Source organism: Malania oleifera, chromosome 9, assembly GCF_029873635.1.
Source record: "Malania oleifera isolate guangnan ecotype guangnan chromosome 9, ASM2987363v1, whole genome shotgun sequence".
Lineage (NCBI taxonomy): Eukaryota > Viridiplantae > Streptophyta > Magnoliopsida > Santalales > Ximeniaceae > Malania > Malania oleifera.
This window is the reverse complement of record NC_080425.1, coordinates 85,587,993-85,660,081: the sequence shown is the minus strand read 5'-3', so window position 1 is coordinate 85,660,081 and position 72,089 is coordinate 85,587,993. Positions and strand designations below refer to the sequence as shown.

The 72,089-nt window shown below is 35.7% G+C and overlaps 2 protein-coding genes across 9 annotated transcripts; both read right to left on the bottom strand.

Annotated features, from left to right (window-relative positions):
* Nucleotides 1-3,268: 3,268 nt before the first annotated feature.
* Nucleotides 3,269-5,272, bottom strand: LOC131164488 (protein BIG GRAIN 1-like A). The gene has a single exon (XM_058121720.1). The coding sequence runs from the start codon at nt 4,736-4,738 to the stop codon at nt 3,383-3,385; it is 1,356 nt and encodes a 451-aa protein (XP_057977703.1). The 5' UTR covers nt 4,739-5,272; the 3' UTR covers nt 3,269-3,382.
* Nucleotides 5,273-38,266: 32,994 nt separating this feature from the next.
* On the bottom strand, nt 38,267-64,393 carry LOC131164487 (uncharacterized). Of its 8 annotated transcripts, none has more exons than XM_058121715.1 (11): nt 63,970-64,384; nt 63,821-63,878; nt 51,938-51,981; nt 51,103-51,229; nt 49,666-49,804; nt 48,053-48,651; nt 42,139-42,475; nt 41,515-41,788; nt 41,208-41,300; nt 40,219-40,668; nt 38,267-38,746 (listed from the first exon to the last, which is right to left on the bottom strand). In XM_058121715.1, the coding sequence occupies exons 1-11, from the start codon at nt 64,030-64,032 to the stop codon at nt 38,405-38,407; spliced, it is 2,526 nt and encodes an 841-aa protein (XP_057977698.1). In that variant the 5' UTR covers nt 64,033-64,384; the 3' UTR covers nt 38,267-38,404. The 8 variants fall into 8 exon arrangements, with proteins under 8 accessions (XP_057977698.1, XP_057977699.1, XP_057977700.1 ...); XM_058121716.1 differs by having other exon boundaries at nt 41,515-41,785; XM_058121717.1 differs by having other exon boundaries at nt 49,666-49,798.
* Nucleotides 64,394-72,089: the final 7,696 nt, after the last annotated feature.

The window sequence follows — 72,089 nt, the reverse complement described above, 5'->3', positions numbered from 1 at the left end:
TTAACTCCTCAATACCAAGATTAATTCACAAACCTCAATCCTCAGCATGTAAGTGATTTCTCTTCTTCTTTTTAATTTTAGTCTCTTTCAATTTTTTTATTAACCACATATGCACAAATTGAAGCATAACATAAATTGTCGATCATCTAATGATATGATATATAAATACAATGAGAGTGAAGAAAATTAATTTCCTCAAAAGGTTTGATCTAATTATTGTTTTAAGTTTGTATACACTTTTCCATTGTCAACAAAAATTATGTCTATGCAGCCATTGCTTGGTTGATGCGTTCATAACACCTTTATTTATTTTAAAATTTGTGTTGCTTGGCTCTTAGTGTATCAATTGGTAAGACACTTAAATGTCTTCTTTATTAATTTATTGTCAAGTCTAAAAAGCAATATGAACGTTGAAAAAAATAAACAAGATTTGTGAAATTTCCAAAACCCCACGTGTGATATTCATGTCCTTCTGTTAAGTACTCGTGTGGACTTTTAACACTACAAAAGATAGAGTTTTTTGGCAACATCAGTCCCTATTTTTGACAATATTAAGTTGATTTCATCAAAGTACAATTTTTTTAACAATGAAAATGTAGAAATCGAAACTTAGTATCAAATTTAGTTGTTATAGCTATTTATTTCACCATTTGTAGGAATTAAAACCCACGCACTTTGAAATTTTGAACTTAACAAATTGTATATTGCGCATGTTGACATTTTACACCTGCTACTCCTATTCTTTGATCAATTTTGGGTATAACTTATCTTAACTACCAAAGTAAAATTTTTCAATGGGATGTCAACCCTTAAAGATCGAGCACAAATGAACTATAGCATATGCTTAGAAGGCATCAAAATTCAATGAAATTTAAGGAAAACGGATTGTTTTTGCTTCAACCTATTATTTAGTTTGTTTGATTTTATTATTTTAATTTCTCGTTTCAATTTATTATTTTTTATCACAATTTTTGGGATCCAAATAACCCACAGGGTAGAAAACTTCACTTATAATTTTCACCCTTCTCTAAATAATTACGAGAATAAGCATTCACCGTTAATCTTTTAAGAAAAAAATTATCTTAATATATATATATTTTTTTTATGCAAAGTTTGAATGCTATAATGTGTCCTCCCCCAACATGAACAAATTTTTTTATTGGCCTTTATATGGTTGGCTCTGACCAAGCACAGATTTTGAGTTTATAACAGCTCGATTCTTGTTGTAAAAATAAGCAGTGTATGTGACAAAACCCATAAAACACCATTCTGTTTTTATATATGTAAAAAATAAAAAGAAGAACGAATGAAAATAATAAAGGGAAGATGGTTATGATTTGCAGTTCCCTTGAGTCACAAATAAGATCTAATGGAAGATCTGCTGCCCACAGCTTTGGAGACCATCCATCCTCACCTCCCTTTCTTTTCATGTACTTCAGTTCACCTTTTACTGCCCCTGTTAAACTTTGATGCCACTCTTACCAAAATAACCTTATTCCCTCACACCCACCATAATAATGATAATAATAATGAGTATATATATATATAATAATGAATATATATACACAAATATCGAAATTATAGTATTTAAAATTTTATTGGACACTCAATTAATATATCATAATAATATGTCTTTTGGCTTGACATAAGTGGTAAATTTAGTAATCTTTTCGTTAAACAACGAAAATTTGAGTCTTATGAGCTACGATTTGTCATTTAAAATAATACATTTGTATTTAAGTAGAGAATGGAAGAAATAAACTATATATATATATATATATATTAATAGATTAGATAAGATATGTACGGCTTATACGAGGTATGTTTAGTTGGTTTTCTTTTGATATTGGTGTATGTTTGTTTCCTTCTTTTGTTTGGCTTGATGCATCAGGTGTTTTTTATTAGTTATTATGTAAGCCTCAAGTATTCTTTTGTTTTCACGGTTTTCCTCTGCCATAAGTGCCACCCTCTTTTACTAAAATATATAAATAAATATATATACACAAATATTGATATTATAGTATTCAAAATTTTGTTGGGTACTCAAATAATAGGTCATAATAATATGGCATAGGTGATAAAGTCAAGGATCTTCTCAATAAACAACTAAGATTCGAAACTTGTGGGTTACAACTTTTCATTTGAAATAATACATTGGTATTTAAGTAGAGAATGGTAGAGAGATAGACTAACTTTTCATTTTGAAATAATACCTTAGTATAAAGTGAAGAATGATAAAGAGATAGACTCATTAATTTTATGAATTAATTAAATATTCAAAAAGTCAAGGACACCGTCATTTTAATATATTACCCTTAATTTGAATTTTTTGTGTTAGTGATCATTTTTCTATTTTATAAAAAAATAAATTACCGGTAAGAACTAGTATCCTTTCCCCTAATTTGAATATATATTTTTTTTTTATAATTTGAAAACTCCAACCACCATCACACCACCTTAGACATTATGATACGGTACCAAAATGGAGATGAAAGTTATCCACCCGTCGATGCACCTCTGATAATTCACCAGGATAAACTATCAAGAGAGAGTTAAACCCTAATTTAAATATTGTATAGCGCTTATTCTTGTCCTTTGAAATTTTCTTTTAGTGAGCAGAAATAAACTCGTCACAATTTTGGCACTCACTTCTAATCAAATAAACATAATTAATTTTTAACTTGTAAACAAAAGCATTTGAATTAATCTCATTAAAATGGCAGCCTACAACTTACGTCTAAGATTAAAAACTTCAAAAAATCCTCCCTAGAATCTTTTACACCCATCCGTTCCTTTTTTTTAAGGGTCTAATGTCTAAAAAGACACCCATGCTACCATGCTAGTATAAAGTGAAGCCTTCTTTGGATTAGCATAGCCGCTTTTTTGACTGATAACCCCATAATTATTTATTTATTTATTTATTTTTATTAAAATTAAATTCTACTTGGTAATATTTTTTTAGTGGCGTTGGAGCCATGCTGAAGCCTAGCTTCGGGCCCCACCATCGTTCGCTCCTCTCTCTGCGTCTGCGGGAAGACGAGGAGAGAGAGAGCAGAGACGAAGATTTCCAAATCCTTCATCTTCTTCTCTCTACCTTTTCCCCTTCGTCGCGTGTGAACGCGATTTCAGAATCTTCAATTGCTTCGTCTTTATCTTTCTCTCGCTTTGACGATCGCCAACAGTCTCTGGATCTGTCTCTGTTCATACAGTATCCCTCAAACAAACAAATTTTAACGATTCAAAAAAGTTAAAAGAGAAGAGACTGAAATTGAAAAGAGGAATTTGATTTTAATTTAATTTATTCTCTCGTGTAATCCCCCATAACCATTAATTCAAAATGACAATAGCTTTTTCTTTTTCTCTTTTTTTTTTTTTTTGGGAATTACAGAATCAAGCCACTGGCAATGGCGCGATTCGTATCCAGACGAGTAGTTTCGTACACCGGCAATTCCTCGTGATACCTATCGATACCTACAACAGAAAGGTGATCGAGCTCGAAAAGATCAGAGCTCGAGCAACTCGCAGCGTCGTCGTCCTCGTCGTCGTCGCCGTCGTTTTCGGATTCTTGATGTTGATGGAGGTCCAGATCTCGCATCTCGAGGTCGCCTTTCTTCTGATAATTCTTCAAAAAAACCCTCGCCGCTTCCTCCGCCCGGCGATTGTTCTCCATGGTGCGATACCTGACCTCGTCGTTAATGGCGGAATTTCTAACAGTCGCAGTTAGGGCCACGAAACCAGATTCCTCATCACCGTACAAGTTCTTGTGCCCGCACGGCCGAGAATCTTCGTCGACAATCACGCTGACGGGATAAAACCTAACCGAACGCTTCTCCGCCGCCGCACCATTGCTCAATTTCCCCCTCGACGACGGCGTTTTGCTCAAGCAAGACCTCGAAAACGACGAAGCCGACGAACACGTGGAGGTTGAGCCATAAGCAGACTTCGAATTCCTCTCCCAACTCGCGTCGTCGCAGTTCCGAAGCGACGACGACGAGATCTTAGCCTTCTTCGCATTTCCAGCTGTGAAAAGAGAATTAAGAAAGCTCGCGAGCTTACCGCCGGGCGAAATCGGCTGCTTCGCCTTCTTGAGATCTCCGTAAATCTTCAGAGCCTTCGATTTCGTCTTCACGAAACCGCCCTCGCGCTTCGGCTTAGGCAAGCTGTCGAACACTTGAGACTCTGTCCGAGCCTTTTCAGACCGAGAGGACCCGCCGGTACGCACAGGCTTCAGCTTCTTTACATCGAAGAAGCCCGAAGATCTGGAACCGACTCCGTGAACCGATTCCGCCTCCGAAGACGAAAATCCTCCGCCGCAGCTAGATTCCGAAGAGCTCGACGAGGAGTGAGCCAACGGGTGTGCATGACGCTCGCGGTCACGGCGCGGTTTCGCCTCGAAGTCCGCCGCCGTCGCCGTCTGCCGGCAGACGACGACCTTGTCGCCGACCTTCTTCTCCATCCATTTCTCGATCATGATGGCTCGGCGAAGCCTCGCCATTTCTTCTTCTGCCTCCAGAGCGGTGACAGCACTCTGGCCGCCATGGCATGAGTAGTTCTTCTTCCTCATGGTGTCTGATCTGTAGAGGAGGAGTTGCTCCTGTCGGTGACCTTCGTCGGCGTCGATGGAGCGGTAAATGGTGTCGAGAAGGGTGGACGAGAAGGACGGGCTGTGGGTATGGTGATCGGTGGTTGGCTTGCGAAGGCGATCTTCTCGTAGGGATTGATGCCAGTGCCTGTCCATGTCTTTATAGGGGAAGAAGAGAGAACGAATATGAGAAGGGACTTGGAAGTAGTACACAAGGGGTTTTGAATGATGATGGGTTTTCTTTATTGTCCGCCGGGTGAGCGTCAAAAGCTGTTAAAGGGGATTAATGGAAGCAAACAGCATCATGTGAAAGAGCTCAGAGAGAATCGGGGGAACTGCAGACAGCTCTGCAACAGGCTCATTTCCTTAGCTTCCTCTTTCTCTCTCTCTCCATTGTTCTTTTTCTTCTCTGGGCGCGACTGAGAAGGAAACAAATCAAGCGGACACAGTCATTGATGCATGCTTGATGATTTAGAGAGAGAGAGCAATGAGAGCAGAATCCACGCCTGGGAGAGAGAGAGAGAGAGATGATTGGGAGGGGAGAATTGTGTGCTGCCCCCTCTCTCTTATATTCGCTACTAGACGGCCCCACGCGTGCAGCTTAGTCCCAGTTGGAGGGCTGCCAGGTTGGCAGCAGCTGATGTGGCATTTTACGTATTTTTGGGTAAATATAGACGGTATATTTAAATTTCTAATGCCACTTAATGGGATCCAAATGAGTCCAAAATTTTGAATTTAAAACCTGCTTCGATTTAAAATTGTTAAATCTAAACTTATTTTTACTTTAAGTTTCTAAAATTTTAAGTTCGAAGTTCATTAAACATGATTATGAATAAATATTACATATATAAAACTAATATAAAAGTCAAATTTGATTATTTAAGCTACTCATCAAATACCCATACCATAATTCAAATTTTAGTGGAAAAAATTATTCAGTGAACTTCTTTCTTTATGTGTCTGTGTTTCTATATTTTAGACATTAAACATGTAATAAATTGGTCTTACATTCATTAATATCATAAAAAGAAAGATCTATTTTTACATGTTCAAAATTTAAGAAATAAGTAGAAGGAATTTTCTACTGAATAATTTTTATTTGGATAAAATCACATCAAGATGAATTGTAGAATACAAAATTAAGGTCGAGTAACTTGTAACCTGATTTGCCGCACATAAATATAATAATGTCGTTGTTGGTATGTAAGGACTAAGGGTGTATTTGTGCAAAAGTATGTAACATGTGATATAATAATAGATCTATTTTTAATATAATAATGCGGATTCGACAGATCAACATAATAATCTTATAAATGTTAGTTTGTCACATGTAGTAAACAGGATTATATTAAATTACTAATATTGTGGAAATTCATTTACATTATATTTTACTTTTACTTATAATCATATAAGTAATCAATATTATGATTTTGTCTTTTTAAAAATATTGTAAAATTTTGATTCGGTAAAAATAGTCATAATGACCATTAAAACCTTGGCCTTAGTCAAAAATGGATTAGTCTCAAATACTTATACCTTTAATGTACCAAAAAAAATCATAATTATCTTATGGTGTGATTGTCATATTTTTCTTTAATTATTAAAGTGTATGCAATTTAAACTTGCATTTTTTATTTGAATTCATTTTGCTTTGGATCATCAATTAGTTTCATTTTTTAAACAAAAAAAAAAAAAACATAAGAAGTTAGCAAAATATGTTAGGCTAATTATAAATTATTTTGAAGACTTCCGAAATTGAAGAGAAGCCTAATGGCCCACTTGTTTATGTTTATGGATAAAAGTTATCCATTAGAAGTAAAGATGTCCTTAGGCTATTGCTTGTTGTTTAGGACTATTCCAAAATTCTTGTTTTCACTTTTTTGAAACTTCCAAAGTGTGATTTGTTGGGGGATAATCCTGAAACAATAATCACACACGAAGAAAAATAAACAAACACAATCACAATGGAACACCGGATTTACGTGGTTCGGTCCAAACTGACCTACGTCCACGGGAGCACACACCACTGCACTATAAACTGGGAGAAATATAACAAGGAGGAGGAACCGCACTGCTCCACTCTACTCTCTCTGTCTCACACTCTCTAACTCTCTGCACTGCACAATATAATACTCTGCACAGCATACAAAGCTCTCCACACTCTCTGCTCTCTACACACAACACATCACTCTGTTCTCTCTGCAACACACCTCACTGCATACACCAACATTCACACCTCTCACAACTCACTGCTACACACACACAGCTTACTCTCACTTGCAACACACTCTGCGCACAACTTCACCACAACATACACACACAACACAGCCACACCTTGCTGCACATATATATATACACACAGGGAGGAGTGAAAAATCAAAGACAGTGGCTTGCAATTTCAGCAAAGTCTGCAGAGCAGGTGGCCGCCATTCTTCAATGTCAACATAGGCTGCATGGGGAGGTGCTGCTGCCGACGGTTCCACACCAGAATTCCCAACATGATTATTATGGATATAGCAAGTATTAGGCCAATGCATCTCGTGCTTGGCCAAATAGTACAATATTACATTGATTGAGAGGTTTCAAAAGAGACGAATTGAAAGATATTGTAACTTATTTCTTTTTTCTTTTTATTTGAAGTTTAAATTATTTCAGGTCTTTTCTACTCTCAAGATTTAAACTTGAAATATGATAAATATTAGTCACTAGAATGTATCGTTGGAAGTTGTGAATCGGACACTTACAATAATAGCATTGATAGTATTTATAGAAGATGTCTAATGAACTGAGCTTAGGACTTTAATGGTGGAAGATTCAAGTTCAAGCCTTAGTTGAAGATGGAGAACGTATAGAGTTTGAAATTCGTTACCTCTCATTATATAACCCAAGCCCAATAAACCTCAACTGGATGGAAAAAGAATGCGTTTATAGCACATGCATCCTCGATCTAAAAAATTGTAGGAGTAGACTAGTTAAATAAAATAATTATTTTATGATTCGTATGGAGAACGACAGACCATAGTTGAATTATTTATTCATATTTGTTTTATTCTGCGTTTTAGTGCTTTTAGGCTAAAGTGCCTAGCATAAGAAAATAAACTAAATTTGGCCCATATGCAAGGGCTATATATAGACTAAGAATCAATCTAATTCTACATGCATGTAAAATGTATTAAAAATTGAACATCTGTTAATTCTATTATTGCTATAAGAGTACTTTTGACCTGAAAATCAAGATGTTATAGATATTATGCTTGGAAGACTAAATGGGGAAAATTTTGCTATGAAAGGAACCAAATTTATAGCGGCTTCAGCCTATCAAGCCGAAGTTACAGTTATTCGGAAAGCTTTGATCCGTACAAAAATGGAGGGATGGAGTAAAGCTCTAATTCTTTCTTATGCAAAAGGGATGGTTGATGGAATCAACAACAGGTCGTGCTCTCCATGGAAGGCTCGGCCAATTTTGGAGGATATCTGAAAATTTAAAAATTAGTTTCCAGTTTGTCTTTTTAGTTTCATTAGAAGAAAACGTAACTCTCTTGCCTACTATGTGGCCTGTTGTGCATTGGCAGCTCCCAGAAATTATTAAAACCCCTTCCTCTCATCTGCTGACTTGTAAGGATAATTTTAATCTTACCTTTGGGTAGGATTATGCTGCCATGATTAATGAATCCTTATTTTCAAAATATGTAAGCCAAGAGTTTTAACTTAGCCCAGTCAAAATCTAAACTAGGAGGGAAAATGTTTGCACTTTTAGTTTTAGTGTTAAAGAATTAAGGGATGGGTAAAATGAATTTAGAAATTGAAAGGAGAAATGGGAGGCACGGACACATTGACAAAAATACACCAACAACAAGTGACAGAGGAGTGGACCAATAACACATGACTGCATTGATTTAAAAAAGAAAGAAGAGAAAAAAGACAACACATGGAATGTGAAGTAGAGCGGTGGAGGGAGAAAAGCCAAATCCCATTTAATTTGTTTACCTTCTCAACTTCCTCTAATGTCACACAACACATGCATGCTTATGCCTTCCCCTTCACATGAAATATTGAAGTGACGCAAGATCCTACTTTTCCCTTCCAACCAAAGCTAATTCCATAATTGTGTATCATCATACTCCTTCCCCCTCTTTAAAAATATATTTGAAAAGAAAAATCTACTTTAGCTAATACCCAACATTCCACTCCATGCCCATTGCTCCCTCCTGATTTCCACACAAACACATGTTTATGTGTGTGTTTTTCCCTTGCTTAGGAGCATAATTGTTAGGATGTTTACTCTTTATATGTATGTTGGTAAGGGTAATTATTTGGTTGAAAAGAGATTAGGTCAGTCGGGGTGCTAATTGTGTAACTAAGAGGGCATCCTTATAATTAAGGGAGAATTATACAGGGCAGCTATTTCTTCACATATCTGTATGTTTATTTCTTAAATTCTAAATAGGTTGAATATGAATCTCTCTCTCTCTTTATATGTGTGATATTAATGAATGCGGGATGCATTTATCACATGCTTAATATAAAAAATACAAGCACGCAAATATGAGAAGGAATAGCTTGATCACTTGTATAATTTCTCTTTATGAGGGAAATAAGCATAGTTAGTGATATGCTAATTAATTGTGTGACTAGTAGTAGTATCTTTTAAAGAAGGAGCAAGTCATGATCAAGTTAATCATGCGTTGACCACGTACGTGACTTCAGCAAGTTTGGGAAGTACGTTGAGAACTTTGTGCGCCAAAGGAACTATCCTAAAATATGAGTAGAACTAGACTATCGAATTAGGGTTCACCACATGCCCTAAAGGTGTCATATATAGACAACTATTAATTCCCTAGGGCCAAAAGCATCAAGAGAATTGGACAATGCTAGAAACTCGGTTACAAAGGTCTACCACATGTCATCTCAAAAAGAAAATGGGTGTAAGGAGGAAGTAATCAGCCTAAGCAAGATTGAAATCTCTCATCTCTTAATTTGTCCCTTCGTTTTCATCTTCTTTCCATATTCTCCCAAAAACCCTCTACTGACTAGCTTGTGCATCAAAGAGATCTTCTATAAGCCACCGAAACCCTTCCTTGAGGCTTATCTTACTCTTATATTACATTACAACTTCTTGCCCAAACAAGTATAAGTAACTACTTTTAAACTAGATTGCTCTTTTATTTGTCAAATTTAAGCAGTGAACAACCACAAGTGCTAATCAAATATGTTATGATGGTCTAAGGTAAAAGGCTTGTTTCCTCACTATCCCACTAAATTGGGTTTGGGTCAATTTTCTATTCACCATAATATTTCATATTTCCTTTTATGTTTCATTTTTTTTTTTGATTTTTCAAACATGGAAATGAGCTTACAAAGTTTATAAGTTCAAATTGAAAATTTTTAAATACTTAAAAATAGCCATCACAAAACAATTAAATTTGCATGTTTAGTATTAAGTAACACAGAAATTTTGCAAATATTTATAGATTTTTAGTGTATCACTAATTTTCCTGTGCTCATCGACGAGTAGATCCCGAGAGTAAGGAAAATTCAGAGTTTCTGAGATACCGAGAGCAGAATAAGGGACTCGTCGATAAGTAGTCGTACTAGTCGACGAGTGGCCTTCTCTGTCTCATCGACAAATGCCATATTTTCATTGACAAGTGTGCCTAGGCTGCAAGAAAATATTTGAATTTTGAATTGAAACGTTGGGGTGGTTAGGAATTCGGAGGGAAACTTCCGAGAGAGTCTCATTTATGTTCTTCTGGGCGTGTATTGACAGAAGAGAGAGATCATTATGAAGTGTATTGTATACTTTGACATTTCTTAGTGAAATTATTGTGTCGATTGCCTCTGTGGATGTAGGCTTTGCCAAACCACGTTAATTCTCATATTGATTCTTGTTGTTTCTCATTTATTAGTTGTGTTTCATTTGCTTGTTGTTGTTTTACTTATTCCACTGTACATCCTTTATTAGATCATTATTACAACACGTGTGGAGGGTGAGGGCAATGGTCACTACTCAAAACATGTATAAGTGAAATTTTAAAAAATAAATAAATAATTGTATAACTACCCCGCCCTATCCATTTTTTATTGTTCAATAAGCTCTAGTATTGGTAATTAATACAATAATAACAAATCAGTTCTTAAGTCCCACTAAATGAGATTGACTAAGTATTGATAACAAATAATATTTAAAAGTAATATCATAGTCATTAAAAAAAATTGTTTCAAAAAATAAAAAATAAAAAATGACATGGCTCACAACTGATTATATGTCTCGCTTCTATGATGACGTTTTGCAAAATCGATCACTTACTAAGAAAATATATATTAAAAAAAACTCCTCATGCATAGTTCTACCACACCGTACATAAGAGCTATATATGTCAAATTAAATCATCATGCTGCCCAAAACCTTTTCTCTTATTTAATAGAAAAGGCGATCCCCTCCCCCATTAATTAATTAAAATGGGACTTGTTGTAAAAGAGTAGCTTTTTATTATTATTTTCTTTTAATTGAAATGAAATATACATAGAGATTTTGGCTGGCGAGGAGATGAAGTGTGAAATTTTTTATAATAATAATAACAAAAATGATAAAGAATGGTACAAAAGCATGCATGCAGAAGGCTCAGTCATCTCTCTCTCTCTCTCTCTCTCTCTCTCTCAATCACATCATTTGGTTACCATCTCATTTTCGTTCTTGATTGGTTCACAATTTGACACTGCAGCATTACCCTCATGATTCTCATTCCTACTTTTTTTTTTGTTAATTCACATTTCCACATATGGATCTCTCTCTCTCTCTCTCTCTCTCTCTCACACACACACACACACAGAGTAGGCAAAACCCACAACCCAAATTAATCAGTCAAAATGTTTGAAAATTAAAAACTAAATATGATGTTGATTCAACATAGGATGCCTCATTTCATGTATCCATGGCATGGATATTTTGAATTCTTATGCCTAACTCAATAAATGCATATATTGATGTGTTTTTTCTGTGGTACAAGCTCAACTCGATGCAACCCGATATCAAGCCATTTATATTGTATTTGTTGCGGCCAATAATTGATCGGGTTAACCAAATCGATCATGACCTCAACCATCTCCTAAGAATCAAGAAGAGGAGACTTACAGAACTCATGATATACGATTCACATAATCACTTCAATATCTAAATTAGGATATTTGAAAAGATTGAATTATTATAACAGTAAAAGAATAGTCTTATCTCTTCTTAGAGTATCTCTTTTATAATCATGAGACGCATACATTTATTGAATTTTATATTTATTAGTCAATTATTTTGATGGTGGAGGGTTATTTTTTGATTTAAGAATATTTATTGAAAAATAATTATGGTGTCTTAATTTCTGCCTCTTAATAGTGTACTTTATTAATCTTTTTTTTTTTATTACATTGGAACTCTAGCCACCAACAAGCCCTTCGAATCCTCTGGTGCGGCACCAAACCTACGGATCAACGTCTGCCCCCTAGGTCTTACTGATCAGGTAAAGTCCGGAATGCGGACACGGCTTTCGTGCATCAGTTGGACGTTCAGCCAACCCGACCCCCGGGACACATCTTCATTACCATCCACGGTCACCGCTGGCTCACAAAAAACTCTCACCATCCATGGTCCCTGCTAACTCACAGAGCGAACTCTCACCATCCACGATTCCCGCAGGCTCACAGAATAAATTCTCACCATCCACAAATACCACTGGTTCCGTGAGTGTATCAACCTGAAATTAAACCCCCGATACTCTTTTTTACGTGCTGATGCATTTCCACCGCGCTATGCCCGTGGGGGCGTGTACTTTATTAATCTTATTATTATAATTGTTATTTTGTCCTATATCAGTATTCGTGAGTCATATATTTATTAATTATTTTACTAAGATTTGGATGATTTATTTTTTATAAGCTTGGAGTTGGATGCATTTGATAACACTAAGTTTGATCTTAGCTATATGTACATAATCTGTGGATACGAATTTTGATATTGAAGTTAGGTATGTTTAAGGTTGCATTTGGGATTGATATAAAATTGATTTTATGCTTTCGACTTAAAATTCTCTGAATTTAAAGAATTTTTAATATAATTTGTATTCAATTTTTTAAAATCTTATCTAAATTGTAAATTAAAATAAAAACTTAAAGTACATCAATCAATTTGTAAGCACTAAATGGTGGGTTTTACTAGTGAAATTTTTGTAGGGAGACTAAAATTTGGCACAGAAATTTTACTCACAGATATATGACCGACCATATGAATTCAACATCTACAAAATATATCACATCAATTTGGTTACCATCACAAAGTGAGCTGTTAATTTCCAAAGAAGAAGGCCGTGTTTGGGGGGATGGATGGATTCAATCTAAAAATAACAGCATTAGTTTCGTGCAATAAAAGGGGGAGAGCTAGGGAAATTTATTCAAAAGCAGTGAGTGACCCAGTCCTAACCTCAGCCAACTGGACGGCCGAAAGGCACCGATGAGTGATGAGGGGATATGAATATCTTTTTCGTTTGTTCACAGCAAAACCGGAAGTTATGTAGGAGGTATGAGGATCGGAGGAGCCCATAGGTGGACTTAGTATACATGGGTTATGAGTGAGCACTAATTTGACCCAAAAGCTTAAATTTATAAGGTTTTAAACTCAACCATACATATAAACATCCATCATCCACTTAATTTTTTCAATGTGTGATAAATTTACAAGTGGAATTCTTAACAATTTTTTCCTCACTTGTGAATTCCAACTACTCCCTTTTAAACGAAAAATGTCTCCCTTATAGGAGTAAACTCAATTCTTTAATAGTTACTCAAGTGGGTCTTACCACCGCGCTTTACGTGCCTCGGATTGCATTTCACGTGCCTTTGAATCAATCCTACCTCTCATGTTTTGACCCTATTCAGATCCATCTTTCAAGCCTAAATGATCCTTACTGGTCTCGGTCACACACTTGGTCCTGCAATTATTAGCAGGTCAGGAAAATTAGTTTCATATCTTGACTTTTTTTTTTATGACATCGCTCACTTAGAGTTATGAACCGTCAGCTTTGATACCACTTGTTAGGACCGAAGGAATCCATGGGTGGCTTTATACATATGGGTGAGCACCAATTTAACCCAAAAGCTTAAGCCTATTAGGTCTTAAACTCAACCATGTATATAAACACCCAGCATCCACTCAATTTTTTTAATGTACGTGGGACAAACTCACAAGTAGAATTTTCAATAGGAACTTTCCTTCACGTGTTTGTGTACATGTATTTTAAATGTTAAACATGTAATAAATTGGTTCTACACTCGTTAATATCACAAAAAAATCTACTTTTAATAAATATATAATTTAAAAAATAAACACAGACACGTGCAAAGAGAATTCCCCTATATAATTTCTCAAAGAGAACCTAGCTCCTTATCCTCTTCTTCTTTTCTCTTTGTTTAGAAAATATTTGTCCATAGCATTAATACTAGTAGGAGGTGTCACCACCCCACCATGGGCTAGCTTTGGTTCATTCCCTGCCAAATTACTAGTTTCTGGTCATTAATTTGTTCTAAAGATTTTTGGGTGAAAAATACTTGTCAATCCTAAGCATTGGAGAAAGTACAAGATACTTTTTGAGATTTTAAAAATCACAAATATTTTTTCTAAAGTTTTACAAATCTCACAGACATCTCTTGAGATTTATCAAAAAGAGCTACCATTAAACTCATTTCATAGTTGACAAAAAAAACAGTATTTTGATAACTATAAGTAAGGGTGAGCAAATGGTCGATTCGGCCAAATTCGGTTAATTAACCGAATTAACCGAAATTTTCGATTAATGAGAACTGTTAACCAAACCAACCGAATAGAGGGGTCTCATAGAACCAAACCAGACCGAAGTACCTTTTCGGGTAATTCAGCTAACCAAATTTAACCGAATTAATTTAAAATTAATTAATAAAAACATAATATAATTGTAGATTTTTTTACCAAATACTAATTAACATATTAACAAATTAACATATATAATTTATATTTAAATTTTAATTAATTATTAAATCTGTTATTTCGGTTGACCAAATTAATATTCCTCTTAACCGAACCGATTAATTGATTAACCGAACTTTGTAAAATCATAATCGAACCGACCGATCTTGTGTTTTTAAACGAATCGAACTAACCAATTTCGATCGGTTAATTCGGGTTTTCCCGAATTATGCTCACCCCTAGCTATAAGTATTCAATTTTGAATATTTTAATTTCATTTTAATTTGACAAGTAAATCTAGCTTGTTCAATTCATCAAATTGTATGATAGTTCTTAAAAGTTATTTAATTGTCAATAACATTACTTCACAACCACTCATTTACTCGAGTAAAACAATGGTAATTTGAACCTCATTAAGTAAATGATAGACTCTTAATGGTCTTTAATTTTGTAATCGGCCACATGTTTAATAAACCTTTTTGTTAATAGCAAATTACTTTTAATTGAACTAGAGATCCTTCATATTATTGATTTGACCTGTTCAACATTTTCACTTCCATAAATACAGACTATATAATGTTTTATTTCTTACATGCCTCACCCCTCCTTATTTCTCCAACTCCATCTCACATACACCAAAACCTTATTCCAATAAATATAATATTCAAAACTCATTTCAAAGATCCAAAATATTATTTAGTATTTAACAATAAATACTTGCTATGAGTTTGAGAGCTTATATTTTAAGATTTGGACATGAATTTATATGCATTTGTACAAAATTCTATAAAAAAATCATATTAAATTTTGTTCAAAAAATTCAAAATCATACAAATTTAAATTCAAAACTTGAAATATATGCTCTCGATCACAATTGAGTTTTATCAAACACTCTTGATGCGTTGATTTGGATATAATTCCAAGATTTTAAGTTCGATTTTTTACTTATAATTTATCTAATAAATTATAAAATATATATTATATATAGTAATGAAAATGAACTCCACAAGGGACCAATGGCAGCCCCTTCTAAAGACTTCTTACAATCTCACAGAGATTACATGCATTAATTTACATGATCAGTGCATTAATTGTAGCGGCGTAATTAATAAACAGATAGAAGTTTAGAGAGAGAGAGAGAGAGATGATACACATGGAAGCAGCCCTGAGATGCACAGCACAATGATTGCACTCGTGCAGCTGCCACCATCCTTCCAACTTTTTTCTTTTAGTTAGTTTACTTTATTTCAATTTAATTTTACTGGGTGTATTTAATTAGTAATTAAAACCAAAATCAAAACATTCCTGACTCCATTGATGATTCAATAGATAACCATGGATTAAGGGAAAGGCAATGTTTGGATAGAAAGAAAATTAAAGAAAGAGGGAGAGAGATTTAATTAATAAATTGAAACAAGTGACCCAAAAAAATACTATGATCAGAGAATGTGCGAGTGCCTTGCTCTTTTTCTTCTTCTTAATTACTTCCTTTTCCTCACATGCTCTCTCTCGCTCACACACATTTAAAGATCGATCAATTGGGCATAGAAATAAAGTGGATGAAAATTGAAAATTAAGCATGCAGATAGTTGAGAGATTGCTTTCAGATAAATCATGGGGTTGATTTTTTTTTCTCTCTCTTTAGGATTGATGGAGCCCTGCACTGCAATATGAAAGATGGAGGAAGGAGATTCTATTCATATCAAATGGAATGGCGTCAATTGGAGGGACCCAAAAATAAAACCATTAATATGTACCAAACAAGAAAGAAAGAAAAAGAAAACGAAAGAAAGAATGTTCTTTATAAGAATTTTGGATCAATTAATTATATACCACATGACCATCTCTATTCTCTTCCCCATGGCCATGGACGTACCAAAAGGTATTATATTCTTGGTGGATGTACACTTCACCATCCACTATATATATACCCTTTTGCTAGATTTGACACCCTTCCTCTTCCAAGTCATTAATTAGAATCATCTCTTATTTGATTTATGAGATTTTCATACATATATACACGTTAACTTTCTCATTGTTTTTGTCATGTTGCCTTGCATTTTGTTTGGTAAGAAAGAAATTAGGTATAGGAGAAAAGAAAATTTATTTTAGTTAAAAAAAATGACTTATAATAGCTTAAAGGAAAAAAAAAAAAAGTTTTCTTCTATTGTTTAGGAGCTTATATAAAAAAATTTAGAAATTAAGGTCATGTTTGTAATTTAAAAAATATTAAGAAAAAGGGTAAAAGGCACTCACTTTCCTTAAAGTTTGGCAAAAAGATAAAAAATTTTCCTGAGATTTTAAAAATATCACAGACGTCCCTTGAGATTTCAATTTTTTCATAGATCTCCCTTCAGGTTTGCCATAAAGATACAAATCTCTTCCTTAAAAAAACTTATCTTTATACAAAATATAAGCGAAGGTTTGTTTCTTTTTAACAAATCCTGGGGAGATCTCTAGAATTCTTGAAATCTCATAAAGGTTTCTGGATTTTTTGAAATATCAAGAGAGATTATTGTCTTTTTGTCAAACCTTATGAGAGGTCAATGTCTTTCGTCTTAAAAAATAAATAAATAAACAAAAAACTACACTTTTTTTATATTTGATTGTCAAAGAAAGTAAGAAAAAAATATAAATATAAATAATAAATAAATAAAAATTGACTTTACCTATCATATGTGATTATTTTTTAAAAAATTTTAATTAGAATAAATTTTCAATCCAAATATATTTAATATAGAGAAAAAATACAACGAAGAAAATTTTCTTATTGTTTTTCTCTTTTATTTTGTTCTTAAACAAAATCCTTAATTAAAATGATCCCTAAAAAAAGAAATAAAATAAAATAAAAGTAAGTCTTTCCTAATCTCCTCGCTCCCAAAACTAATTAATACCTCTAAAAGTAGGAAAAAATATACCTTAATTATAAAAACCAATTGATGATCCATCATATTAATCCACCTAATTAGTAATTAAAAAATATTGAATAGTACCCTTCTCATGATTTTGATCAACTTCTTCTTCTTCATTTGTTATTTTGTAGCTTAGCTCATAAGTGAAATTTGTCCCCATGCATATATATATATATATACACACAGGGAAGGGATCAGAGAAATAGGTAACTGAAAGAAAAGGCACAGCACAGGGATGAATGATGATGATGATGATGATGATGATGGTCCGTGCAAATGTGATGGACCAAAGAAAAAGTGTGATGGCGTGACAACACCCGCCCAGTTTTATTTACTTGTATATATAAAGTTGCTTCTCATGAATTCTCTACGTGTGAGAATTCAATTCTCCTTTTTCTGGTTTGTGCGATTTCAAAGTAGTAAGGGAGTGCTGGCTAGCTAGCCCTAGCTAGTAGATAGCTAGATAGGTTATAGGTGGCTAAGCCATCTACCTTGGCCAACCCAAGTGGGCACGCATGCACACAGAGCTAGCAGTGATGGTGGTGGCCTCCACAATTTTCAAGTCTCTCAATTTAAACCTAACATAGGCCACTTCATGCAATGCATATATGTCACACCTCTCCCCTTCCTCCTCTCCCATCTATCTATTTTGAGTGGATGGGTCACCCAATAACCCTAGCTCCAATTCAAACCCTAATGCTGAGAGGCTCAGCTGTCCCACACTCACGTTGTGTAGCTTCAAGGATTAATCAAACTCAAGTGGGAATTTGTGTGCGTGTGTGGGGGTGGGGGTAGATGCGCAGGTGCATTTGTTTTTTAGTGGCTAAAATTTACGAGATTAGACTAAATTGAATAGGACTGTATTAGACGGTTAACTTGTTTTGTATATATATAGAAACGTTATCTATAATATCATAATATGTTTTATGAAAGGGATAAACTTAGCAAAAAACCAAAAGACGGTTGAGTCTTTCTGGTTACCAACACTAATCAACCACTAGTCGTAGGTGACAGGAATCGGACAAGGTAGTAGCCAACATTATACCATATAAATGGGCTCATTGAGTATGTTTAGTGCTAACTAGTAGAGTGATGATTTTTTATTATTAGTTACAATTTTGATCCGTTAATAATAGTCAAATTTTTTTTTGTAGTAAATCTTTTTAGTTACCAACATTACTAAACAACTAATAGCAAGTGACAGGAATTGAAGTAGGGATCGAGTGATCAACATTATACCATATAAATAGGCTAATTAAGCCCTTGCTCTTGCCAAGTCCTAGCCTATACCTCTGTTACTCTAGCTACCAAACATATATGATATATAGGAATATAGAAATGCTTAGACTACTAAAACAAGTTGTGAAAATAAGAGTCATTCTATGTGTCACAGTCTGTGTCATCGCAGACCCATGTAGCAAGGACTCACCAGATACAACAACGTGAGCCCCACACTACTGTACCGATGAAATCTTGTTATGCGAGTCTGTGATACTAAGCATTTTGCTTAAAATAAATGTATGTTTGTGTGCGATGTATCCTCATTAAGAATATAAATCACCCAGAAAAAGCGGGATTTATGTGATTAATTTTACTGTGTATGTGCACGCACACCTGACCAATTTTAAGAATTTATATGATTAATTTTACCATTCAAAAGAGTCAAGTGATTAAGTACTAAAATTACCCGATTAATTAACCCATGCACCTACATGAGGGACAAATTTTGGACAATTTTGTTCATCCCGTCGTCTGAGCTTTAATTAGTACAAGAGGGACAATATATATATATATATATATATATATATATATTGTATTTATATTTATATTTATTGGGCAGATTAACAAGCAAACATACAAATTCATGCATAGACAAAAAGAAATATTTTTCCATGATTATGTTCATTGCTTTTGAGATTTCAAGAAACAAAAACACATGCATGCGTGTGTATTTAAATGTTTATGGATTTCTATTATAAATAATACTTTTGCGAAAACTCTTTTTTTATTATTTGGATAAATTATTTAAGTATAATAATGATTGTTTGATTACTCTTATAAAAATAAAGGCTATTGCCCTCTTCCCATTTAAAATCGAAACTGCAAAAGGATTTAGATGAAATGGATACAATAACAAATACTTAGCACATGTTTTTACAGAATGTATTTTTTTTTTCTATTAATTTTATAGGTGCAGCTTTTGATGAGACAATTTTACACTAATTGGCATTGGCATATATTGGCATTCTCAATGAATGGCATGTGCATGTGAATATTTTTTAACTTTAAGAAACGGGGAGCGAGGGTGATAAACCTACTAAGGCCAATCCATTTAATTGTGAACGAGGAACTAAATGTCGAAAATCACCTTCATTCTTTTAGGATTAATTAGAAAAATCAGAAACGCTACACTTATCTATTAGGTCTTATCCTTTTATTTATCCACTATTTTGTGGGTATTATATTATGTATATGATATAATTATTTAAAGCAGTGGGTAAGAAAAAGTATGATATTTGGTAGATAAGTGTAGCACTACACATTAAAAATAGATTTTCTTATTTTTTTTTTATTTTTTTTTAAAAAGACAGTGTGTACAATTAAAGGGTAGTGACGTAGTCAATAAATTTTAGATGTTAAACATAAACATATGATAAATTAATTTTACATTCATTAATATTAGACATATAAATAAGAAAAGTTTTTCAGTGGTAAGAGGGATGGAGTGTTTCTGGCTATCTATTTTCCCTATTCCCAGTTTAATGTTGGCTCATGTGGTTAAGCTGTGTAGGGTTTTCTTATGGCCGGGGAGGTAGGAAAAGGCCTCTTGTTGCTTAGAAAGATGTGTCCTTGCCAAAGAAGGAGGGTGGGCTGGGGGTCTTGGACCTCAAAAGCTAGAACACTACTCTCCTTTCAAAAACCCTATGGAATCTTCAAAGCAAAAAGGATTCCCTATGGTCAAGATGGGTGAGCCATGTGTACTTGAGAGGAGGTAAGGCTTCAGCAAAGCATAAAGACTCTCCCTTGTTTAAGAAACTGATTCAGATTAAAGATATGCTAATAATGCAGCGCAATGGTAGAAGCTCAGCTAATGCGGTGGGATGTGGATGCAAATTTTCAGTGCTCTAAGGCTTATAATTTCTAGAGATGGAAGGGAAGGAATGCCCCATGGCTAGAGGTGATATGGAAGAATACTTGTGCACCTAAACACTCCTTTATTCTCTGGTTGGCTGCATGTAAGAACCCGAACCATGATAGGTGAGTTTAATTAATTAAATGAGGGGCAAAAAGATAAATTAAGCAGGCCTCGTCGATGAATCCAGAGTTCGTCGACGAAGTCTTAAGGATACTCGGCGACAAAATTCAAGGCTCATCGATGAGGAGAAGCCGAGGGGTTTCGGAAATCCCAAGCTCGTCGATGAGGTCATGGTCTCACCGACGAGAAGACTATAAGGTCTCATCGACGAGGACGCAATTCGTCGACGAAAATGGCTGAGTCAAGGGTATTATAAATAGATATTTTCATTACTTCTCAGTTAAGAAATCTCATTTTCTCTCTCTATCTCTCTAGAAACTCTTCCTACTCTCCATCTCTTTAGATGTCTTCGTCGTTTTTCCCGAGAATCATTAATTTGAAGTTACCACGAGGATCGTGGAAAGATCCTCTACAAGTTCTACTGATCGAATTTTCAGTTCGGGTATTTTTGGTTTTTGGCTCGAAATCGAGGTAAGGCTCGGTTTTCAATTCTAATCCGGTAGTTTTGCAGAAAATGGTGTTGAGAGTATTTTCTGTACTGTACGTTGTATGTGGAACTCGGTTCGCTGTTTAGGGGCCTTGGAGTTCGGGATTTACCGTTTGGGGAAAGGTAAGGGGAATTATGTTTATGTCGGTTATTTTTTAAATCGGACATGGTAGAATTGTGGTTCACGGTCCTGTGTTTGTTTTGGTTACTCATTTCGGGGGATCTAGCGGGTAAAACTATGGGTTTTTCATGATTACAGTTTTAGGAAAAAGGGGATATTGGGTTGCATCCCTAGTTTTGTTGGAAAACCAAATGTATATGATGACTTATACTGCGTAATAGGGATGGTCGTGCCTTGACTTTATTTAAACCGCATATGTTTGGAAAACCATGATTTTAGATTACCAAATAGGTGTGGTATGTTTGGTTATATAAGCATGCATGGTTGTGTTTTCGTGAAATGCAATCGGAACTGGGTTCTGAGTTGTTCCAAGTACTAAGAGTGTCTGACTCTATATCCGTGGGCGTATGAAATAGTTAGGCCGTGTTTGGCAAGAATGTCTGGCTCTATATCTGAGGGCCTGAGCCTTACCGGCTGATCACTGAAGGGTGTGGATCCACCAATTTGCGCTGATATGATGTCATGGGAGTCTGGGACTAGCCATGTGCCGGTGGCGCCGGGTACTATAGGTTGGCTGGGCCGACGCTAGGTATTGCGGGCCGACTACGGGTTGAAGGGTGTGACGACACCGGGTTGCTTGATCATGTGTGTGTGTGTGTGTGCTTGTATGCACTGTTGTGAAACTAGTACTTGAACTGCATTTAACTGTGTATGTGTTGTGTATCATGATAACACTCAAATGCCACACACCGATATAACTTGTATTCTTCCTTACTGAGAGGTGTCTCACCCCTGCTGTACGTACATATTTTCAAGTCCTTCGAGTAACCGAAGCTAGCTTCTTGGTTTAGAAGCGTAGTGGTCGGTGTACCGCAGATAGCGCTTGGGTAAGTGCTAGGACTTTTGTACTTGGGTTTTCGTTTTGGAGTATGGTTGATAACCGGGTTATGTGTTGTGCTATGGAGCTTGGACTCCTATTGTACAGACTCTAGTATGGTACTGTATGTATATAGAAAAACCTTTTTCCGCTGCATATATTATGTTGTGTATGGATGTGTATATGGTGCCTGGGAACCCCACAGGGTCAGACCCTCATCCATTGTCCTATATTTTGGTTATATTTGTTTGATACAGGGATAGGTTAGATTACATTTTCACCCCTAGATTCCATTTTTGGGTTCGAGGCGTGACACTGCAAAAGGGAAGTTGCTAACTAGTGACAAAATCTGGGGGGAGGATTGATAAAACCAGTGTGTTGTGGTTCTAAAATAGACACATTAGACCATCTATTTTTTAAATGCAGATTTTATTCTACAACTTGGAATTCCATTAGAAGTTGGCTGTGAAACGTCCCGAACTCGTAAACCCAATCCGGTGCTTTATACCCAATTAACCGTGCTTTGTGGCGCCCGAACCCGCCTTGTGGGACTCAGGTGCCACATCATTCATTTTCTTGTACCTGTTATTCCATTAATAATTACGCAGCAGAAAACATAACTACAGTCCTCTATCAATAATATACCAGAGTTTTCTACTTTTATCTACATTCTATAATAATCCATTCAACCATCTACATCCATATCTATACATATCTCAAAAAACATAATCAACTTCCAGTATTCACAACCCAGAAGACTTAAAACATAAAACATAAATCATAAAATATTTACATCCCAAAAATATCATCAAAATTATACCCTTTCCCTTTTCTTTAACCCAAAAATGTTGTAATAATCTCGAGCTCTCTAAGCTCGATCTAGTGGAGGTCTTGAAAAAGATAAATTTGCATTCGGGTGAGACACATCTCAGTAAGGGAAGAAACAATATATTAAATCAGCGTGTGGCCAACATGAGATTATAATCAACATAATATTCAACATTTGCAGATCTTTAACATAATTTCTGAAATCATTTTCTGAATCTAATCAATCACATACAAGATATTTTACCTACAAGTAAGGGTGATTACCCGCCCATATAAGTAGCACCCCTCTGGTCTGATGCTTTAGGCAACCTGAAGGTCACAATTGAAGCATACCAGGCCACTCACCTTACTCAGTAAGCTCTCAAGTGAAGAAGTAATCTCGTACTCACACAGTTCATCCAAAGATTTACCAGTGAAGGCTCCTGAGAATAGGAAAATCTACCCGCCCATACAAGTAGTTTCTCTCTGCCCTAGTGCGTTATATAGCCTACTACTACACCTGATACTAACCAAGGCACTTGCTTTTCTCAGCAAGCCCTCGGGGAAAGAATTTGCCCCCCCCCCCAAATGTAACATGTTTTACAAGCATAAATAATGATACTACCATAATACATTATTTGTCTATCATTATTTTGTAATTCTCATCTATTCATGTTCTTAGTTTTGACATTTCAGAACATTTCACTTTACGTGGCTCTTTCCCATTTCACATCGTTCACATCTCACATTTCGTTTTTATTTCATTCATTTCCATTTCATTCTCATTTTCATTTCATTTCATAATATACCTAGCATCTTTCAGTTATTTTTGTGTTAGTCCCAGCATCTTTCAACTGTTTTTTTGTGTTAGCCCACATAGAAATGCGCTAGTCTGCTACCCTGCATCTTTCAGCTATTTTTGTATTAGTCCCAACATCTTTCAGCTATTTTTGTGTTAGTCCACATAAAAATGCGCTAGTCTACTACCCAGCATCTTTCTATTGTTTTTGTATTAGTCCCAACATCTTTCAGCTGTTTTTGTTTTTATGGTTGCATTAGCACTCACATGCAGCATATTTCATATATCGTTTTTGTAATGACCCAAAAATTAGACCATTTATATATATAAATTACTCTGATACACCTGCTATACCTACTATAGCATCTCAGACCTCAAATGGGCACTAAGGTATCCCTGTACACAAATTGACACACCTATGCAGTGGAAAACATAAAGTCATACACCCTTATATACAATACTAAAATTCAGTGTTTCCAAACCATATATACATATTTACACATTACCCTAGTACCATCCTACAATATTACCAAACTATTCTGATAATCCGAACCTTACAATACTATACTAACTAGAATACCCCTTACCGCTTATCTCTAATTTAAGGTCTGACCCCACCATATGGAAATAGAAATTGTCGATAATTTACTATGATTTTCTTGAAATCGTCACCCTAGGAAAAACACAGAATCGACCCTAAAACTCTATCCCCAAATCGCAGAACAGAACCCAAAATTCTCAATCTAATTTCCCAACATTAATTCACTGATACCTTGTTCTATCTTTCTCCAAACTCTATTCCTATATTCTGGAATTGTTTTCTGCTGTATTCTGGAGTCTACAGAACCTAGCAACCTAGGCTCTGATAAAAACTGTAACGACCTAAAAATTACACCATTTTTTTATATATTTAAATTACTCTAATACCCCTGTTATACGTGCTACAGCATCTCAAGCCTCAGATGGGCACTAAGGTATCCCTATACACAAATTGATACACCTATGTAGCAGAAAATATAAAGTCATACACCCATATATACAATACCAGAATTCAGTGTTTCCAAACCATATATACATATTTACACATTTCCCCAGTACCATTTACTTAACAACATAATCCCCTGAATACACTTACCCTATACGCAGGGCAAAATAAAAGATCTCTCTATCTGCGAGCCTGATCTGCTCACCTAGCTGGTTCACCTGAAAAATGTTAAATTTCTGGGACGAGACAACGCTCGGTAAGTGGAAATATGCTATTACTAGTGTGTGGCGACCGAACTACATAAATAATATAATGACAATATCTGAAACTATATAAGCTAGCAAATCAATTTAAAGTATATCTTACATTTATCATATTTTAAAACATAAATGTATCATCTGAGTTTTCTATTTTTCATACTTCTAATATAATACTATATTTGCTAAAAATTCTGTAAATCTGTATACATATACATAACTAAGATTTTTCCCTAGAAAATTGTATGTCATGATTTAATCCCTCATGACAGGGTTGTGCGACCCGTAGGCAAACTTAATCCTGGTTGGCCTACCAGTTAAGTCAACTGTACTCTACCAATCCTCAACCCGGCCAAACTGCGTCCTCTCCTAAGCACAGAACTGGAAAACTACCTCGTCAAATCGAGCCCCCTCAACCCAGAGTACTGGGGAGACTGCAAACTCTCTAGGCAACGGTTGACGGAATCCACATACTATCTGAGATATGTGGTTGCACTCTAATCTGAAAATAGCAATGGTGTCGTGCTCTACTGACTGAATCTGTCTAAAATAATTCAATAGGGATCTGATACTGTATATACTATTACTATAATTACCCTACTGTTTTCATTATGTTTCCAAAATAACCATACACTATAAATCTTATATGTAAATACTGTAATATCTGAATAAAATAAATGTATGTCTGACTGTAATATCTGACTGAATAATCTGTAAAGTATGAGTGTTATGGTTTTCAAAAACATGGCATTCTGTAATTACTGTAAAATACTAGTATGTAAAATATCTGTAATACTTATCTGATAAACATTTGTTTGGTAAATATCTGTCTATATATATATATATATATATATGTATATATATTGTAAATCATGATATGCTGAAAAACTTTGTAGATTATGTATGAGGCAAATATCTACTCAAGCCACACAAATAATACTACTCATATTCTGGAAAAATTGAATAATAAACTTATCTATATATATATACATAATTTTCAAGGATACTTGCTAAAATTCCTAGCATAGCATATTTCTCTTACCTAACTGGCTGGGAGGCTCGCCTCCAACTTATTCCCCACGCTCACGGGGTACTACTTATAACAGCCCGTTTAATTAAATGGGTTTTTTTTTCTCACTAATGTTCTACATGATCTGATACCATGCTGGGGGTAAACCCAACCAAAACCTAAGCAGCAAGAAGCGGAAATCATATAACATAACCATAAATCATTACATACAATACCACAGCACTACTGTGTTTCCCAAAATATACACATATAACTATTTTTTCAAAAATTCCCTCCACTGTACTGGGATACACAAAAATGCTCCGAAAAATGATATTCACTCTCTGACAGGGCACTAAACGCCCCTCTATTTGCGAGCCTGGTATGCTCGCCTACTTGGATCACTTGAAAAATATTTCAACACTGGGATGAGCCAACGCTCAGTAAGAAGAAATATGTTATTACTAGTATGTGGCAAATGAGCTACTATATATATATCATGAAATATGTTTCATATAAACATGAATAATTGAGTACAACAGTACAGCACAAATAATAAAGTACACCACCCCTTTTTCCCTATTGCTTGACATATCAGTATTATGATTATAATTCAAAATACTTCAAGTGTATATAGTAGGATCCTCGTTTCTGTAAATCAATACGTAAGTAATAGTAACTGACACTGTTCCCTGTGGCTATCTGTGTCATGACATGCCTCTTATGACGAAGTTGTGCGGCCCGTAGGCTGGATTTACCCTGGTTGGCCAACCAAGAATAAATCACTGAAATCCTTCAATCAACCTGCCCACCTCAACCCATATCTAGATGGGGAGTCTAACCTTTTCAAGGGCCTAGGTGGTCGACTTTACCACATATATCTGAATAGGTGGTTGCACTCGTAAAGTAACATAATATCTGTAGCAACAGTACTGTGCTCTGTAGCTGCAAGTTCAACAGGGTCTAATATCATATAATATATTTCTATACATAACTAACTGATTTACCATGATTCTGAAGTACTAAAATAACCATGATGCTGCATAACGTACTGAAATCTGAATAATCATAACATGGAACTGCATCTTCGTAATACTGGAATTCGTATAATCATGGTACTGAGATTCATAAAATCATGGTACTGAAATATCGTAAAATCATATTACTGAAATCCGTAAGATCATGATACTAAAGTTCGTATAACCATAATACTGAAATTCATAAAATCAGGAAACTAAATTCGTAAAACATATCCCCGTACCATATACATAATCACAAGCCACATCATACTAAAATACATAATTTTCGTAAATAAATAAACTATATAATATTTAGAAATTTCTTAGCATAACATATTTCCCTTACCTGACTACTAGAAAGCCCCTAGGGAAAACAAGCCTAACACCCGCAGGGCCTTCTACAAAATACCGTGAAACCAATATTTTCCAAAACTAAACATCAGTATTTTTCTACCTACATCATTTCCTATAACTACCAGGAAGTCAAAAACTGGATAAAAGTCCTTACCCTAAATTTGGGACGAAACCCAACTTTGTTTTCCTAACGATCTAGTCTTGCAAAGAACTCTGCCAGGAGTGTCGTGGTAGTTTTGGATCGTCAATCCGGCAACTGGTGGGGCCAGAATCAAAGAGAGAAAGGAGAGGGAGAGGGAGACGTAGAGAGAGAGAGAGCGGCGAGAAAAATGAGAAATATCCCGGGTTTTCACTATTTATAGGGTTAGGTTTGTCGACGAGACACGTCACCTAATCGACGAGCCCTTCACAAAATTCATCGACGAGACCCTATGTTCGTCGACCAAATTCAGGGCAGCCCGAACCGTCTCTCGGTATTTTCTCGTCGATGAAGCTAGGCAATTTCCTAAATTTATGATTATTTAATATTATCTCCAAAATGCAATGTCGTCGACGAAGTCTACGGCCTCCTTTTGTTTCTGTATCTATTTTCTCTCCCTCTTATTATTAAAATGCTATTATTCTTCGGGTCACTACACTATTCCCCAAACTCCTGAAATAATACACATGCTTATTTCCAATAAATCAACTACTTTCCCCCGAGCCTACATACTCATAAATTTTCTAGATTATAATTTACCTAGGCTCCTAAAAATATTCACTAGGATCCCCAACCCATGTTTGTATGATCCCAAAACACCCTATTCCTGAAAATATAATACTCAAATTTTACTTCACAAAACTCTAGTATATTCACATATAATACTAAATCTGACCTCAAATGAACTGGGTAATACTGAATACTCAAATAATCCACTCACCCTAGTTTTGGGATGGTTCCCAAACTTCTCAAATCGACATTTCACTTCGGCTATGTTGTAGAGAATCTCCCCAGAATCACCGTGGTAGCTTCTGATCGTCGAACCGGGGAGAGACATAGCCGGAAACTTAGAGAGAAGTGAGAGAATCCCATTTTTAGAGAGAGAAAGTGAGAGAGAGAGAGAGAGAAACATTTCCTTCGCTAAAACTTGTTTCCTGCATATTTATAGGTGTCTTGACACGTGACCTCATCGGCGAGTCCAAGAAGGTGTTTCGTCGACGAACCCTTGCTCCTCATTGATGATATTCAGGTCTTGAAAATCGTCCCCTCAGTATCTTCTCATCGACGAGACACGTGTCCACGTCGACGATCCCAACAGCCTGTTCATCGACGAATGTGGAACGTTCATCGATGAGACCCTGCTGACCTTCTTAGAATTTTCCTTTACTTCCTCCTTTATTTTATTATTTAATTACCATAAATTCTCCGGGTCTTTACATTCTCCTCCCTGATAAAATTTTGTTCTCGAAATTTTCTCTCTATACTCAACAACATCCATTAAAGAAAATAGGCTACTTATTTTATTGATTACCCTCACTTGTGGCGGAGGAATACCGTGGTTACATTCGAATTCCTGGGAGATTACAAATATACTCATGAAAGAAAATTCTCCCAAAACCAAAACTTTACCTATTCTATAATCTAAAATACAACCGTATAAGTACCACTCTTGTAGTGACCCAGAGGAATTATAATATTTAAATAATAAAAGGAATGGAGAAAAGGACATTAAAAGGGGCAAAAGCAGGTCGTCGTCGACGAACGCGATGTTGCATATTGGGCTCGTCGACAAGATTGTGATTCGTCGACGAGAAAATACCGAGAGAGGTTTTGGATGATTCTGAATTTCGTCGACGAGGAGAGAGTTCGTTGATGAAATGTCTTCTTGACCTCGTCGACGAGGTGATGTGGCTCGTTGATGAAGGCCAATGTATAAGTGTGCTAAAATCATATTTTTCAGCAGAAATTTCGCGAGGAACTCCTTCTCTCTCTAGATTTTTGTCCCTCCTTCCTTATCTCTAAGATCTCAGGCCAGATTCTCACTGATTCGACGATCTGAAGCCACCACGACACTCCTGGGAGAGTTCTCTTCAAATCTGCTGGAGTGGATCGTCGGTGGGGCTGAGTTGGAAATCATCCCAAATTCAGGATACTAACCAGGGCACTTGCTTTTCTCAGCAAGCCCTCGGGCGAAGAATTTGCTCTGCCCAAATGTAACATGTTCTACAAGCATAAATAATGATACTGCCATAATACATTATTTTTTCTATCATTATTTTGTAATTCTCATCTATTTATGTTCTCAGCTTTGACATTTCAGAACATTTCACTTTACGTGACTCTTTCCCATTTCACATCGTTCACATTTCGCATTTCATTTCCATTTCATTCTCATTTTTACTTCATTTCATAATATACTTAGTATCTTTGAGCTATTTTTGTGTTAGTCCCAGCATCTTTCAGCTGTTTTGTCTTAGTCCACATAGAAATGCGCTAGTCTGCAACCTAACATCTTTCAGTTGTTTTTGTGTTAGTCCCAGCATCTTTCATTTGTTTTTGTGTTAGTCCACATAGAAATGCGCTAGTCTGCTACCTAGCATCTTTCAGCTGTTTTTGTATTAGACCCAGCATCTTTCAGCTGTCTTTTTTTTTTCCCCCATGATTGCATTAACACTCACATGCATCATATTTCATATATCATTTTCATACTCAGTTCATTTCTTATATAACCTACATCTCATACATATAACATAATTCCACATAGAATTCTATTTTACTCATGTCACACTATTTAATAGTAAAATTCATATATATATTTTCTGTAAAATAAGTCAACCTACATTTAAAATTTATATGCTAAAAATATGTCTTTCCTTTTTACATAGTTATCCTGAAAATATCATTCACTTACATCAGTTCATTTTCACATATATGTATCTAAATAAACAACCCAAAGGTTGGTATTTTAAATCCATACCAAAACATATACATGTATATTCATAACATATTTCATTTTCCAATTAATTCATAAAAATTTGATTTAATATATATTCCCTCTTACTTGATTTCTTGAACTACGCCAACAGGGGCCCCAAAAGGATACCTGCGGCGCTCACCCGAACCTTGAATCAAAAATCGTAGTTCCATTAAATTAATCTTAAATAAAATACTATTTTAACATTTTCTAAACTCATAAATTCCAGATAAATAATTATAGTCTCAAATATAATCAATTTACTTAATTCTCTAAATCTCACTCTCACTTTAGAGTGGTGTCTAGAAAACCCAAATTAAAAATTTACTCTGACCAAAATGACGACGATCGAGACTAGGACCCTGTGGTGGTGCCTGATCGTCGATTTAACTCAAGATCTAAGGAGAAATTGAGTAAAAAGTGAGGGTTTACCTTTCCCTAGGAGTGGTGCCTACGCCGCTCCCACAACAAATCTGCTTCAGTAAAAATGTCGATGGTGGAGATAGGAACCCAGCAGTATCTTCGGTTTTACAATTTATCGAATATTGACGGAGAAAATGAGGAGAAAGAGGAGGAGGACGGAGGAGTGAGAGTGATGTAGAGGGAGGCACAGAGAGAACTCTGCGATTGCTTCTTCCTAAAGAACCTCAGTTACATATATATATATATATATATATATATATATATTACAATAATATATTATATTATATATTTTATTATATAATTTAATTAATAATTTTTATTTATTTTTTTTTATTTTTTATTTTTATTTTCTTTTAGGATCACTACAGGCTGGGTTTGACTAGGGCTATGACTACTATTAAGGCTAGTCTTAAATGGCTCCACAAGGAAGGCAACAAGGTTTGCTCACTATATAGGCCATTGAATATCTTGCCTAGGGCCCCAAAATTTTGGGGGGCCTATAATTATATATATTTTATATTAAATAGGTTTTGATTATTAATATATTTTGTAAATCTAAAAAGATACCAAATCTCTTAATTATTTAATTTTCAAAAAGCATCCTACAAAAACCTCACATTCTCACGGCAACTTACAAATTTCTCTCTCACATTTAATTCCCAATGCACCCAACCCATGCCCTATTTATTCTCTCCTATTCCCCATGCATTTTCTCTCTTCTCTCTTTGACTCTTTCTCATTACTCTCCCCAATTTCCAATTATGTAACGACATTTCTCACCTCTTTCCCTCCCACTCTCTTAAATGCAATAAAAATCTCAATAATTCCCATCTAACTTTCTCTGTCTCTCCATCTCTTACGCTCTCTCTCTCACTCTCATCTCTCGGTCTCTCTGTGATTTTTGCTCCGACTCTTGTGCTTATCATCTCCAGGCCTTCGACTTTCTATAATTTTCAGCAACCATAATTTTGATTTTAGTGTTTGTGCATTATTTTTCTATTATTTTCACTTTTAATTTTTTTCTACTTTTTCTTATATTTTGGAAGCTTTGAGGCTAGAAAGTTGTATCTAGCAAGAATACGATATCTCTAAAGCCTCGCTCACCGATTGATTTGCAATAATAATAATAATAATAATCAGATTATATTGTTTCAATCTATTATTTTTATAGATTTATTAAATTTATTTTTATTTATTTACATAATTTGTCAATTTATAGTTAGTGTTAATTTTGAAATTTAATTATGTCAATGAGAAAATATAAATCCGGATATGAAAAACGAAGAAAGAAAAAGAAAATAGAAGAATTAGTGTCATCTCAAAAAGTTAGAAAAATTAATTTTAAAATAAAATAAAAATTAAACAAAATATTAAGGATCCCTAATTAAACCATTCACCTAAGACCCCATTTTGTGAAGAGCCGACCTTGGAAGGCAAAGTCACTAGGGTTCAAGCAATGACCAAGAGAGCTTGTTTGGCCATCACAGTTTACTGTTTGTGGCTCTTTTGAAACAAGAGGAGATTCGAAGGCATTATTACTAAGCCGAAGGCTATTATAAAAGTGGTTCAGACACACACTTTTAGAGTAGTATATGATAAATTTCTCTCTCTTTATATTTGAGTTATAATTTTTGGTGCTTGCTGTAAAAACCCCCAAAAAGATATATAAAAGATTGGTGGATTGATTTCCAAAAAATTAATTAATTAAACGGATTTATAAAAAAAAATTAATTAAAATAAATTTTTATTTTATTAATAAAATATAATATTATTAATATTAATTAATTATTATTATTATTATTATTATTATTATTATTATTATCCTCCTGAAGCTTGCTTTCAGCAAGCTTCAGGAGATTCAAAAGTTAAATTTATTATTATTCTTCTTCTTCTTCTTCTTTACTTTTTCTTTTCTTTATTTTTATTCTCTGCAAGTCTTAGAACTCTCTCTCTCTGTCCTCACGTTCTCTCTCTCTCTCTCTTCTCGATTTCGTGACGAATTTTCGCCCGATCGAAAATCTGAAGATACCACTGGACTCCATTCGCCGCTACCGTCATTTCTATCGGAACGGATCGGTGGTAGAAGCAACGTAGGCGTATTCCCTGGGGTAAGTCATTTTTTTCATTTTCTTTAATTTCTTGCAAAATATAAGCCTAATTGATAAACGGATACCACCACGAAAATCTATGGATGATTCTCTACAAGTCTAGTATGACAGAATTCTCGTGGGGGTGTCGAATCAAAACCCCAAATTTAGGATACGGGGATTATTAAGGGGCTTATTTTTAATTAATTAACATTAATTTAGAAATGTTAAAATATTAAGCATCTGGAACTGAAGTAAGATTTCTGAAATTTAGGACCCGGATAAGCGCCGCGGGTGTAATTTTGGAACCCGCAGGCAAAATTTGGAAAATTAAGTGGGGATATTAAATAATAGTTTAAATATTAATTTGAGATATATGGAGCCTGGAGAAGACTAAATGAGTATTATTTTAGAGAAATAGATTAATTAATCTGGAAAAAATGTAAATTGCAGGAGTTAAATTTCGGGCGCCAAGGGCGTGAAATTTTGAGTCCTAACGAATTTCTCAGTAGTCAGGTAAGGGAATAAACTAAAACAGTTATTTTTCATGCAAATTATTATTAATTATGAGTAAATTTATTTTCAGAAAAACATATGCTATATTGTTTATTATGAATGAAATGTACGATTGAGAAAATACTGCTATGATGATTAAAATATATATATGTATGTATGAGATGCCGGAAAATCACGATTTTAGAATATGAAGTATGACTTTTAACAGCATATGTGTGGCATGAATATTATTTTATGTGAAATGTATTATGATGTGAAAGATTTTACGAACAAAGCATGATTTCGGGTATTAAGAAAGATGAGTTATGTTGTGATGAATTTGACGAATATATGATAAATGATTTATTTTCAGAATATATATATACCTGAAACAATTTTGGCGCGAGGTCATGTATTTAAGTTATTGGCACAAAACTGTATTTATGTTATCGGCACAAGGCCATATTTACGTTATCGGCATGAGGCTGTATTTATGATATCGGTGTGAGGCTGTATTTATACATGATTTTGGCACAAGGTCGTAATTACTATATTTTCGACACAAGACCGTAATGATGTTATATATATGATCATGTATTATATATTATCACAACCAGGATGTTAGTTTAGTTCAGTTGAGGGGCTCGGTACCGTAGTTATATTGTAGATCAGATATTTACGTCAGATTAGTGCTAACCATCCCACGAGGGGATGGAAGATAGATAGTCGATGTGGCTTTCAGTAGAGTGTGGACGTCCACCCGGCAGTCCGGACCAGAGTGTGGCAGGCTCATCGTACTTACAGACATATTTGACTCGGCAGTGGTCAGCCAGCCATTGTCGGGTCCCGCCTTCGGGCTGCACAACCCGTCATAGGGGGTAATACATGACACCAGCTAATTATTCATCCTGGATTTGTTTTCAGTATTATCAGTATAAGAGATGTTTTATGTATGATATGACTTACTAGAAAATACGAAAGTGTGTGATTTTTCAGTATGGTATGATGAACGTTTATGAAATATGAAATGTACTGTATATGCATAATTGTATTAAATATTCATGTTACCATACAACTGTATTTAGTTTACCTTCCCTTACTGAGAAGTGTTTCACCCCCAAATTTAATTAATTTTTTAGGAGCCCCTAAGAGACCGGCGGGTCAGGGCCGCCGTTGAGCTAGTAAGATTACCCTGTGAAAAAGGTAAAATTTTATAATAGGGTCAGAGTTATTTTGTGTTTGACCTTAGAGATATTTTGATGTATATGAGAATGTATAGAAGTACAGTTTTATAATGTTATAAAAAGCTCTGATATTATGTTTTATAATTGGATGTTTGAGATTTTATGTTTACTGCTGTTATGTGATCTATTATGTGACATTTTATATTAAAAAATTAAGGGACGTTACACTTGCACCCTTAGGTATGCCCAGATTTTGATGTATTTTGAGTAGTAGTTAGTTGGTGCTTTTGTCTTGAAACCTATGTGTCCTTGGGGGTCCCAGGTTGAGTTGTTTTTGCAGTTCTTTGGTTGTGTGTGAGCTTTGAGCTCCCTTCCTGGATTTGCCCAAAGTCCCTATACATATCCTTTTTGGTTTATAATTATAATTTTCTGATAAAAAAGAAAAGTTTGCTATTGCTATAGGGGATGTTATTTATGTGCACTTCCTAAACCGAAAGCCAAAAATTGATAACTGGTAAGAGTGTGAACCCTAAGAAGAACACACTGGATTATTTTCTTTCGTACAAAATTTTCTCAGGAACCAAACATATGGCATGCAATTAATTAAGTTGGGCTGGAATAAGCAGGTTTTGCACCCCTATTAACCGGCATGGGCTGTCTTACCAGTACAACTCCCTGGATCTGCCATGCATGCTCAGTGGACGGCTACGATTGTACGGGATTGTCCCCGAAAAGTGGGCCCACACCCCCACTTCCCTCCAGCTCTGCACACCATATAATATATATATATATATATATATATATATATATAAGCCATTTAGCCCCTCTTCCCCTCCCAGCGCCCATCTTGCTTAACTTTCATGCATGGTGGAGATTGGACCACTGGCAGCACGTGTGCACGTGAATGGCTCATCCCAGACACTTCTGCATATATATATATATATATATACATAAAGATGATAAACCATTACTATTTGATGGGCTTCGTAAAGACCTTGCCTTCAAAGCATTCTCGAGCATATGTTTTATGTCACCAATAGCATCAACAGTAATAAGAGTGTGTTTCTTTCTTTCAGTGGGTAAAAGGTAGGGGATGGACTAAAATGAATTATTATGTTTGGTGTGATCTTTATTCAAAGATTAAAATACTCTTTATAAAAATAATTAAGTCTTGATTACCAAAATTGGTTAACCACGAGGGAAAAGCTTCACATTCCTTTTTCTTTATTAGTCCTATCCTATACTTAACGAGATCGCCAAAACAAACGCACAATGAAGACTTTTATAATGGAGATTCGATGTATCGACTTCAAGAAGGAATATATTGAGAAGAAAATAGACTAAACCCACTATATAGCTCAAGGGCAAAAGGCCTCCCAATCACTGGACAAGAAAGAAAAGAAAAGAATTATACTTTTCCAGTTTGTTGATAGGAAAAATCAAATGGAGAATGAATACTATAACCAAGTTGAGATATAAAAATGTTGGGTTGCCAAATTAATGGTTTTCCTCCTAAATGGAAATAATAGAGTGACAGATGGGCAGACAGGTCTGAAATATCAAATGGTTGGACACACCTTTTGTGGCATGGTTTTTTGTGCAGTAGAGCAATCACCCAGGCTGAAACTCAAATGGGACTTTGGAGCCCACACCCACAACCCCACCCTCAAAGCATCTCATCTCTTCTCACATGACCTGGAAAGCTTAGAGACAACTAAATCCTGAAGACTAGGACCATTCAGTACTCAGAGAGTGAGAGAGAGAGAGAGAGAGAGAAGAGTTGAGCGCTTTGGGGGGAGAGGATGGAGAATGGGGTTGCAGCGAGTCTTGCAGAAGGGGATAAGAATAATTTGAAAAGGGTGGTGTTGGTGTTGGCGATCCCAAGGAAGAAAGGGAGAAAAAAACATGTTGAGCTAAAGAGAACAGACACAGAACAAAGCCTCTCTTTTGCTTTTTCTTTTCTTCACTCTGACAAAAGGGCACAACTGCGAGAACACCCCCACCCCTCCCCTCCCCTCTTCTTTCCTCGGTACTACTCTTTTCTCCCTCCCGATGCTTTGCCCATTTTGATTTCTTCATTCTTTTTTGTCTTGGTGCAAGCCTTGCCATGTGTGTTTACGTTTAAGAAAGTTCTTCGAGCCCCCCACTAATGCAGTTCAAAAAGGGTTAATGTTGATTGAGATTGAAGAGACGAAGATTAACTCTGGAAACGAGATTCTGGGCACAGCAGTGGATGAGACCCTAAAAATACATTCTGCACCTAACAAACTTAACACGAGCGCACATGCGTGCATATGTGCCATCCATGCAAGACCATTTACTGTACATTTAGTACCTAAGAATCTTATAAAATTAAATTTATAACTTGATTCTATTGTTCCATGAATTTAGATTTTTATTTCATTCTATTTCACAAATCAAGCATCGCATTAATAATCACATTCAGATAGTTTGCGTGCACAAAGTTGAAGTAATCAAAAACCGGAATAGCCAACCAGCCTCGATAACAAGAGGGCATCACTTAGAAATGACTCTCCACTCTTTAAAATCCTGATTGCTGGGATCATCTTGTGGAAAAATGTGGAAGTGCAGCAGCTGCTACTGAAATGATTAAGTGGGAAAATGTTTCCCGCCTGAGCTATGAGTTTTGGAGAAAAAAGAATAACAGGCTAGGTACTGTGGCTCTACCCCTAAGCATGCCTTCTGTCTTTGGCTGGGTGTGAAAGGGAAATTACTTACATGTGATTGAATGATGGGTGAAGATATTCACCAGCTGTGTGTGTACTGCAAAGCAGAAAATGAGACCTTGGATCACTTGTTTTTTAGATGGATGAAGTGTGGAATGCAATTAGAAGATGGCTGGGGATTCAAAGGCAAATGTCTACCATCAAAGCAGCTATCAAGTGGCTCCATAAAGAAGCAAAGGGCAAAGGAATGGTGGCTGCAGGTAAGAAAATTGGACTGGCAGCAACAGTATATTTCATTTGGCATTTCAGGAATAGTTTCAAATTTGAGAATCATGGCATCTCCTCCTCAGAACTCGTAAGTGTGATCCAAAGGCATACATATAGAGCAATATATGATAAATTTGAAATGTATGTTGTTGAGTAATCTCTTTTGATGTAGTCTCCTTTTGTTGTAATGAGTATGGTAATTGTAGTGTGTTTAATTCTTGGAAGATTATGACTGGCTTAATGGTCCCTGAGTGTGCCCAGGTTCTGATGTAATTTATAGAAAGACTTGCAAGTATAGGATCTTGATCCTTATGACTTGGGGATGCCCAGTGTAATTGTACATGCGTTTTGATCAATACATTTACCCCTTTTGATCAAAAAAAAAAAAAGAGGGCATCACTTAGAAGCCTCAGGATATATGTGCCCAAGTCCAAAGGAATATGCAAAGTAGCATGACACAATAGAAATTAGAGGCACGTCTCCTAGGGCACCTAAGTTTTCCTTTTTTTTCAACAATCAACACCAATGAAGAAATGGATGGAGGTTAATGATCTCATGGACAGAGTCCCTGATAAGGATCCACTAACTCCATATATACAAGAGAGCGCAGCAGAGCCCAAAATTATACAAGGCCTGGGAGAAGCTCTGTTAACAAATGGCATTGGAAATTTAAGGAGCCAAGGATCCTTCTCATGCTCATTCCATGAGATCATTTATCAAAATTTTCTACTAAAAACACAACATTATGCATTAAATAGAAAAGGAATATAGTTTTACTCATTTCACAAAGAAAACTAGAGCCCTCTATTACTAGCTTCGATCCCTTGCAAGCAAGAATCGAATTGATAAACATCTTGTTTTTAGAAGTTCGTTGTCCAATTGAGATGACTCAATTGGGTCTGTTGATAGGCACCAACTTGAGGCCCAGGAGCCGCTGCAGCCACCCCAACTCCAACGTTACCTCCCATAGCAGGCCCCAAATGGTGAGGATTCGCAATGGCAGCTGGCTGTGGAGCAGGATGATACATGCCTGGAAATTGCATGTGGGAAGATTGCGCTGCAGCAGCATTGAACGAAGCATGCCCAGTGTGGGATGGCATATATGCACCATGAGGTGTTTGCCCAGGCATGTTGTAGTATGGTGCAGGTTGCATGCCAGGAAGCTCCCTTGGGTTCTGTATCCAAATTTCAGATGTCTCGGCCTGTTATGCAAAAAAAAAAAAAAGAGTGCAGCATGAGCTATTTGTTATCTAACCATTCCAAATAAAAGAACCACATCCCCAATGTTTGGGGCACATTTAGAGTTTCAACTCATCAAGCCATGGATGCATGCATTGGCCAAATCATTACAGGAGATTGATGAAAGGCAAGTATGCTTTTCCATAGATAAATCATCTGTGTACAAACCTCACATGTCATCTTATGCACTGATGGCTAGTGGATCGGATAAAAGAAAATAAGCTTCTAATCAATGAGTGCAGGGCTAAATGGAAACTGCTTGGCAAAGCTAGAAGTGATATTTGCGGAGAATGGAGATAAAGATGAGAAGTTTTGCATGTATTAATTAAGAGACTGCAGAGTATGTCAGTTTGGAAGAGGCTTGTTTTCCAGATGCTCAGAGAGTTGCTCTTGCAGCCATGATATGTGGTTGACAAGAGGAAAAACTTTGGAAATGGCGAAAACAGTAATCGGGCCATGATGTTCAGGGTTTGCTGTTGGTTCTTACAGACATGAAGAAACAAAACAATTGTTTCCAGAGTATAATGGATCTTAACTGAGTCATAAAATGGCCATGAATTTATGTAAAAGAGATTGAAATGACACCCTTGATGAATAACCATGTGTTACTGTCCAACTAGTGAAAGAAATCAGTTAAATCCCTTGCCTGGTTGGCTTAAGTAAACAATAGATGGTGCTGCAAAGGGCAAAAGTAGCCAGGCTGGAACAGCTGGGCAGATTTGGGATGACAAGGATGATTACATAGGGGCTGTCATGTAATAAGTGGGTCTGGCAACATCAGTTAGATCTTAATTCTATGGGCAGTGAAAACTGGGTTGGAGTTGGCAAGAAGAATTGGCTTGGAAAAGCTCATGGTTCACATCCTGAGGAATTTCAGTTCAAGCAGGATTTATAATAGGCCAACTATCCTTGACATTCAACAGCAGTTAGCATAAAGGTGGGGTGTTAGGGTACAGCATGTTCAAAGAGAAGCAAACTATGTTGAATATTGTCTCACAAATCGAGATATAGATCATTAGAATGACCTTTGTCTGAGTGGCCCTCAATGAGCTTGAAGTGTTTTAAGTGGTTGAAATTGTTAGGGTGGCTGTTCCCTGTGCATTAGTGGAACTGAAAAAAAAAATTGGGCAGGCATTTTCTATAGCTTGCAACTCTTTTTCTCCTCTTAATATATTTGTTAAATTATTAAAATAAAAAATAAAGAGGAAAATCCTATTCAAACCCAAATTGGAAAACAAATGCAACTTTAGGTAAACCCATAATGGCACTATTGTTGAATCGAAAAACTTCAATGGTGCTTCCATTTTTTCTCACTATGGGTTAGTGGGCACATCCTTGCACAGGCCCACTAAACCACATTTGTATGGTGTCTACACAAAACATGACTCCACACTAATAAAAATTAATGACAGGACAGAAGAAAATATAAATTCACCTGTGGATTTGGAACATAAATATTGCCATCTTTGTATTTGAGACGAGATGAGTCATCAAGTCCAGTTGCACCGCCAACAACACCAGAAGCATTGATAGCATACCCAGTTGGACTAGTAAAATTTCCAAACCCAGTAGGACTGCCAGCAGGAACAGGCTTAAACTGCTGAATACCATACTTGAGGCCACTTGCGCTAAGATGGGAGTTACCTCCAGGCATGAGTAGGTAACTGCTACCATTTGAGGGGTGTGGGTAGGCAGTGTTGTTAGAATAGCCAGGCATGGCCATTGGTGGCACATAAACAGGGGAAAGGAACTGACGATATGGCATTAGATTAGCAAAATGGGAAACATGAACTTGAGGGTACATCTGGGCCACTGGTGTACTTTGCTGCTGTATCATGGCTATTGTTGATGCCGGGATGCTATTGGCTGTATGCGAGCTCAAGGACTGTCATGAAATCATAAATTAGAAAGTTTATTAATGGAACAAAGTGATGGCAATAAATTGAATGCCATTCCAATCAATGATAGTTTATTAATGGCATAACTGACAGAAATAAATAAAATGGCATGTTCAATCAGTGACAAAATGGAAATACTGATTGAAAAGCTGTTTAAAGCCAAACGATATATAGGATTGGTGTAAACTCTGCTAATCATCATGCTTGTGTAAAACCATGCTTGGTCTTGGTCTAAACCACCAATTGAGGAGAAAACCACCCAAGAGAGTTAAAAAACCTAGACTTCTAAATAACATCGTATTAAAAAATTTAAATAGCACTAGTTCTTCCCCCACTAAGACCCAAGCAAGAAAAGCAGCAAATAGAGCCTTGTGGCCAGTATTCTTCTCAGAAGATCAAAAACTGTGCGCATGCGTATTCGTGCGCATCAGCATGTTGAAATGATGGGGAAGGCTGTGGGCTCTGTGTGTGTGTGTGTGTGTGTGAGAGAGAGAGAGAGAGAGAGAGAGATGGCATACAAATTTACCTCTTGAGGAGACGGCAAGCCCTGGCCTCGGACAGCTTCATCCATTGTGGGTCTGAAATATGGTATATCATAACCAGTCTGGGGATCATATGCCTGCGTGCAAATACTTGTGCGTAAGAACATAGGACCACTAGTAGTAAAGGCTAAAGAAGGCCATATAATCTAGCCAAGTCACTTAAAAACGAAGTTCTATTAAAACTAAAAAAATAATACAGGCCCAACGAAATGCAGTTTGCTTTATTTTTTTCACAACCAAAGGTAGCAGGTGAAATTCGGTAAAATTCTCAACCATATAGAATCAACTCACCGAAAAACTTGGCAACTCAGGAGGATCTTGCTGCTGCTGTGAATCTGATGCAGCGTAGGATGGGCTGTTGTCCCGAACCAATCCAATGTCTGCATAATTGTCCAAATTCTGAGTGGTTAAGGAGTCTCTTTTATCAGCCAATTGAGGTTCACATGGAGGCCCTGACGCTGGAGAATCAGATCCAGAATGCCTAACTTGGTCAGCTAATGTATCTACCTGCTTACTGCCAGAAGTATCATCACTGGGAGGCTCTGGAGCAGATGCCGACAAACTGCTGTTCGACATATCCAATTATTATGAGCTTAAAATAAATTGCAAATCTTATAATTAACTTTTAAGTTTTTAATTAACATTATTTCAGATATTTTTCCTATGAAACATCTTATATTTTGCGGAGTGAACTTATCCATATAATTTGCAAAGAAAGTCTCCAATCAGTATTGCTCAATTTACACAGCATTAGGTGTCTGCGACTGTACTTAATATTGATCCTATGCAGATAACTAGTCTCATAAACCATTCCTGAAGCAAATCCCATACTATTTGCAATTCCTAAACCTTCAAAACCGTATAGCATGCCCATATGAAAGTAATAACTAAAATGGATCAAGAAATAACACCAACCTTGCAGAAGATTCCCCACTTTCTTCAGCACCTCCCACTGTTTGAAACCCGGATGCAATATTCATAGAAGAATCAATATCTGGCCCAAAGCTGCCAAAAGTCAGCTGATAGCGATCAGCCTCAGCAACCCGAATATGCTGTGCTATGATAACATTCTGATTTTCGTATACGTTTACTCGTGAAAGCTTATCTTGCAACTGATCCGTATCAGTCTCCAGATCCTTGGAATTATCAGCAGGTGGTGGAACAGATTTTGTTGAGGCTCTGATCACCCCAGGGATGGAAGGGCTTGATTTTTGACTCGATTTAGGTTTCCACTCCTTATTGGGCTGGGGGGCTGCATCAAAGCTCATGAAAATTCCAAATCAAGCAGATAGAAACAAGCACAAATGTCAAGATTTATGCAGATGCATTATCCTGGAAGAATCCAGTACTAATCAAAATGTTACCATAAAAAGCAAACTGTCTCATATGCTGTTGTTTGAGCAGTCAAAAAAAATTAAATGCAAACATATTTCAAAAACACTTGGGCAAAGTCTCTTGTAAGTTAAAAATAATAAACCAAAGATAGGTGTTCCTTTGGATTCACAAACACAAGTAATAACAATTTTTGGGTAGAAATGAAAATCAATAACTTAAGAGCAATTGAGCCAAATTTAGCATTTAAACCAATAGAACAAATTTTAACACAGCATCGAGACCATATCAATGCCACTTGTGCAACTCTGAACATAATTAGTAAAGCTTCAGCTCTAATTTTACAAAATATTTCCCACCGCAATATATAAGTATGTGAAGACTAACATAAACCAAGTCTGACTGCTACACAAGATCAACCTAATGGGCTAAAAAAAATTAAGAAAAAAAAAATGAATTAGTTTCATCAATATATGCTAGACATACAACTATGAATAGTATAAATTGTTTTTTGTATATAACATCCCTTATCTTTAAAATATGATAAAAATAGGTTTAACTAGCATCATATAATTTTGTATTTAGAGTAGTTAATTTGGATAGGTTAAGATTGAAACTTGAAAATGTTTGTATAAGACTTTGATTTGCTTCCTATACTAACTAAGAAGGCTTTTGTTTCTAACTGCACAAAAAATCTCGTTTTACAATTAAAATTTCAGCAATTTATTATTATATTTGAATTTTCAAATGAGTATCTAATTGTAATCTTCTATATTTATATTAACACAATACATAAGTACAAATACTGTTGCGCAAAAATATCCTCATCTTTTAAAAGAAAAAAGATTCTATCAAGAATTAAGATTAACAAAAATTATACTGAAGTATCTTTCAAATATTTATTATAAGTTAAGGTTTGAATTCAAAAAGATTTTTGCTTGGCCTTAATTTGATACCTATACCAGTTATGGAGTTTGTTAGTGCTGCAAAACATTGCTAAATTTTCACATTTCAAATTTTAGTGTATGCAAAACAATTGCCTTTGGCCTCCAAACCCCATCATAAATTCTGCTGATTTTGAATTAAAAAATTAATATGTATACATACATACATATATACATATATACATATATAACAACCAATCAAAACATGCACGATTGAATTAATATATATTACAATAATTATAATTGCCCACATTGTTTAAGATATAGACTTATTATGCCTCTTTAACAAAGGGGAAGCATATCGACTAAAATTATTTCCTATATTAATTGATCAATTATATCTATTATGAATGTATCAATCTTAATAAACATATATACATATACATATATATATGATGATGATGATCTTTTTTAAGGAAAAAAAAAATCTAATTTCTGAATTTTTATGTATTTTTTTACTCAATGAATGTGAGCACCTCTTATAGTGTCCTCTTATATCTTAGAAAAAAATATATTGTACATATATTATCTGGATACTTCAAAAATAATCTAACGATTCTTTCGGAAAGAAATTGATAAAATTTTTAATGCTAGATAACCTAACAGGTGAAAACTGGAAACCTTCGAAAAATTGTGTCACATATCATTACTAAAGAACAAATTTGATTCGTGGTATTTATTTGAAGTAAGCTTTATTAGTGTTCTAAAATAATATTCAAGTTATGGATAGTTTTCAGAATTATTTGATAAAACTTGCACGGTCGTTTTTTATTAGAATTAAAATATTTTTAAAATCAAAGATAATGACTTGTATTATTCAAATAAACAATAAAACTGACTCCTAAAAAACAAATGTCTGCCAAATCATATACTAAAAAGCAACATTTGGATAGCAAAGATCAAATTATTCACTCGCAACCACTGCGAGTAAAATGACTAGCGACATCATAAACTCTATGTTAAAACATGCATTTATAATGGGTTTCAATTAGTGACCACAACCATTATGTAATGGAATTTCGAGGCCCAATAGCTGTTACGGACTGCAACAGTTACATAATGGTTGCTCCGCCCATTATGGGATCGCTACTGTCATTCCAGGGCTGCTACAGCCACACACACCCATACGCATATATATAATATATCCTTTTTCTTCTCATTTTCTCTCATTTTTCCTTTCGTAACTCAATCTCAATCAACCATGTGAACACGGGGAGAAAATTATAACAAAAATGATAATGATACAGAATTATTTATCTATCTTTTGTAATATTCACAAGATAAACATTAATTAGCAATTCGATATGAACAACTTTTTCTTTTAAAATTCAATGATTTTGAAAACATTTATACTTTGATATTAGTTCCCATATTGTTCGACTTCAACCTTCAGTCCTTTAGTTTTTATCTAGTTCAAAAATGTTATATTTATTTTTCTAATATAAATCTTATGATTGTAATAATGTAATTTTAAATCTTATGTTATACAACTTCACTTGTTGGTCTAAATTTATCATGTTTTTATTACTTTAACTACTAAATTAGTAGAACTTGTTTTTATTGCATGTTTTAAGTGCCTAACAGATTAAAGAAGCATCATGTTATAAGCTAATGTATTTTGTTTCATTAACTTGTTTATCACACATATGACTTTTCATACATATACATGCCTGTGTGTGGGTGTGTGTGTATGATGTTGGGGAACCAAGAAACAACATATCCAAAAAATAAAATTTGTCTAAATGTGAATGCTAAGATAGATGATTGGTATAACATTTAAGGATAAATCAAGGAACGAACATATTGGCAAAAAGTTAGACTCAACACCAATAGAAGATAAGATAAGCAAGGGGCGGTTTAGATGGTTAGGACATTTGAAACACAAGCCAAATAGTGCACCGGTGAGAGCCCAAGTGATAATAACTATATCCATGTGAATTATGTCTCCTATTTTTATGAATATGAAGGGACTATTCCATTATTGCTCACTAATAGTAGTGGAATCAATGCACAAAGTCAAAAAGGACTTTTGATCCAACATTATTGTTGAACCAATTCAATAAATCCACTTATAACAAGTTCTGATACAATTTCTAGTAGAATTGGGAAAGATTAAGCACAAGCAACATACAGAGTGACACCCTTTGATGTATCAAGGAAATATCAAGAGTTTTACTACTAGTAGAAGCGGTATAAGTAGATCTAAATAACTTGGAGTGAGATAGTGAGAAAGGATTTAATAGCTCTTAAGCTAGCTGAAGAAAATGCCTTTGATCGTGTGATTGACAAAAAAAGATTCATATGGCCAACCCCACCTAGTGGGACTTAAGGCTTGTTATTGTTGTGTATATATTTAAAAAAGGTTTCTTACAATTATAATAATGTAATTTTAAATCATATATTATACAAAATGACTTGTTAGTCTAAATTTATCATATTTTTACTATTTTAACTAGTAAAATAGTAGAACTTGTTTTTACTGCATGTTTTAAATGCCTAATAGTTTAATGAGTATATCATGTTATAAGCTAATATATTTTGTTTCATCAACTTGTTTATCACACAGGATTAATCAAAAATAATACATACATACGTACGTACACATGGTTTTAAATAACGGCCACGACTGTTACGTAACGTTACCGATACCGTTACACACCGCGAAATATGTGGGAAGAAAAATCACGGCTGTAGAGACCGTTATGGACCGCGACCATTACGTAAAGGCCGTAACCGCTACAGGACTGTTACACCCAAAAAATTATTTTATTTTTTACTTTTACTTCTCACTTTTTCCCTCTCTTTCATAAATCATATACCATGTGGCGAGAGGGGGGAAAGATTATAATGAGGATGACAATGATACAAAATTTACTATTTCTTTAAATGCTCATAACAGAGGCATTAATTAACAATTTAAAAATACTAACTTGTTAGCAAAATATTTTATTTTGATAATATTAGTAATGTGATATTTATGTTATATATTTTTCAACTTCAACCTTCTTTCTTTTCTAGCTATTTAATATTTGTATTATTCGTATGTCTTATGTGTCTAATAGATTAATGGATTGTATTATGTATTTTGTTTTATTAATTAATCTAGCACACATAAGAATTTATCACAAATAAGAACAATGAGAAGTATAACACATGTAATTTTTCTATCAATGGTGGTTTAAAACAAATGTAGACTTGATGCCTTTACCAAATAACTTAGTTACTCGAACTAAAGGATCCAAAATACACTAAAACTCTTTCTAAGAAGGGCTAAAAGCTTAAAACATGCAAGTATGCTAATATGCACAAGGTTGTGCATGCTTCAAAAAAATTCACAGCTGTTACACCCACTTCGCGTTATGTAATATCCACTACTCCCACTTCTCATTACACCTGTTACCGTTATGTTACGCTACCCGCTACCGCAATTTAAAACCATGTACGTACATGCACATAAATATATATATATATATATATATATGTACGTATGAATATGTGTGTGTGTGCGTGTTTATATGTGAAGTTTAAAAAAATATATAGAACTTATTACCCTTACTCAAAAATAGCTAGGGTCATTGTGGTATCAATTCTATTTTCTGTTTTGGAAGCAGATTATGAGCACATGTCTGTTTACGCACATTTTTATAATGTTGTTGTCAGTTTTATAGTTTTCAGTTGTTTTGGCAAACATGTTTACCCAAATACTTTAGTATTTAGAATTAACTTTTGTGGATGCAATCATTCATTTTATACATACATTTTTTAATTATAATTAAAATAAAATGACCATATGAATTTAAAAATATAATTAAATTAAAAATATCTATAATTTTTCAAAATTTTAAAAATAATAACAATATCCATTTAGAAAAAAAATTATTATTTTTCAAATGTCAAGTACAATAAGATTGTTCTTATAAAATGGACTAAGGAAAATGATATTTAAGCAAAATAATTATAATAATTTTATTTTTATTATAACATTTTTTTGATAGCAAAAGAGAATGATTTTATTATAATTTGTATTCTTTTGTACTTTACTATTATTTTAACCCTATTTTTTAATTATTATTTTATTTAAGGACAAAAATGAGCATTTGTTTAATTAAGTTTTAAATTTGTTTCAATTTTAGAAACATTAACCAAATAGGTTGCCGATTTTCAATTCTTAGTTTCCATTTATGGTTTTAGTTTTTGTTTCTAGTTTTCATTTTCATAATTTTTGACAATGATGCCAAAAAACCCTTAAGTTGAACTAAAGGACCCAAAATATGTTAAAAATATCTGTAAGAAGGGTTAAGGGCTTAAAACATGAAAAAATATACCAATAAAGATAAAGTTGAGTGTGCCTGACAAAATTTCACAGCTGATAGATACTTCCTGCTATCTAACATCCGCTACTTTTGCTTTCCTTAATTCCCATTACTTACGCTATGCTATCCAGTATCCACCACCACTATGCAAAACCATGATTTATAATTCCAACAATGCGGAACCAAGTGATCATTTAAAAATTCATTTTCAAATAAAAACCACATACAACAGGGTTATACCTTTCTGATGACCCACAAGTTGCTGGTGTGGTCTACTACCATACTGACTGCTCAAGAAAGATCTATTGACCGGCATGCTTGGCATAACTGATTCACGTACAGTAGTTTGACTGAGTTGGTCACTCTTAGAAATGGAATTAAAAGGTCGATATGGCTCCGTAAGAGAGGGAATATCCCGACCCAAGTGAGAACTTGAGACAGAGTTGCTTGGTACAGATGAATTTTTGACTGAATTTTCAGAAGAATGTCGGCGCACACCGACCACACCAACTTCACGTTTAATAGCCCCAACAGCACCAGATGATCTGGAATCAAGAGATGGCACATGAACAGGATCTGAAGAGGATGAATAAACCCCAACTACAGAGTTGCTTGATGCCATTGTGGCAGTGTGTGAATGAGAATCATTTGACTTCACTACTTGCACCCGGGAAGCTGTAGAAGGAACCACTACTCGCCTCTCTAAGAATTCTCTCTTTTCAGTACCACTTGAATTAGCATCAAGAGCATGCCTAGAGTGTGAATCAGTCAGCCCATTTGAAGCATGGGAAGAAAGACGTCCACCTGAGGGCTTTTGATTGCTTAAAGTTCCAGCTGAGCTGCAGAGTAGCACAGGTAGTATTAATTAACCCTGCTGTTTGTATAGTGCACAGTGTGCACAAAATTTTCAGACAAAAAGAAGCAAACTTCTACTGGCAGTGGCAATTGCTTCAACGATCAATATGATGGCTATTCCATCAACATAATTGCATAAGACACAAATATTGATGCTATATTTATGGTTATGAAGCCAGCTAAGATTGATACATTCAATTATACATGCCGTCTTTATTAAAGGAGAAAAAGAGGGAGGATAAGATATCCTCCTGACACAACAAAGAAAAGAACAAACTAGAAAACGAGAAAACAAATATTACAAAACAGCTCCACTCTAGCAAAGCAACCCAGTCCCACCATAGATCTGACACAGGTAAATGCCGAAAGAAACCATTCGAGAAAACCCCTGGGAACTCGATAAACACCTCTTTTTTACAAAGCAAGTTAAAGGGAGAATCCAAGTTCTTAAAGATTCTGGCATTTCACTCTAACCAAATACACCAGAAGTTAGCCAAATTTGACCACTGCAATAAAGCATCACTCTCATTCCCCTTTCCAAAATACAACTCCAAGGAAGAAGGGCACACCCAATACTCTCCAAAATTACTCTAAAGGGTCCTTTACCCAAAAGAATAAAGAATAATTGAATATTTTTAGTCAATATCAATAAGTATTAGAAAACTTAAGCTTATCCTCAACTGTTTCAAGTTCTATAATAAAAAAATCAGGGAGAGTTCTATCATATGGGGAGGTCTGCCATGGCAGGAAAGAGACAAGTTAGGAGTAGAAAGATTTAAGTGAGGTTTCAGACCAGGAACATTCACCTACAAGGTTCCTGCTTCTAAGTTCTAAACCTGGTGATACGCCTCCAATGAGGATGCCTTAACAATTCCAGGAATGTGGTTAGTGTTTGTGTTGATCACAAAATAGTATCAATAAATACAACCAGGATTACAAACATTATAAAGACAAGAAAAATTAACAAAACAAAATACAATGTTTTAACAAAAATTTACCCCTTCTCATTAACATTTGAAATCCCCTGCTCAGAGGCAGACATTGAACATTGCGGCGAAGCAGGCTTCAGTTCTCGATTAGCATTCTGGTTAACTCTATTGTCCCTCACAACACGGAACTCCCTACTGATCACTGCATCTAGTAAAAATTTTATCCATTAACTAAAACACCAAAGGAAAGACCTCATGACCAATAGTCAATCAATGCCAAGTGCTATGCAGAACTGACATATCCAGCACCCTGGAAACATAAATTACTTAAAGAACAGAGGTTTCATGTACTATCCATAAATCTGCACAAGTTGGATTATAAAAATGAAAACAAAATATAGAAAGCTTTGTCTTTCCACAGGATCCACGTCCATGTGCAATAACACACCAGACCAGCCCTCCAGAGATGCGTAGACAATTTCTAGAAGTATATTTAATCTCAAACACTTATCCAATGTCATCTAATCATTTGAATATACCTTCCATCATTATATTAATCTTATTCAAGAAATATTACATGGTTCAAAAAACTAAAACAATGATTAATATAAATTTTATAATAGAATTGCCATTTTCATCATAAAAGAACTAATATATATGAGAACTCTTAGGGAACAAAACTGAAAAGAACGAAGCATATACAAATACATTGGATCTTTTGACCATAGAAGATATAAAAATTAATAAACAAAAACATAACAGGTGGCATTTGAATAATCTCTTTATAAATGTCGAAAAATACATATTTATTTAACATCAAGTCCCCTTTGAGGTTGCCCTCTAATTTTCTCTTAATTCTTCGTGCCCACTTATCTTTGCCATCTAATAACCTTGTCCCCTTTCTTCAAATGAATCATTCCTGACCAAAAGACCTCTTAAATTAACAGTAATGGGGACAATTTTCAACTCATGAAATGAACATTATTCCTATCTGTGAAGGAAAAGGCAAAATTTCAATGAGAGTTATTTCCACCAAGCATTTTCATCCATTTAATCCGGTTTTCTCCACCTCATATTATATGGGAAGGGAAATCACCATGTTGCTACCATCATGGCTATGTCCTCAGGCCCCAACTAAGTAGGCAATCCAGCACCTAGCCCCATCACCCACCTTCTGGAAAATTCCGAGTTAACCCAGAGTACATAGTTAGAAATACCCTTACAAAAAGAGGTAAAAATTAACTCTTATCATAAAATATAAATCAATAAATAGAGGAAATGTAGCCTATGGCTAGATGGTACCACTAAAAGCCTTCAGGCTGTAAAAATAAATGCTTAAATAAAAAACCAAGATGATCCATTAAAATACGATGGCAGTAATGATTAAATTCTTCATTGGCCAGTAAGCACACAGTCCACGGCTAATAGCCTGTTTGAGAATAAAATATGATAATGAATTAAAAAGATAGAATAGTAATTAAAAAATTCATTATAATTATACATTACCAGGTAAAGGATTCCGAATATAGCCTCCCTTCCGAACATTACGATCAGAATATGTGTGAAATTTCATCCCTTGACTTATATGCTCAGCACGCTTTCTTGGTTCTATAGAACCTTTGTACCCTATATTCTGAGGCCAAAACCATGTCTATTTGTTAATTAACTATTCAATTGGAATATTTAATCTAACACAATAGTCATACTTATTAACTATTGAGGGGGAAAAAAGCTCAACTTCACAATTGCAAAATCTTATAAGAAATGAAGAACAGCCAAGCCCAGTGCACGAGGCTCCCCAGTAGATTGGCCTGATGCACGCAGCCTTACACCAGCATGCAAAAGGAGCTGTTCCAGTGACTTAAAACTGACACAGGATTGGAGTAAACTTACCAATGCTTCAAAGCTTGCCCTAATAAAAATCATGTTTAGAAAATAATTAAAGACCGTCAAGGAGATTATCTCCAAAGAGAGCTAAAAAAAGGTTTATGCAAATGATAAGTTGATATCTGTGTACTAATACAACAGCTCTAAATTTCCTAAAATTTGCAAAATGCATTAAAAATTTTTTGAAGTAGGTGTGCCTGTTTTACCTCATTTATTAGCACAAGCAGACAATTTCAACTTATTAGAAAGCATTTCAGGTCCATGAAAAAGGAGGAAAAACAAAAGGAAATATTTTATATATTCATGCATACATGATACATGTATTCTACCACTAGCAAGTGGCAACAATAGATACAAAAGATTGATAATGCAGGAAAAGAACCAAAAGTTGTTTGCTAAGTGTTTCACATGCAGATTAGCTAATAAAGCTACAAAGATTTGGACAGGGTTCTACCTCTTTCTTCTTGTCTCTTTTTCTCCTTACCTCATGAAATGGATCTGAGTAAGAACAAATATAAATGTGCAACAAAGTAAGAAACAAAGTAAAACACATCCAAAGAAAAACAAAAAAACAGCAAAACAAAATAAAAAGGAAAAATGAAAAGTTGAAAACTATTAAAAAAAAAAAGGTATACAAACCAAGAACTATATAACAGAGAGAAGGAGAGGGAGATGGGGAGAGAGAGGCAGCAAAGGATCTCCTCAAAGGATAACTTACTACACAGCATATGTATTGGCCAATCTATGCATCCACTGAAAAGAAACCTTACAATACAAGCATATGACTAATTTCTCACAAATGCACAAAAATAACCTACGATTACTGATACAATGTCCAATAGGTAAATTAGAGTCATTAAAATTCAAATTTTCTTTGAGAAACCTCCTCAAGTTCTTGGGTAGCGTCTTTCAAAAAAAGAAATGTCTCTGCTTTGACAGTAGTAAGTTGGACTAGCTAGGATATTATTATGTTTCAAAAATTGTGAGTTGTGTCTTGAAAGTAACTAGCATTATCAGAGAAAAGATAAATTAATGCTAGCATTAATGTTAAGATTCTTAGGAAACTAGATTATAGAGTGAAATAAAAGTTCTCTAGGTCTGTAAAAGGAAGCCTTGTCTGGTGAAAAAAGTCACTATATTTTGAATGAATTGCCTCTCATTGCCCATTCAATCATAAGTTAGTGCTTGGCAGCATTTTTTTTATCCATCATTGCCTCTTCTTTAATGCCGCTTTGAATTTCTAAAGTTCTCTTCTCCTCCCTCTTACAAATCCTCCAATGTCAATTTGTGCAGAGTACAAAGAAACACACAATTCCTTATATGCCTCCACTTCTAACACCAGCACTGACATTTCAACCAACCAAAACATCTTGGAAAAGACAAGAAAAACCAAATATATCATGAGAACAAGAACAAGTGTCGCCACCCTCACCTTCTGCATCCTTGCATATTAACATTTACTAAGATCAATTACTTTATTTAAAACAAAGTGGGTGATCCACAAATCAACTCTCATCCAAAGCTGCATAACTTCATGCAGGCTAAGGACCAACAAACAAATAAGCTTCAATTACTAAACAAGCAAACCAATATTTGAAAATTTGGAAGTCCACCCTCCACCAATTTCACTTCCAATTTCATCTTTATATGAGTCTTACTACACAATTTTCGCGTTCAATATCTCCTTCATTAAGCACAGTAGCTGCCACAAAAGTGCCAAAATATTTTATAGCATCCAAAAGAATTACCTACACAACAATGGTTCTTTTATACAAGTAGAAAGCATGTAAATGAAAGTCGCAGACAGTACTAAAAACAAGCAACTAAAACAGCATAAAAAATTCCAGACTATGCAACATATGTGAGTAAAACACAGCACAGATTTGGTCTTTTCTGGCTGGGAAAGAGGAATGCATTAAAACCATTCCATTACCCAATATCAGTACAAACTATCTCATATTATAAACAATATAAATAAACTCAGTAATTTCAGTTATATCTTTATTTCGCCAGAAAATGTAAGTGTCTATCCGGTGAAGCATTTACAAAATACATCAATGAAGCAATCACAAATTCATAATACTTTTTCAATTGCGGCAGCATTATCATAAGGACCTCTGAACTATCCAATAGTCCAAACCTAATAATCCTTCCTTGGGGAGAGAGAGAGAGAGGGGGGGGGGGGCTGGGGGAATCAAATAAACAAAGAAAAGAAGCAAATTTAACTGCCTTTCAATCATTTAGAATTCCAGAAATAATGGAAGTTTAAAGAAACCCCATTCCCTTCAACAACCACTAAAGAAGTAATGAGTGCATTCTGTTTCAAAGATAGACAATTAAGCCAAGAGAAAGCGACATGAAAAGAAAATGCAATACCACTCACACATCCTCCCAAAATGGACACTAGAGTATGTACCCATCATCCACTGTACGTTTAATACAAGAAAAGAACAAGAAGGAGATATGTGCAATGGTTCTCTTTATACTCTGGCATGGTACGTGGGCAGCACTAAAACTTACAAAATGTTGAACACTGAAATAGGTCATAGAAGCACAGATCATCACCTTCCTCGACCACAACACACTCCATTAATGGTAAGTTTCTTCATAGCATTTAAAAGTGCGATGCGCAGAAAAGTGAAAAGGCTAGCACCCGAAGGGTGCTGAGGTGAGGCGACCTATGTGAGGTGCAGGGAGGGGCGCATCGAGAATGTTTACCTTTTACCCGTTCTTTTACCTATATGTAAAACATCTCTTTTGGTTTTTTACTTTGAGCCCAAAGCAGAACTCTCTGCATCTTCGAAGCAGTACAAGGAGACTCTTTGAATCTTCTTCGAACAAGCATGAGCCTTCTTCATTTAGCAGTGTTCGAACCAACGTGAACTTTCTACGAGCAGGTAAGTCATCTCGAAACTAGGTTTCAAGTCTCAACCAGGTCGTACGTCAGAGTGCTCAGTTCTTCTTCTTCTTCTTCTTCTTCTTCTTCTCGACTAGGTCAAAGTGACAAAAAATTGGAGGCTAGAAGCAGCCAAGCAGGTTTTGGAATTGTGGCTTTCTTCTTCCTCTCCCTCTCTCTTGGACCATCTTCCAGAGCAGGTGTTTTCGTCTTCATCTTCTCTCTTTCTTCTTGCCGTATACTTCTTTATTTTCTGCCATGAGTGACCGAGGGAGCTCAGAACAACTTGGATTTATGTTTTTAAGACTTCAAGCCCAGCAAAATGTAAGTACCAAGGAGGGACTTTAATCTTATTTTTTATGATAGAGATTGCAGTGGAGTATATAGTTGATGGAAATACAGTACACTTTTTTTTTTTTTCTGAATTCAATTGATGTTTTGTTGGAAATACAGTATACACTTTCCTGAATTTATTTATTTATGTTTATTTCTGCAAAAGAGTATACACTTTTCTTGCATTTATGGTAACAGGGTTTAAATGGACTCTGAAAGCTCGGCAAAAAAGGATCCTGAATGAAAGTATGCTCATTTAGAAATATTGTGACTGGCATTTTTTGTGGAGAAGTAACAAAGAGAGGACTATCTCAGGAAAAACATATTGTTGGCGGAATTAGAAATGTAAAAGAATGCCCCAAGTGGCATGTCCGTGAAGATATTAGCAAGTATATGTCGAAGAAACAAGCAGATGAGGAAAAGGATTAATTGCACATGCCCAATTTTGATGACACAGATTGTTACGGCGAAGATGAAGTGGATGAAGAAATAGACTTTCATGGTAAGAGATCGTTTAGTGGTCTAAGTTGAAATTCCCACCAAACAAGTAGGCAGGTCACCTCACGCCACCTCAAAGAAACCAAAACAAAATGGGCCTATGGATTTGCATTTTACTCCCAATCCAAAGAAGTTGTTCAAAGAAGGAAAGAAGGGAAGATGAAGCTAACATCCATTAATGAGGCATGCAAGAGAGAACTAAATCAGAAGAGATGTACAGATTTCGCTATGTGGATGTATGATTCTAGAATACAATTTAATGCTGATGTTTGGTTAGCTTGCAGTAGCACTTGAATCGATTGGGCAATATGGTCCTGGAATAAAACTGCTAAGCTATCATGAAGTGAGAGTTCATTTCTTCAAGAAGGAAGTTAGTTGAACAAAAAATTAGATGAAGGTACATAAGAAAGAATGAGCAAAATATGGATGCTCAATTATGTCTGGATCATGGGAGGGCTTCAGTTGCCAACAAGGGGCATAAAGAATTTCTAAGTGAACTCTCCAAGGGGATCGGTGTTCATCAAATTGATTGATGCATCTAATATGTCAAGAATGCACATAAAATGTATGGATTACTTGATGAGATGGTAGAGGAAATTGGGGAATCCAAATTGTGAGAAATAGTGCCTCGGGTTATGATGCAGTAGGTAAGAATTTATTTCCAAAATTTAATAGTATAATGTGTATAGTGTTTATTTTAATATTCTAATAGCTTCACACTTGATTTTTTAATAGGGATACTATTGGATGCAAAGAGGCCAAATGTCTTCTCTTCTTAGGGCATGTTGATTTTCTTTTGCTCTCTTTTACTTGTGTTTTTGTGTTTCTTTTTCTTTTTCTTTTTTTCGTTTTCCTGGGGATTCCAAGACTTCGTTAAGGAGATGTCTTCTCTCTTGATTGTGCTTTCTTTCTTAATCTAATGAATTCCTTTTTCTATCAAAAAAAATTGGCCACATTTATATTGGACACTGTGAGCTGCCCATTGCCTCGATTTGACATTGAAGGATATTTGGATGCCTACAATTCATGCAAACTCTGAAAAGGCAATATTCTTGAGCAAAAATGTTTAAAACCATGTTGGTGTAATGGACTTGATGAGAAAATTCATAGGAGGAAAGGAGTTACTAAAGCCTGCAGTGGCAAGATTTGCAACAACCTTCATCACTCTTCTTTCACACCTTCAAAAGTTTACTTCTAAAGATTGGGACATTGGTAAATGGGAAAAAGAGGCGGCTGGCAAACACACAACTAGTAGATGCCTATCTTTTGGAATCTGCTGCCAAGGAAGCAATTAGAAGAAATTGAGGAGAGAAGGGAAGGGGAAGGAGAAAAGGAAGAAGGAAGGAAGAAGAAAAGAGGGGGAAGAAGGAGATACACCTTTTTGTGTGTGTGTGTGTGTGTGTGTTGGGGGGGAGCAATGAAAATTGCAATATGATATATTTATGAAGCTATGGCCCCTGACTTATCTCAGCCTCCCCCTTGGAGGTAATCCTTTGAAGCCTTTTGGGATCCCGTCCTAAGTAAGGTGGCTAGGAGATTGGAGGGATGGAAGAGGGCTTATTTTTCCCTTGGGGGTCATGCTACTCTCATTAGTGCTTCTCTTTCGAACATCCCGATTTATTATCTCTCTTTGTTCAGAGTCCCCAATAGAGTGGCCAAATCCTAAGAGAAGTTAATATGTGATTTCCTTTGGTCAAGGTTTGGGGAAGGTATGCAGGACCATCTTGTTAGCTAGGACTTGGCTAGCAAACCTAAGTCTAAGGGGCATTTGGGCATTGGGAATGGGGTATCCAAGAACATTTCTCTTATAAATGGCTTTGGAGATCCCCTCTCGAAACTAAGTCGCTTTGGCATAAGGTGATAAAGAGTTAAGTATTAGATTAAACCGAATGAGTGGGATGCAAGGAGCAATGGCATTATATCTCACACATATCCCTGCAAATTTGTCTCTCAGGTAGCCAATCAATTCTTTCCTCTCATTCGATTCAAGGGGGGTATTGGCAGTAAAGTCCGCTTCTGGGAAAATGTGTGGGTGGGGGAGATTTTGTCGAAACTGAAGGTTCCTTGTCTTTTTTAGTTCTCTTCTCTCCATAGTGCTCCTATCAATTCCTTTATTTCTCCTAAGGGAGGTTTTTCTTCTTAGGATTTTCATTTCTTCAGGAATCTCAACAAAAGAGAGGTTGATGAGCTCACTACCCTTATTTCCTTGTTGGACCAACACATTCCTTCTAATGGTGAGCATGAGAGAGTGTAGGAGGGGAATTCTTCAGGTATATTTACTTCTAAATCTTTTCTCTCCTACCTACTGAAAACCCATATCTCAAATCCTTTTCCTTGGTATCATAGTATTTGAAGGGTTAAGGTGTCGAGGAAGATACAGACTTTTGTCCAAACCATGATTCTGAATAGGATTAATATGAATGATCTACTTCAGAGGAGAAGACCCTATATGGCTCTCAATCTTGATATTTGTTTCATGTGTTGTGAAAATAGTGAGTTCAATGCCCATCTCTGTGTGCATTGCAAGGTGGCATCGCAGCTTTGTGCCACGAGCCAAGCTTGCTCAGGGCATTGTGTTTGACTGTGACCATTTGCCTTGTATGCATGGTATGGCTTACCATCATGTAAATGCTAGCATAGATTTTATGCTTTGAGTGTGTTTTTGTCTTAGTGTAAAGTGGAAGTATGACTCCTCGGACAATATGATGTTTCCTAGTGTCAAAGCTAAAATAGCATATAAAGATTTTTAGCGAAGGGTGAGTATACATCAGTCTTGTAAAAAGAGCTAGCATTTTGTTAAACGCACTAAGCCTACTTGTCTACCTAGCCAAACCCATGTTGCTTAACGGAGGTGGTGTTAATGAATTACGTTGCTTCAATATTTACCACTGGCTTGTCATTTGCTTTCATGAATTGCTTACTGCTTCCACTTACTTTTCATTCCACTGTTGTGAATGTGTTTTTGTGGTAAAGCATTGTACTCTTTGACTGACTAGTCAAGCAAGAGGGTTTTTGCTAGTGCTGCATGGCCCTTCACAAGTTGTGAAATATTCAACCCGTGACACTTTGGAATGGCCTTTTCACTATGGTTGGGGAAGAGTGGGTGGCTCCATGAAAGGTGAAACTTGCTTCAGGTTCACCCCAGGGGCTTTGGAAAGAACAGGAGTGATAAAGCACTATGGCAAGCAGCCATTTTTTTCTCTCTTTTGGACTTCTAAATAGAAAGAAATGCAAGAATTTTCAGAAGTCAATCATCCTCCTCACAACTTTTGTGGGATAGACCTTGCCTCTTTGTGGGTGCACTCCTTGGGTCTCTTTGGGATTTTCCGCTATCTGACCTTGTTAGAGATTGGAACGCAGAGGTTTTGCAATGGTTTCGTGTTTGTATTGTATTTTGCTGTTCATATTCTGGTTCTTTCCTTGTTGTTTTCAGTTTTTTATAGCTTTTTTTCAGCTGATTGGAGAGAATTCCTCACCCTCCATATTTTTTACTCCTTTTTCTCCACTTCTAATAAATTATCTTTTTCTTCTATTCAAAAAAATATATATTTATGAAGCTATGGATATGGCTAAGGAAGCCATAGCCAGCGCTTTAAACAAGAGAGGGAATAAATTCAAGGAGGCATTTGAAATTATTGACACAAGGTGGGGAATGCCAACTTCATCAATTTTTACATGCAGCCGCACACTTCTTGAACCCAGAATTTTACTAGTCAAACCCCAACATTGAGCTAGATAAAGAAATCAAGACGGGATTGTGTGAATGCATTGCAAGGTTGGTATCATCCACTGAATTGCAAGATAAATTTCAAATGAGTTGGCAAATTACACAAGCACTAAGGCCTCTTTCGAATTGATATGGTTGTGAAGCAAAGGAAGTGAAAAACACTAGGCAAAGTACCTTTTACCTACTTTGATTTTAGCCAGTATTTATGTGCACTTTTACTCCATCTTTCTCTTTAAAATAATTTTAGCAACTTAGCTAGTGGGTATTCATTTGAAATTTAATTAAATAACAGTGGAATAGTGGACCCCATTTGGATCTCCAAACTTAAGGTTTGCTGTGAGACTTAATAGCCTCACAAGTAGCGCTACTGGCTGCGAAACAAATTAGAGTGTATTTCAACATTTGAGTGACTAAGATTTTGTGGGCTGAAGAACATAGAATATTTGGCTCACTACTATGTTTTAGAATCATAGTATACTGCCTTATTTTTTTACTTCTTGTAGCTTCATAGAAAGAGGAGGAATAGGCTAGCCAGCAACACTTGAATGATTTGGTGTTCATGAAATATAATCAAACTTTAAGGTGCTACAACAAGCTTGATACAATTGATTCCATCCTTCTAAAGGACATTGAAGATAGTAAGGGGTGGTTGGTTAGTAGAATTAATGGCAATTTCGATGAGGACAATGAATGTGTAATTTGGAGATGATTCTTTGACATATGGTATTGTTGCCCGGGGTAAATGACCCCCATATCACACCAGATCAAGAGTAAGTGTGAATGTGTCATAATCTTCTAGAGGAAGAGCTTCATCTAGTACTGCTAGGGCTACAACATTGGAACTTATTAGATGCAGATGAGATCCGAGAGCTACAAAGGAAACTGTAGAGGAAGAAGATATTGGAGAAGAAAATTTAATTGAAGAAGAAGATGATGCTAGAACTAAATGGGTGGAAAAAATGTTTCTTCACCTTAGGGGATTGTGTTACTCTTATCCACAGATGTCTGTCCCCATCCCCTTGAATTATCTTTCTCTTGTGAGATTGGCATGGAGGCTTGAGAAATTAATGAGGGATTTCTTGAGGGCACCCCCAAGATCATGTTGCAGATTGGGAAACTGTGTGTAGGTCTATAAGGGAGGGAGAATGGAGTCTTGGTAATTTGGTGTCCAAAAACATTTCTTTCGTGGGAAATTGATTATTGTGCTTTCCTTTAGAACTTAGTTCTCTTTCACATGAGGTAATTCGCATTAAATTTGGTCTAGTACAAAATGAGCAAAATGCTAAAGTAGGGGTTAATATTACTTATTCGAGCCCTTGGAAGTTTGTGTCTCAGATTTATGATTATTTCCTTCCAAAAGTCCAATATATGATGGGTAGTGGGGAACAAATTCATTTTCAGGAGGACCATTGGGTGGGGGAGATACCTTTGGCCAATACTTTTTCTTGTCTGTTTCGATTATCTAATCTTCATGATACCCCTATTTCTGCTGTTCTTCTTTTGCACGTAGATGGTCTTTCTTGGAAGGAGAATCTTAATGAGAGAGGTATTAATGAATTGGCTGTCTTAACCAATTTCTTGACTCCTTTCATATTCATTTTGGGGGAGGTGGGGGGGAGATAAACAGGTTTGGAGTTTAGATCCTTCTAGAGAATTCTCTCGTAAATATTCTTTCTCCTACTTGATTCATGACTTTAATACTGATCCTTTTGCTTTGTACTCTTTGATCTAGAAAGCTAAAGCTCCTTCAAAGATAAAAGCTTTTATTTGGACTGTGAAACTTAAAATGATCAATAGATTCAACACCAATGGTTTGCTTCAGAAGAGAAGGCCTAACAAGGCCCCGTAACTTGTTGTTTGTGACCTTTGTTCGAGGAGAGGAGACAGTTGATCACATCTGTTTATTCACTGCCCTTTTACATTGGCTGTTTGGAATAAATTGTTTGGTATATTTAGCATAAAATGGGTTTGCCCCACCACTTTCAATGCTCCTTGTAGCATCACTGTCAGGGGTTTTGGTGAGAATAGTTGGAGAGGACTAGTAGGATAGGAAAGCCTAGTAGCAATGCGCTGTTATGGCTATTATTTGGTGAGAATAGTTGGAGAGGACTAGTAGAATTTTCAAAGGTGTGGATACTGCTAACAACTTGCTTTGGAGTAGAGCAGTTTATTTTGTGTCACTGTGGGTATCAACTAATGGCCTTTTTTGTCAAGTTTCTTTGGAAGACCTGCAGTGGGATTGATTGGCTCTGCTTCATTGAGTTGGATTTCGGTTTATGCTGTGTTTTTTTGTAACTAGTTGCTTTTGATATAAAGGGATGATTTCTTATTCTCCCTATTCTTTCTTTATTTTTACTTTTCCTCCTCTTTTCTTTGTTGTACATTCTTCTCCCTTCTTGTTTATCCAAAAAAAACAGAAACGAAGAGGATGAAGACTATTACATTTTAGACTTTGGAATTTATATTGTACACTTGTCTTTTGATATTCAACTATGCTTGATGTTTTTGAACCTTTGGTTCAGCAAATTCAATTTCTTTGTAATTTGAACTATTGCTTGGAACTTGGTATTCATAATTTCTATGCATTTATGTTTTGGTATTGAATATTATCGTATTTTAAATTCAAGCATCATTACTAATGCGCTCATAGATTATTTGTCCATCATATAGGGCACTGTACACACAATTTGAACAAGTGTGCATCACACCTCTTTGAGGCCCGCACGTTCGCCTCATGCCTCACACCTAGGCTTCAAGTCTTTGTGTGCCTTGCACCTTTGACTGCTATATGACTTACTTGTGAAACAAGAGGAAAATCTAGAATGCAAAGCACTCATTCTTAATGACCATTAAGCTTTCAATCATGCATGATGCATCAACACAAACAGATCGTATTTGCAAAGGATTGAGTTCCGCTATCAATTGGGCCTGATCTTGCTCACAATTTAAATAATTAAATTTTTAAAAAATATATTTAAATTATTTATAAATAAAAAAAAACAGCTTTGGGCATGAATTCTGTCTCTTGTGGGCATTGGCTCAGAAAATCATACTAAAACGAAATAACTGAAATACATCAAATTGCGCTAAATGTTTATTATCCTATTCTTAACCAGCACCATGGCCACACTTTTCAGCCCTAAAATGACATTGTATCTAACAAACACTACAATTGCCGACTTACCAATACGTTATTGCTGTTGCATGTTACTGGTATTGCATTTTCTAAATGCAGAGCATTGGCTGCTAACCTACTTTTTATTTATTGATTTATTAACCTACTTTTTATTTATTTTTTTATCCACGCAAATTGAACTTTATGACCATAGCATAGTAACAGTGAAAACAGTAAATCCTAATTCTGCAACAAAATTCACAAAGAGGGCATGATGTTTCCAACTAAGTGTGACTTTACATGATAAAATTTAAACAAGTACCTGACTAGGCAGAGGTTTTATTACAAGAATAGCTGACAAGGGAAGGGGGTGTTTACGGGTGATGACCTCAAGATTTAGGTTAATCTCAGTGTGAGTGATGAGCAGTTGTGCTTCAGTATAACCCCACATGATGCTTACTCGAAATCACACAAGTGATAAGGTTAATGTCCAACCCACTGATCTTTATCCTCCACTTCAAGAAACTAACCCAAGATCACCCAGGATAATGATTTTTGAAGAAATTTCCTGGGCCAAATTTATTCCCATTCAACAGAATGCCTAAACAAGAATGTCATTATTTTAGTCATCCCCTCCCCCATCCTCCCAGGAAAAAAAATTTAAGAAAAAAAAAAAGCCCCTACTGATGTCCACAATATCCCTACCTTCTATTGTTGCAAGTCTGAGTAATGAACATAGCCTTTTCTACAAACTAACAAAAAAATATATGACATACCATAAACAAGGTTCGAGGATAAGTTTGGTATTGCATAATGATACTAGATACGTAGAATGTTCCGAAGTACCAAATTAATCATAAATACCTAATCATTCTTGATCGGTGAAAAATAGCATACCAAACACTTAAGACATCATATCACTGGAGATCACATCCCTACACAATGAAGACTACCCCAAGGGCCATATCACCACATTAATCCAATTTGGTCACCACATGAGAGGGGGGAAATAATTATATTGCAAAGGTGTGATATGAAGCTATTATCACATAATAATATCTTAATGGACATCCTATAACAAATAGGAGTAATCTGACTCTCCCACGATGAGACAAAGGATAGAATAACAAATAGATAAGTGGAAAAGCGACAAATACTTTTTCCCACTTCAATTAAAATTGTTTAGGGTGTGATACACGCACACACAACACAAGTGCGTCAATATCATTGAAGGACATCCTATAAAAACATTATGCAAATTCCAATAAACTGTTGTCTTATTAAAAAAATTGTCAATATTTGCCATTACCAATTTTTTCACATTATAAAACTCATGTTGCATTCCACTAGATTCCAGAACTTGTAATCCATCCACACTAAATTTTCAGCATGCATCAAGAATTCTGTGTATTTTATTACAACTGATGTCTCAATCTCTTCAAACTCCACTCCAAATGCAAAATCTTCCCATTAACAAGTACCGCCAACACCCAATTTTCAGCACTTACTATTATTTAGTAACAGTGCAACAGTTTTCCCATATTCAATTACAAACTGCTCACTCTAAAGGGAAAAAAAGAAAAAATTCACAAAGTATTCCATCAATACATCTAGGTATAGCAATTTCAGTCACAATAGTTACAAAATGTATACTTTAGCTAAAAGTTGAGCACGTAACAAAGGACTCCTACCAGACTCTAGATTAAAAAAATGCCTGCTGAACATTCCATAGTGTTTAAAGTAACCTTCAAGCTCAAAACTAACACACCTTGGGCAGCATTCGTCAATCCCAAGGTCCTTAAACTCACTTCAAACATCAAAAAACACTACATTGCAAAGCAAAACCCCCAATTAACCACACACAAAGAAAAGCATAGCGAAACACGACAAAATCAAACTGGGGCACTAGAAATTGACCTTGATTAAGCAATTTCTGAGCAGTCTCGTTAGGATCCATGTTGGTCTCCTTAAGAGTCGCATATATATCAACCTCCGAATGATTACCAACAATTTCTTTGATCGATTGGATGGTTTTCCGAACACGAGCCGACAGAATTGTCCCACCTTCGATTCGCGAACCGGTGACCATCTCAAATCAAGAGAACAACACGGGATTGCAAAGACACACAAACAGAAAACAAAAATACTAATATATATATATATATAGCAAAACAGTGGAAAATCAAACCCTCGATCAGCAATCGAAGAGGATTGGGAGGAAGAGCAGAGGACGGCAGAAGCGCTGAGGAAGAGATAAAGAGGGAATGAGAGGGAAAAAAGAGACGAGGGTACGAATGTACTTGCGAGGGTGGACGAGGGTTTTGAAAACGTTACTCTCTATGAAGCCTTAATAATAAGAAGCTTTAAAAAAAAATAATGATAATAAATATTTAATTAGATCTTGTGGTTTGCCCTTTCCATTAGCTTTGGTTTTTGGCTTTAGATTGGGCTTGGACCAAAATTTTAATTGAATTAACTAAATTGATTCGTAAAAAAAATTAAAATTTATTTTATAAACCATGTTCATAATTAGCGGGAGAAAAAAAATAATTTTTAATTATAAAAATAATAAAAATTATTATTCGAGTTAATCGTACAGAAATATGAGTGTCATCTTAATTATTTCTATCCAACTTCATCAAACTTTAAATAAGTATGACAAATACAAATCGTGTAAAAGGAGAATTTCTTATTATCCTTTTTTTCTTCTTTCATCTTGTTCGTTTTCTTTTTCGGCATTACATTCTTCTCACGTTCTGATATAATTCTTTATTTTTACAAAAAAAAAATTTAAAAGAATTAAATCTTTAATGGCTCAAAATATGCAAATTAAACCAAGAACAAATTTAATTCAAGGAATACTACCCTTAACGTAGTAGTTGTAGCATGCAGCATTATAATCTTTGGTATATTTTTTTTCCTTTTTTTCCGTCTTACCTTTTTTTGGCAATACATTCAATTTAGGTTATTGAGATGTTTGCCGAATTTCAATTATTGTCAAATTCATAAAATTCTAAAATAATCATTGGTGAAAAATATATATTAGATTGAATGGTTTTTACAAAATACAAACAACCCTTATCTATTTGTATTTTTTTTTCCTTAAATTCTTTAATTTATGTGAGTTGCATATTTCTTTTATATTTATTGTTTTTATTATTTTTCCCTCTGTCATACAAATGAATTCACTAATTGTCGATTTATCCATAGATTATTTATTCCTTATCCCGAAAATTCTATTTTGGGCTGAACATTCCCGAAAAAAATAAAAGAAAATAGAAGAAATTGCAAGATAAATCCTTACTAAGATGAATGACTACAAAGACAAATTTAAAACAAAACCAAAAAAACAAAAATTGACTTTCAGATGGGCAAATTTCCTTTTTATTAGTAATAAATACCATTGCTATTTAAAATAATAATAATAAAGAGCAATGTTAATGATATTTTGAAATTTCAAAATAATTGTAAAATAAAATATTATACTTCTATTTGTCAATTTCAAAATTGTCATTTTCTCTGTCACCGAAAGCTTCCATTTTGGTACATAAGATACATTCACACGTTTTGAAGTCCAAGCTAATATAAACCCTCCGTCCACTTGGCTTTAAATTTATGGATCATTAATTACATGTCTCATCAATTCAAAATAAAAGCTTGTGTGTTTTGAATTGGAATAAAGATTGATAAGGAAAATCATATTTTATTTAATAAAAAAATTAATAAGTCTACACCCTTGTATTTATTTATTTTATATTTTATTTAAGATTTGATGAATTAAATAGTCATGGAATATGATTATTCTCATGTGAACCCATTGTCGTTTTATCGCCCTTTTTGAAGAGTTCTCACCCTATAAAATTTTTGATTTAACTATTTTTGGAGAACACGTGCGCGTACACTACTCAAAAGATAATAGATAACATATAAATAAAAAATATTAAATGATAAATGAATTTATGTACTAAATCGGAAGATAAAATTCAATAGTGTTCATGTGATTTGCACGCAACGTCAAAATATTGTCATTTTCATTAAGATCAAAATATATTACTTTATCAAAGCCAGTAGAATAATTATATTCCAAAATAAATAAAGAAGGAAAACAATCAAGTAACAATTTGTTTGTTTGCAAAAAATTAACTATCAAATAATTAAACATTTATATTTTGTCGAACACAAAGCACGCCATTAACTAAGAGCATAGTACAAGAACATTCTTGGAGGAACATCCTCCTTTGAATAATATCCATCATCAAAAGAAATACAAGACAATGATCTAATATGGATAACCTATAGGGAATGATCGTGTTTAGTCAAATAATCAATTGTTTGCATAAAACCATGCTTAGCATTATTGGAAGGAAGTATGTTGTTCATCGACGCGATTGTCATAAAGTGCCCTGCATCATTAAACAAATACAATATTTGTATGAATTAATTTTTTCCCAAAAACAAGACGACAATTTCTAATTATCATATTGAACTTATTCATTAACTTTGCCATCGTAACTGTTAAAAGAGAAACTCTCAATATTTCTTATTAACAATGTACAAGACTTTATAGCTAAAGAAGGCAGGGTAAACAAGGGTAACTTAGGAAATATACAAGGGTACAAAGGTAACTTAGGAAGTATACTAACATCCCCCCTCAAACTTAAGGTAGTATTGAAGATGTCAACTGGAGTTTGCATACTAAAGCACGATGGCGACCAGGTGGATGAGCCTTTGTGAAGATATTAGTCAATTGATCAGTCGAATGAACTGATAGGAGGCGAAGTGTCCCTTCGTGAAAAAGATGACGCACGAAATGACAATCGATCTTGATGTGTTTGGTGCATTCATGAAAAACATCGTTGTGAGCGATCTGGACAGCACTATGATTGTCATAGTAAAGCGGAGTGCGCGAGGCCTAAGAAACACCCATGTCATGGAGAAGCCAAATAAGCTCAGAAGTTGTGTCAGCAAAAGCCCGATACTCAGCCTTAGTACTAGAGCGAGCAACAACAGTCTACTTTTTGCTTCGCCAAGAGATAAGAGAGTCACCAAGTAGAAAAAGAAAACCAGTGGTAAACCAATGATCAGTAGGGTCCCCTGCCCAATCAACATCTGAATAAACCTGCAACGTCAAGGATGAGTGAGAGGAAAAGAAAAGCCCATGAAATAGGATTCTCTTCACATATCGTAAAATGTGAAGAACAGTTGTATAGTGAACGGAACGAGGAGCCGACATAAACTGGCTAACAAGGTGCATTGCATAGGCAATGTCTGGTCTAGTGACAGTGAGATAAATCAAGCTCCCAACAAGTTGTCGGTAACGAGTGGCATCAAGAAGAAGCTCCCCATCGGTAGGACGGAGTTTGATGTTGAGCTCCAGCGGACTATCAATGATCTTACAATCGGTGATACCGACGCGTGTCAGAAGATCAGAAGCATATTTAGCTTAAGTCAAAGAGTAGCCATTAGAGGTAGGACACACTTATAAGCCGAGGAAGTAGCAAAGAGAACCGAGGTCTTTCATCTCAAATTGCTGACACAGTGCTTAAACTCATGAATACCAGAAGTATCATCACCAGTAATGATCATATCATCAACATAAAGTAGTAAAATAGTGATGCCAGTAACTGTGTGACGGGTAAAAAGAGCTGAATCATAAGGGCTAGAGCAAACCCAAGTTGTGCAATAGTGGAGTTGAACTTGGCAAACCAAGCACGAAGAGCTTGCTTAAGCCCATATAAAGCACGACGGAAACGACAGACCTTACCAAAAGGATGAGGATATCCCGGAGGGGGCTGCATATATACCTCCTAAGCCAAATCACCATGTAAGAAGGCAATCTTGACATCCATCTAAAATAAAGGTCATTGGCGAGCAAAGGCAATAGCTAAAAGTGAGCGAACGGAGGTAATACGAGCAACAGGGGCAAATGTCTCCTCATAATCAATGTCATATTCCTGAATAAAGCCCTTTGCCACTAAACAAGCTTTATATTTTACTTCAGAACCGTCGGAGTTCGTTTTCCATTTATACACCCATTTATTCCCAACTACAGTCTTTGCAGGAGGCAAGTCAATCAAGTCCCAAGTATGAGTTTTGTGAAGGGTGTCAAGTTCTTCAAACATAGCCTATTGCCAAATAGGAACAGAACAAGTTTCACGATAATCGCGAGGCTCGTGAAGGGAGTCAATAGTAGAAAAACAGTGATAATCACTAAGATAGGTAGGAGGAGCCCTCACCCGACTAGAACGACGGACATTCAAATCAGAGGACTCAGGCGGAGTGGATGCGATGGCATGATCATCAGACGGGCCAAGTTCGGGAGAGGTAGACACGGAGTGATCACCTGATGAGCTGTCATGATTTGCACTAGAGGAAAAACTGGGAGAGAGATCGATGGCAGGGTTAGTGAAAATGGGAGAGTATGAGGGACAATCAGAAGAAAATGGAGAAATACTAGTGAACATTTTGTGTTCCCAAAACTGAACATGTCGAGAGACTCAAAGACACTTGGCTATGTGGTTGTAGCACTGATAACCCTTGTGTTCAATGCCATAACCAAGAAAGCAATAGAGACAAGAACGAGGTTCAAGTTTTGTATTTTCATGAGGTGGGAGCAAAACAAAGCAAGCACAACCAAATACTTTGATAAAAGAATAATCAGGTACCTTTCCATAGAGAGCCTCATATGGGGATTTATTAGAAAGAGTAGGGGTTGGAACCCGATTAATAGTGTAAACAGCGGTAAGAGCAGCTTCTCCCCAAAAGGATTCTGGGAGGGATGCAGAGAAAAGTTGAGAGCGAATAGTGTCAAGGATGTGGCGATGCTTACGTTCAGCACGACCATTATGTTGGGAGGTGAATGGAAAGGATCAATGGGATAAGGTGTCGGCCTCGTGAAGTTCTGCAACGAAAGGAGTAGAAGTATATTCTAGGGCATTGTCGGACCGAATGACTTTAATGGTGCGATTAAACTGAGTTTTAATCATTTGCTTAAAGTCACAAAAAACAGTAAGTAACCCAATGCGATCATGCAAAAGATAAATCCATGTAAACCGAGAGTAATCATCGATAAAAATAACAAAGTAACGAGACCCACCCTTAGTAGGGACAAGAGCAGGTCCCCAAATATCAGAATGAACCAAATCAAAAGGTGAAGAAGACAGAGAATTACTTTCATTAAAAGGTAAATCTTTCTGTTTCCCAAGTTGACAAGACATACAATCAAAAGGTTCAAACTTAACATTTCCCAAGCAACCACTAGAAGTTAAAGATTGAACACGAGATAATGAGGGATGATCGAGATGAGAATGCCAAACACGGGAAGACACTGTAGCAGAAAGAGATGGGGGAGAACACGAACGAGGCAAATGCAGAGACGTGAGCTCGAAAAGGAGACCAACTTTACGCCCGGTCCCAACAAGCTGGCCCGTCTTCGGATCCTGCACATCACAACCTTTTTGAGAAAATGTCAAAATCAAACCACTTTCAACAAGTTGACCAACAGAAAGGAGATTGAGAGACAAGTTAAGCACAACATATGTGTTAGGGATAGAAAAAGCAGGAGTAGAAACATGACTAAGATGACTAACAGACATATGCGAACCATCAGCAGTATAAATCAAGGGAACATGAGTTAGAGACTACTTATGCACCACTAAAGAGGAATCAGAGGTCATATGATTGCAACAGACAGAATCAATAAACCAAGGTGTAGAGGTACCTGTGGAGACTAATAAGGTAGTAGAAGTGCAGGAGAGAACCTGGGCGATAATTGCCTCAAGGTCAGCTGCAGAAAGATACGACAAAGGAGGTACAGAAGATAGAGCAGAAACTGAGGAGCTGGTGGAGACAGCAGCAACAGGCCTGGAAGAGGAAGATGCCTTAGCCTTTAGAGCATCCCTAGCATCCTTAGCCTTCTTCTTAGGACAATCATAAATATAGTGATCATCCTCCTTACAATAGTGGCACTGGCCATTGAAACGCTGCGGTCTAGAAGAAGCAACAGCCGCAGCAGGAGTAGAGGAGCTAGATGGAGCAGTAGCCAAGATCATATCGGTAAAATGAACCTGACGAGTTTGTCGTCGTGTCTCCTCATAAATGAGCTCCGCAAGAGCAACCTCAAGTGTAGGAAGAGGAGATCGATGTAACAAAGAAGCTCGAGTAGTCTCAAATTCATCCCGGATATGCATCATAAAGTATAGGTATTGACGACGATCCCGATATGCCGCAAAAAGCCTAATTGACCGCTCATCAGAAAAAGCAGGGTTAGCATGAGAAAGTTGATCCCAAATGCCACTAACCTGAGCATGAAACTCGGTAATTGACTGTCTAGGTGTCTGATGCATCTGAGAAAGTCTAGTTTCCAATTGAAACTCGAGAGTAGCATCACTGCCACAGTTGTATCGTTTGGCCAAAAAATCCCAAGCAAGTTTGGAATTATGAAACTTAGGAAGAAGACTCTGAATAGTAGGAACTGAGGTATTAATAAATCAGGAAAGAATCTTACAGTGAGTACTTTCCCATTCATCAAGAGCCTCATCAAACTCCTCTGTGGATTGCGTGGTAGTTTTGGTAGGTTTCGGTTTTGTTCTAGTGACAAAATGCCATAATCGCCGACCAATAAAAAAAACAAACATTTGTTGAGCCCACGTATTGTAGTTGGAGTCATTCAAAACAATCTCGATAGGACGAGCAACATCGGTGAAAGACACCATTAAAAAAAAATGCAAGGACAATTTTGTAAAATTTGAAGCACAGTAAAGAGAGAAGGGGCGCTTCTCTGGTGTCAGGAGAGTTGTAGTGGAGCACAGCCGGCCGTGCGGAGGGACCACCAAAAGGCGCATCAGTGGAACCGATGCTGTTTCTGCTGGAGGGACAAAGCCGATGAGACGACGCCGATAAGCAAGATCGCCGGAGAATCAAGAAGGACACAAGACCAAAACGGCTGAGAACGGAGAGTGGCAACAGCAGAGTCCGCGAGACCACGACCACTGATTACGCGCTTAAATTGCGTAATTAGGTGCTTTAATTCATGTATTGCAAATGATATTTTGTATTTAAATGCCTAATTACTCTCAATATTCTAACATTGTGTTCTATTTATAAAATTTGGGTTTTGTTAAGTAATGTATGAAATTTTAGTGTTTTTTATTGCAGAGCAACTGTTGGAAGCTAAAAAAAACCGACAGTACTTTGCAATATGTGCGTAACTCTCTCATCCAACCTTTGATTCATATGATTCAAGATGCCGTAGAAAGATAAGAAAACAATCTACAATTTTCGTGTTTTGTGTTTTGCAAAATACTGGCAGCATCAAGGCCGAAATCAGACGTGAAGTTAGCATACGCCGTTTTATGGATTTTTTCGACAATTCTTCGTAATCTTGGCGTGACTTTCTCATACAAGCTCCGATTGAGATGATTCAAAATTCTGGGAAAAGCTGAAAAAGAGCTCTACATCTTTTATGTTTTAAGCTTTGAGATTTACGAGTTGTAAGAGGGCCGAAAGTGGGCTTGAAAGAGGAGGATAGTTCATGTACCTTTAAAAAAAAAAAAAAAATCAAAAAAATCAAAAAATGAGATGTGACCCAGCCATGCAGCCATAAGGGCATGTGCGCTGGGTACATACAAAGGAAAGACAAAAGAATGGAAAGAAAAAAAGAAAGGAAAGAAAAGCAAGGAAAGAAAGGATAAAAGGAAATGATGGAAAAGTCAACAAGGGAGGGTTTCCTTGTGGGGGGAGTGCCGTGTGCAAGAGGAGAATTGGGAGAGAGCAGCGTGCGCTGGGGCTGAGGGCAGAGAGGCCGCACCATAGGAAGAAAAAAAAGGATTTTTCTTGGGGAGAAAGGGAAGGGACGCAAAAAAGCACATAGAGTTTCTTGGAAAAATTATTTTTTGGAGAGCTTTCTTGTGGTTTTCTTTTGGGGTTGCTGCAAAGATACACACACAGCCAGTAAAGGAGAGTTGGAAGCATGCAAAAATACTATCTTTTCAGAATCGGAAGGCGGCGAACAACGGCGGTGTTCGGGGTGTTCGTGA

Coding starts and splice junctions, on each gene's coding strand:
- LOC131164488 (XM_058121720.1), bottom strand. CDS start 4,738: ATGGACAGGCACTGGCATCAATCCCTACGAGAAGATCGCCTTCGCAAG.
- LOC131164487 (XM_058121711.1), bottom strand. CDS start 64,141: ATGGTCACCGGTTCGCGAATCGAAGGTGGGACAATTCTGTCGGCTCGT. Junction 42,476..48,052: donor ACTTGTGGGTCATCAGAAAG/GTATAACCCTGT, acceptor GCTTTGATGCAG/CCCCCCAGCCCAATAAGGAG. Junction 41,301..41,514: donor CTGAGTTGCCAAGTTTTTCG/GTGAGTTGATTC, acceptor ATTTGCACGCAG/GCATATGATCCCCAGACTGG.